At 43.8% G+C, this 72,089-nt stretch overlaps 2 protein-coding genes across 3 annotated transcripts; one reads left to right on the top strand and one right to left on the bottom strand.

Annotated features, from left to right (window-relative positions):
- The first annotated feature begins 51,395 nt into the window (after positions 1 to 51,395).
- Positions 51,396 to 66,878, top strand: NAGS (N-acetylglutamate synthase). Its single transcript, XM_072111280.1, has 7 exons — positions 51,396 to 51,828; positions 56,973 to 57,235; positions 58,634 to 58,847; positions 59,558 to 59,738; positions 60,041 to 60,212; positions 61,429 to 61,611; positions 65,207 to 66,878. The coding sequence occupies exons 1-7, from the start codon at positions 51,511 to 51,513 to the stop codon at positions 65,349 to 65,351; spliced, it is 1,476 nt and encodes a 491-aa protein (XP_071967381.1). The 5' UTR covers positions 51,396 to 51,510; the 3' UTR covers positions 65,352 to 66,878.
- Positions 65,803 to 71,466, bottom strand: TMEM101 (transmembrane protein 101). Of its 2 annotated transcripts, none has more exons than XM_072111282.1 (4): positions 71,336 to 71,466; positions 69,792 to 69,972; positions 69,050 to 69,196; positions 65,803 to 68,023 (listed from the first exon to the last, which is right to left on the bottom strand). In XM_072111282.1, exons 1-4 carry the CDS (start codon positions 71,350 to 71,352, stop codon positions 67,715 to 67,717), a joined length of 654 nt encoding a protein of 217 aa, XP_071967383.1. In that variant the 5' UTR covers positions 71,353 to 71,466; the 3' UTR covers positions 65,803 to 67,714. The 2 variants fall into 2 exon arrangements, with proteins under 2 accessions (XP_071967383.1, XP_071967382.1); XM_072111281.1 differs by lacking the exon at positions 71,336 to 71,466 and adding an exon at positions 71,135 to 71,329.
- Positions 71,467 to 72,089: the final 623 nt, after the last annotated feature.

Raw genomic sequence — 72,089 nt, 5'->3', positions numbered from 1 at the left:
GCATGTGCTGGGTCTATCTATATACTGAGTGGGCACATGCTGGGTCTATCTATATACTGAGTGGGCACATGCAGGGGCTATGTATATACTGAGTGGGCACATGCAGGGGCTATGTATATACTGAGTGGGCACATGCAGGGGCTATGTATATACTGAGTGGGCACATGCAGGGGCTATGTATACACTGAGTGGGCACATGCAGGGGCTATCTATATCCTGAGTGGGCACATGCAGGGGCTATCTATATCCTGAGTGGGCACATGCAGGGGCTATCTATATCCTGAGTGGGCACATGCAGGGGCTATCTATATACTGAGTGGGCACGTGCTGGGGCTATCCATATACTGAGCAGGCACATGCAGGGGCTATCTATACACAGAGTGGGCACATGCAGGGGCTATCTATATCCTGAGTGGGCACATGCAGGGGCTATCTATATACTGAGTTGGCACGTGCAGGGGCTATCTATATCTTGAGTGGGTACATGCAGGGGCTATCTATATACTGAGTGGGCACTTGCTGGGGCTATCTATATACTGAGTGGGCACGTGCAGGGGCTATCTATACATAGAGTGGGCATGTGTGCAGTAGAGTAGGGTCCTGTTAAAAGAGTGTAGTTTGTCATGTCTTAAAAATGTTTTTGTTAAAAGAAAAATTGTGAATACAATGCTATGTATCAATGTGGGAATGAACGCTGGTGAGTAAGGGGCCCACAAAAATCTTCCGGTCAGGGGCCCCGAAATTCCTAGTGGCGGCCCCGGTTACATTATGCTAGTAAACTATATATGTGTTAGGAGCTGACTAGAGAATGTCCATCCTCCTACGACCCCACTTACACCTCTGCCCTGAATGCTATTATTATTTCAATAGTACAAGGTTACAAGACCAGGAGATAGTAGCTAAACAAAGGGGGCACAGTTAGATAACAGGAAGTGTTGCATTAAAGGGGTTGTCCGAGTTTTAAAAAAAAATTATATGTGGCCAGGAGCGGGCTGACTAAAACAATAAAGCTGTACTTACCTCCCGGTGCCCTCCCGTATCCAGCGCTGCTTTCGCTCCGGTCCGGGCGCCATGTAAACAAACATGGCCGCCGGAGCAGCGCTGGACTCAGTTCCGGCCGGACCCGACAACCTTCCGGCCCCCATACACAATGCTGTGTATAGGGACGGATAGGCGTACCCGGCCACGGCCGGCCGGAAGCTGAGTCCAGCGCTGCTCCGGCGGCCATGTTTGTTTACATGGCGCCCGGACCGGAGCGACAGCAGTGCTGGATACCGGAGGGCACCGGAGGTAAGTACAGCTTTATTGTTTTAGTCACCCCCTTCCCGGCCACATATATATATATTTTTTTTTTTAAACTCGGACAACCCCTTTAAGACTATATATAGAGGAGGTGTAAGTAGTACAAGCGTGTATGAGGGGGTCACTAGGGGACACTTGTACCAGCTAAACTCCACATCTTGCTAAAATACAAAATGAATTCATGTGAAGTGCTATAACTAGAGATGAGCGAACACTAAAATGCTCGGGTACTCGTTATTCGAGACGAACTTTTCCCGATGCTCGAGTGCTCGTCTCGAATAACGAACCCCATTGAAGTCAATGGGAGACTCGAGCATTTTTCAAGGGGACCAAGGCTCTGCACAGGGAAGCTTGGCCAAACACCTGGGAACCTCAGAAAAGGATGGAAACACCACGGAAATGGACAGGAAACAGCAGGGGCAGCATGCATGGATGCCTCTGAGGCTGCATAATCGCACCATTATGCCAAAATTATGGGCAACAGCATGGCCATGACAGAGTGACAGAATGAAGCTAGATAGCATCTAAAACATCCAATAATTGACCCTGACACTATATGGGACGGCATGCAGAGGCAGCGGCAGCAGGCTAGAGAGTGTCATGGCGACATACCCTAAATGGACTCAGGCTTCAAACCAATGGGTGGCAGAGAGGAACCAAAGGAGGTGAGCAAGAAGCGCTCAAATAATATCGGTACATGATAAAAGTTTGCCAGTATATTTTGTGGATTACACAGCAGGGTGGCGACAAAGTTAACATGGAAGCCATGAAAACAACCCAAAATTCTGCCTGACACAGCTCGTTTGATAAGGGGACCATGTATGGAGGCAGTGAACTAGTAGTAGATTAAAGGTGCTGCAGTTAAAACTATGTTAGTTGGATCTTGGCATGGAGCTGGCGCTCCGCTGCCAGGCGAGCTTTCGCCAATCCAAGCCCCTGTCTATAGGCTACTCCCCAAACAGCACTTCTAAGAACCTTTTGTATAAGATCAAGTGTAGTAGCGTTCTTATAAGTTTAGGATATGGCGGGTGAGGGGAATGTAAACAGATGCGCAAGAAGCGCTGAAATAATATCCCTAAATGGTAAAAGTTTGCAAGTATATTTTGGGGATTACACAGCAGGGTGGCGACAAAGTTAACAACTTTGATGTGGAATGCCCTGTAATAGCTCTTGGGCGGTGTGCCTTTTATCGCCTAGGCTCAGCAGTTTCAGCACCGCCTGCTGTCGCTTAGCGACGGCACTGCTGCTGTGCCTAGAGCTACCGACTGATGGCGCCATGCCCACGGATGGTAATTCGGAGGAGGAGGAGGTGGAGGAGGGGTGGGAGGAGGTATAGTAGGCCTTTGAGACCTGGACCGAGGTAGGCCCCGCAATTCTCTGCGTCGGCAGTATATGACCAGCCCCAGGGTCAGACTCGGTCCCAGCCTGCACCAAGTTAAGTGTAGTAGCGTTCTTATAAGTTTGGGATATGGCGGGTGAGGGGAATGTAAACAGATGCGCAAGAAGCGCATGATGCGCATGGAGCTGGCGTTCCGCTGCCAGGCGAGCTTTCGCCAATCCAAGCCCCTGTCTCTAGGCTACTCCCCAAACAGCACTTCTAAGAACCTTTTGTATAAGATCAAGTGTAGTAGCGTTCTTATAAGTTTAGGATATGCCGGGTGAGGGGAATGTAAACAGATGCGCAAGAAGCGCTGAAATAATATCCCTAAATGGTAAAAGTTTGCCAGTATATTTTGTGGATAACACAGCAGGGTGGCGACAAAGTTAACAACTTTGATGTGGAATCCATGAAAACAACCCAAATTTCTGCCTGACACACCTCGTTTGATAAAGGGACGATGTATGGAGGCAGCTATATGGACGACTTTTGGAGGTAGCAATGGAGACAACGTGTGGAGGCTGCTATGGAGACAATTTAATTTGGATAGTGCCTGTATGTGGCAGTCCCAAACATTTTTCAAACCAGAGGAGCAGGTAGGTGGCCCGCCAGTAAAATGGGATAGATTGAGTGCCTGTATGTGGCAGTCCCAAAAATGTTTCAAACCAGAGGAGCAGGTAGGTGGCCCTCCAGTAAAATGGAATAGATTGAGTGCCTGTATGTGGCAGTCCCAAAAATTGTTCAAACCAGAGGAGCAGGTAGGTGGCCCTGCAGTAAAATGGAATAGATTGAGTGCCTGTATGTGGCAGTCCCAAAAATTGTTCAAACCAGAGGAGCAGGTAGGTGGCCCTGCAGTAAAATGGAATAGATTGAGTGCCTGTATGTGGCAGTCCCAAAAATGTTTCAAACCAGAGGAGCAGGTAGGTGGCCCTCCAGTAAAATGGAATAGATTGAGTGCCTGTATGTGGCAGTCCCAAAAATTGTTCAAACCAGAGGAGCAGGTAGGTGGCCCTGCAGTAAAATGGAATAGATTGAGTGCCTGTATGTGGCAGTCCCAAAAATTGTTCAAACCAGAGGAGCAGGTAGGTGGCCCTCCAGTAAAATGGAATAGATTGAGTGCCTGTATGTGGCAGTCCCAAAAATTTTTTAAAACAGAGGACCGGGTAGGTGGCCCTCCAGAAAAATGGAATAGATTGAGTGCCTGTATGTGGCACTCACAAAAATTGTTTCAAACAGAGGACCGGGTAGGTGGCCCTCCAGAAAAATTAAATGCATGAAGTACTATAGCAAGAGCCAGTGGGCCCTGTCAAAAAATAGCCATTTTCCTCTGCTTTACTGTACAAAGAGGAGGAGAAGGAGGAAAATGAGGAGGAGGAGGAGGAGTGGATCAATTATTCAGGTTGAGCTTCCTTCACCTGGTGGAGATTGGAAATTCTGAGAAATCCAGCCTTTATTCATTTTAATAAGCGTCAGCCTGTCAGCGCTGTCAGTCGACAGGGGTGTACGCTTATCGGTGATGATGCCACCAGCTGCACTGAAAACCCGCTCGGACAAGACGCTAGCGGCAGGGCAGGCAAGAACCTCCAAGGCGTACAGCGCCAGTTCGTGCCACATGTCCAGCTTTGAAACCCAGTAGTTGTAGGGAGCTGTGTGATCATTTAGGACGATGGTATGGTCAGCTACGTACTCCCTCACCATCTTTCTGTAAAGATCAGCCCTACTCTGCCGAGACTGGGGACAGGTGACAGTGTCTTGCTGGGGTGACATAAAGCTGGCAAAAGCCTTGTAAAGCGTACCCTTGCCAGTGCTGGACAAGCTGCCTGCTCGCCTACTCTCCCTCGCTACTTGTCCCGCAGAACTACGCACTCTGCCGCTAGTGCTGTCAGAAGGGAAATACTGTTTCAGCTTGTGCACCAGGGCCTGCTGGTATTCATGCATTCTCACACTCCTTTCCTCTCCAGGGATGAGAGTGGGAAGATTTTGCTTGTACCGTGGGTCCAGGAGAGTGAACACCCAGTAATCGGTGCTGGAATAAATTCTTTGAACGCGAGGGTCACGGGATAGGCAGCCTAGCATGAAATCTGCCATATGCGCCAGAGTACCAACGCGTAAGAATTCACTCCCCTCACTGGCCTGACTGTCCATTTCCTCCTCCTCCAACTCCTCCAACTCCTCTTCTTCTGCCCATACACGCTGAACAGTGAAGGACTCAACAATGGTCCCCTCTTGTGTCTCGCCAACATTCTCCTCCTCTTCCTCCTCATCCTCCTCCACCTCCACCTCCTCCGATATGCGCTGAGAAACAGACCTCAGGGTGCTTTGGCTATCAACAAGGGAATATTCTTCCCCCGTCTCTTGTGACGAGCGCAAAGCTTCCGACTTCATGCTGACCAGAGAGTTTTTCAACAGGCCAAGCAGCGGGATGGTGAGGCTGATGATGGCGGCATCGCCACTGACCATCTGTGTTGACTCCTCAAAGTTACTCAGCACCTGACAGATATCAGACATCCACGTCCACTCCTCATTGTAGACTTGAGGAAGCTGACTGACCTGACTACCAGTTCTGGTGGAAGTTGACATCTGGCAGTCTACAATCGCTCTGCGCTGCTGGTAAACTCTGGATAACATGGTCAGTGTTGAATTCCACCTCGTGGGCACGTCGCACAACAGTCGGTGAGCGGGCAGTTGGAGGCGGCGCTGCGCTGCCCTGAGAGTGGCAGCATCTGGGCTGGACTTCCTGAAATGCGCACAGATGCGGCGCACCTTCGTGAGCAAATCAGACAGATTGGGGTATGTCTTGAGGAAACGCTGCACTATCAGATTTAACACATGGGCCAGGCATGGCACATGTGTCAGTCTGCCGAGTTGCAGAGCCGCCACCAGGTTACGGCCGTTGTCACACACAACCATTCCCGGCTTGAGGTTCAGCGGTGCCAGCCACAGATCAGTCTGCGCCGTGATGCCCTGTAATAGCTCTTGGGCGGTGTGCCTTTTGTCGCCTAGGCTCAGCAGTTTGAGCACCGCCTGCTGTCGCTTAGCGACGGCACTGCTGCTGTGCCGAGAGCTACCGACTGATGGCGCCGTGCCCACGGATGGTAGTTCGGAGGAGGAGGTGGAGGAGGGGTGGGAGGAGGAGGAGGCATAGTAGGCCTGAAACACCTGGACCGAGGTAGGCCCCGCAATCCTCGGCGTCGGCAGTATATGAGCAGCCCCAGGGTCAGACTCGGTCCCAGCCTCCACCAAGTTAACCCAATGTGCCGTCAGCGATATATAGTGGCCCTGCCCGGCAGCACTCGTCCACGTGTCCGTGGTCAGGTGGACCTTGTCAGAAACGGCGTTGGTCAGGGCACGGATGATGTTGTCTGACACGTGCTGGTGCAGGGCTGGGACGGCACATCGGGAAAAGTAGTGGCGGCTGGGGACCGAATACCGAGGGGCGGCCGCCGCCATGAGGTTGCGAAAGGCCTCGGTCTCTACTAGCCTATAGGGCAGCATCTCCAGGCTAAGCAATCTGGAGATGTGCACATTAAGGGCTTGGGCGTGCGGGTGGGTTGCACTATATTTGCGTTTCCGCTCCAGCGTCTGGGGTATGGAGAGCTGAACGCTGGTGGATGCTGTGGAGGATCGTGGAGGCGACGATGGGGTTTTTGTGCCAGGGTCCTGGGCAGGGGGCTGACTAGCAGCTGACACAGGGGAAGGAGCAGTGGTGTGCACGGCCGGAGGTGAACGGGCTTGTTGCCACTGAGTGGGGTGCTTAGCATTCATATGCCTGCGCATACTGGTGGTAGTTAAGCTAGTAGTGGTGGAACCCCTGCTGAGCCTGGTTTGGCAAATGTTGCACACCACAGTCCGTCGGTCATCCGGTGTTTCCTTAAAGAACCTCCACACTTCTGAAGATCTAGCCCTCGCCGCAAGAGCCCTCACCATGGGAGCTTCACTAGTTGACAGTGGCGCTGATGCACCAGCTCTGGCCCTGCCTCTCCGTCTGGCCCCACCACTGCCTCTTCCAACCTGTTCAGGTCGAGGACTCTCCTCCGTCTCAGAAGCACTGTGTTCACCCGGCCTCTCAACCCAGCTTGGGTCTGTCACCTCATCATCCTCCGATCCCTCAGTCTGCTCCCCCCTCGGACTTCCTGCCCTGACAACAACTTCCCCACTGTCTGACAACCGTGTCTCCTCATCGTCGGACACCTCTTTACACACTTCCACTACGTCAAGAAGGTCATCATCACCCACAGACTGTGACTGGTGGAAAACCTGGGCATCGGAAAATTGCTCAGCAGCAACCGGACAAGTGGTTTGTGACTGTGGGAAGGGTCCAGAAAACAGTTCCTCAGAGTATGCCGGTTCAAATGCCAAATTTTCCTGGGAGGGGGCAGACTGGGGGGGAGGAGGCTGAGGTGCAGGAGCTGGAGGAGTGGGGATTTCGGTGACATGGGTGGACTGCGTGGAAGACTGACTGGTGGTGGACAAATTGCTCGAAGCATTGTCAGCAATCCACGACATCACCTGTTCGCACTGTTCTGGCCTCAACAGTGCTCTACCACGAGTCCCAGTAACTTCAGACATGAACCTAGGGAGTGTAGCTCTGCGGCGTTCCCCTGCTCCCTCATCAGCAGGTGGTGTCTCACCCCGCCCAGGACCACGGCCTCTGACCCCTGCAGTAGTTGGACGCCCACGTCCCCGCCCTCGTCCTCTACCCCTAGCCCTCGGGTTAAACATTTTTAAAATGAGAGTTATAACTTTTTTTTTTTTTTTACTTCTTTTTGTTTTTTTTGGTGTTTTTTTGTGTTTTTTTTTTTTTTTTTGTGTTTTTTGTTTTTTTTTGAGTTTTTAAAACCAAACAATCCTATCCTATTGCTATGGCTATTTTCTAGCCAAGTATCAAAGGAAGCACACTACTATGCCAGATGAGATGACACTGAGTTATTGCCTAATAGAAATCCAACCCCTACTGAATTTTGCCACTTCGGCCTTTGCTATGGATATGTGCGCCACTAAGCGCAGAACACAGCGGTCGCAAGTCTCACTACAAATTGCTCAGAATTGGCAAGTACATGCACTGCAGAAACTACAGCCACCAGCAGATCAACCAGAAATCAAATATATAGAACGCTACTGTAGGCTTCAAGAAGCTGTTTGTATTCTCCTATGGCTATTTTCTAGCCAAGTATCAAAGGAAGCACACTACTATGCCAGATGAGATGACACTGAGTTATTGCCTAATAGAAATCCAACCCCTACTGAATTTTGCCACTTCGGCCTTTGCTATGGATATGTGCGCCACTAAGCGCAGAACACAGCGGTCGCAAGTCTCACTACAAATTGCTCAGAATTGGCAAGTACATGCACTGCAGAAACTACAGCCACCAGCAGATCAACCAGAAATCAAATATATAGAACGCTACTGTAGGCTTCAAGAAGCTGTTTGTATTCTCCTATGGCTATTTTCTAGCCAAGTATCAAAGGAAGCACACTACTATGCCAGATGAGATGACACTGAGTTATTGCCTAATAGAAATCCAACCCCTACTGAATTTTCCCACTTCGGCCTTTGCTATGGATATGTGCGCCACTAAGCGCAGAACACAGCGGTCGCAAGTCTCACTACAAATTGCTCAGAATTGGCAAGTACATGCACTGCAGAAACTACAGCCACCAGCAGATCAACCAGAAATCAAATATATAGAACGCTACTGTAGGCTTCAAGAAGCTGTTTGTATTCTCCTATGGCTATTTTCTAGCCAAGTATCAAAGGAAGCACACTACTATGCCAGATGAGATGACACTGAGTTATTGCCTAATAGAAATCCAACCCCTACTGAATTTTCCCACTTCGGCCTTTGCTATGGATATGTGCGCCACTAAGCGCAGAACACAGCGGTCGCAAGTCTCACTACAAATTGCTCAGAATTGGCAAGTACATGCACTGCAGAAACTACAGCCACCAGCAGATCAACCAGAAATCAAATATATAGAACGCTACTGTAGGCTTCAAGAAGCTGTTTGTATTCTCCTATGGCTATTTTCTAGCCAAGTATCAAAGGAAGCACACTACTATGCCAGATGAGATGACACTGAGTTATTGCCTAATAGAAATCCAACCCCTACTGAATTTTGCCACTTCGGCCTTTGCTATGGATATGTGCGCCACTAAGCGCAGAACACAGCGGTCGCAAGTCTCACTACAAATTGCTCAGAATTGGCAAGTACATGCACTGCAGAAACTACAGCCACCAGCAGATCAACCAGAAATCAAATATATAGAACGCTACTGTAGGCTTCAAGAAGCTGTTTGTATTCTCCTATGGCTATTTTCTAGCCAAGTATCAAAGGAAGCACACTACTATGCCAGATGAGATGACACTGAGTTATTGCCTAATAGAAATCCAACCCCTACTGAATTTTGCCACTTCGGCCTTTGCTATGGATATGTGCGCCACTAAGCGCAGAACACAGCGGTCGCAAGTCTCACTACAAATTGCTCAGAATTGGCAAGTACATGCACTGCAGAAACTACAGCCACCAGCAGATCAACCAGAAATCAAATATATAGAACGCTACTGTAGGCTTCAAGAAGCTGTTTGTATTCTCCTATGGCTATTTTCTAGCCAAGTATCAAAGGAAGCACACTACTATGCCAGATGAGATGACACTGAGTTATTGCCTAATAGAAATCCAACCCCTACTGAATTTTCCCACTTCGGCCTTTGCTATGGATATGTGCGCCACTAAGCGCAGAACACAGCGGTCGCAAGTCTCACTACAAATTGCTCAGAATTGGCAAGTACATGCACTGCAGAAACTACAGCCACCAGCAGATCAACCAGAAATCAAATATATAGAACGCTACTGTAGGCTTCAAGAAGCTGTTTGTATTCTCCTATGGCTATTTTCTAGCCAAGTATCAAAGGAAGCACACTACTATGCCAGATGAGATGACACTGAGTTATTGCCTAATAGAAATCCAACCCCTACTGAATTTTCCCACTTCGGCCTTTGCTATGGATATGTGCGCCACTAAGCGCAGAACACAGCGGTCGCAAGTCTCACTACAAATTGCTCAGAATTGGCAAGTACATGCACTGCAGAAACTACAGCCACCAGCAGATCAACCAGAAATCAAATATATAGAACGCTACTGTAGGCTTCAAGAAGCTGTTTGTATTCTCCTATGGCTATTTTCTAGCCAAGTATCAAAGGAAGCACACTACTATGCCAGATGAGATGACACTGAGTTATTGCCTAATAGAAATCCAACCCCTACTGAATTTTCCCACTTCGGTCTTTGCTATGGATATGTGTGCCACTAAGAGCTAAACACAACGGTAGCAAGTCCCCCTGCTAATTCCTCACAAAATGGTAAAAGATGCAAATTAAAATAAAAAAAGTAGAACGTTATTGTAGCCCTAAGAAGGGCTGTTGGGTTCTTTGAGAATCACTCCTGCCTAACAGTAAGCTAATAGAACACCCTAACGCTTTCCCTGACCAGCAGCAGCTCTCTCCCTAGCGGCATCCAGAGACAGAATGATCCGAGCAGCGCGGCCAGCGGCTAGTCTATCCCAGGGTCACCTGATCTGGCCAGCCAACCACTGCTATCGACGTGTAAGGGTACCACGTCATGCTGGGTGGAGTGCAGAGTCTCCTGGCTTGTGATTGGCTCTGTTTCTGGCCGCCAAAAAGCAAAACGGCGGGAGCTGCCATTTTCTCGAGCGGGCGAAGTATTCGTCCGAGTAACGAGCAGTTTCGAGTACCCTAATGCTCGACCGAGCATCAAGCTCGGACGAGCATGTTCGCTCATCTCTAGCTATAACTTCTCTAGGAGATGGATCACATATATCCCCACGGTGACCACAAAAGTAATACCCATCTATTGACTGCATACACTACATATGTCCTTGTGTATAAGAATTGACAAGTAAACTGTATTTAGCTTCTCTTAACACCAATTATTACCCAGCCCGTTAGCTGTTGTCCCTGAGTCTAAGCAACAAGAGTTGTCAATTTTACATTTCAACAAAGGTTAATTAACTGTGTCCAGAACAGAATCGAATTGATCTGAGAAAAGAACAAAATGGCTTGTTAGCTTTTATCAATAAGTAATTAACATAGACTTCGTTAGTAAGTGTTGATTAGAGACGGGGTCCCCATTGGTCACTTGTCTCACCCAGTATCCACAGCTAATTGATAATATTTCTTTTAACTCTATAGTAATAATTGGCTGATGACTACAATGAAAGGGGCATGTCTAGAAAGTTATGCATTCTTTTTGGGCCTTTAGGTTCTCAATGACCTGTTGAGGTATTCATGTCTACATCCATCTTATTACCCCACCATATACTTAAAGCTAAGGAATATTACTATTAACAGTGGGCCAGACACTTCATCCTAATCGCTTTGCCATCTTTAGAGGATGCTGGCCGTCAAAAACCACTTCCAGATCTAAGTCAAGAATGCATGACTCAGATGCCCATCATTCGGCTCACACGTCGATGAAAAACATAGTTAGATACGAGAATTATCTTGACCTCCAAACTATATGACCTCACTCCATAAAATGGACCACCATTTAACCACCAGGAACCATGTTAAAAGAACAATGCAGGTAGTGAACTACAGACAGACAGAGAATACGGTACCATTTACCGCAAGGCCCACATTGGCCCACATTGACTAAGAACAGTGCAAACTGCACAATATGCAGTTTGCCTATGTAGCGAGAAGAGGGCGCAAGATTCTGCATTTCTGGTGCCCATTTTTCATGAATCTGGCACCCTCTTCATGTCTCCGACACACTTTTTTTGGTGCACCTTTAACATGGGGCTTGCAACACAATTCTGTCGGACCTTGCATGTTAAATCTGGCGCACAGTCCGACTGAGCACCGTAACACCCCCTTCACCCATATACTTTATTATTATAACCCCAGTCAAATATTTTTGGCCTCTGTGACAATTGGATTTTTAAAATGTTGGGTTTTCATAAGAACCAGGATTATCAATAAATCTTAATTACCGTATATACTCGTGTATAAGCCGAGTTTTTCAGCACAAAAAATGTGCTGAAAAACTTCCCCTCGGCTTATACACGAGTCAATACTGTAAAAAAAATAATTAAAAATGGCCAAAAAAAAAAACCGTATTTACTCACCCTCCGGTGGTCCCGATGCGCAGCGCTGCTCCCCCAATGTCATTGCGGCTCCTCTTCTGGCTTCCCGGCTCCTCTTCTGGCTTCTGCGCCGTCTTCTGTCTTCTTTAACATTGCGTTGGGCGCCGCCATTGTTCTTCTCCCGTGCTGCGCCTAGTATGACGTCAGCAGCGGCGCGTCATATTAGGCGCCGCACAGGAGAGAACAGTTGCTGACTGTATACTACTAGGGGCAGTGCTGTATACTACTAGGGGCAGTGCTGTATACTACTGGGGGCAGTGCTGTATACTACTGGGGGCACGCTGTATACTACTGGGGGCACGCTGTATACTACTGGGGGGCAGGCTGGGGTGGCTGTATACTACTGGGGGCAGGCTGGGGTGGCTGTATACTACTGGGGGCATGCTGGGGCGGCTGTATACTATTGGGGGAAGGCTGGGTTGGCTGTATACTACTGGGGGCAGGCTGGGGTGGCTGTATACTACTGGGGGCAGGCTAGGGTGGCTGTATACTACTGGGGGCAGGCTAGGGTGGCTGTATACTACTGGGGGCAGGCTGGGGTGGCTGTATACTACTGGGGGCAGGCTGGGGTGGCTGTATACTACTGGGGGCAGGCTGTATACTACTGGGGGCAAGCTGTATATTATAGGGGGCTGGCTGGCTATGTATTTGGCTGGGTCTGTGACCAATGCATTTCCCACCCTCGGCTTATACTTGAGTCAATAGGTTTTCCCAGTTTTTGGTGGTAAAATTAGGGGTCTCGGCTTATACTCGGGTCGGCTTATACTCGAGTATATACGGTACAGATACCTTTAATAACTGTTATATCTGTTTATTGTAGCCTAGGGCTAAAGTACCAAAAATTACCAAAATCCAGAGGTCCATTTGTAACTAGGGTGCGTCTGTAAGTCGGGTGTCCTTAAGTAGGGGACCGCCTGTATGTAGAAGAATGACTGCCATGTTGGACAACCACATAACTGCCCTGCCACCAGCATGAAAGCATGAGTGCCTATGGGGTAAGACCCTAGGCCCTAGTGGTTATGCATCTTCCTCGTTGCCTAAGGTTGGAAAAAGTTAAGCGGGCCGCTAAAACATACAAGAACATATTGGTTCTTTTTACACATAATTAATGTGAATGTGTATTTTATACTACGGTTATTAATAAGCGAGGGGATTTTTGATGCAACGATCATCTATACAGTATCTCTACCATGACAATATGATATAACAGATGCCACGTATTACATCCTCTAGCCTTGCCTCTTGACATCGGATCATGTAAGGCTCGGACCCTTCACCAGGTGTGTCACCTGCCCCAAACAGAATTGTGCAAATAGATAATAGTCTCGTGTTTATTGCCTGTCTCTTACATTAAAAGGTTTCTGTCCCTGAGTGTAATTGCTGCTATCAGCTCGTTCACAGATAAAGGGCCTCATCTGCCCACTGACTGTAATCCCTCTCTGTGCCTGATGGGAGAAGTCAACTTGAAAGCCGCTGTCTGCATTTCCTTCCGGAGATTGCCCGGATCCACAAGAACATATGTATCTAAGCTACAAGCATGTCTCAGGCATTGATATCTAACTTTACTATGAACACAATACACTCCTATAGATTTTACTCCAAATACTCCAAATAATATGTCTTCTCATATTCACGTGATTGTATGATGTACCAGTTTAGAAAGGTAGGCACGTACCTACTGCATGTTAATACAATATCCTGTACAGGCAGCAAGGAAATGATGAGGAGCACATTTTAAAAATTGAAGTTATTTTTACTCGTTGAGTTTGAGTATAATTGGCTTCAGGGCCGATTCTAGCATATTTGCTGCCTGAGGCGAATATTAAAATGCTGCCCCCCCCCCCGGTCCCTGTTAAGTAAATGATGAAAACTTTACTAACAATTAACAACCCTACAGACAGCTCCCTGACACTGTGTGACTGACTACAGGATCTGAGAGACATTAGTGGCATCTACTACCTTATAGATGACAATCTCTTCCATCAGGAGGACTTTATTCTGGGTTCTCCAATCCATGACGTATCGCGGCTGAGTTCACGGCCAGATATCTTCAGCTCCGTGCAGCATCTCCACCCGGCGTCCCTAAAAATACCACAGTCACTTACAGTATAAAGTCTCCTGGATAACAACACTGCGCTCCTAAATAATATATACCCCTCACAACACAACTGACCGCACTCTCCCCACATACAAAACATCCCTTCATTATATATATATATTAGTCTACTGGAATTATAGCATGCTAAGCACCAATCAATATACAACACCCCCAATTTATTAATACAGACCCCCCCCCCAACATTTGGTTTACATGATGCAAAGTAATCTGTATCCTATAACTAATAAATATATAGCACCCCTAATGAATATATATATATAATAAATTTATTTTTATATATCCCTGCTCTCATATATTTAAAGGCCTCATTATTCACCCCCAATATACAGATCCCCTACAGCTTAAATAAAATCTTGCCCCACATATACAGTCCGCTTCCAGCTTAGTAATATACTGTATCCCATATACAGCCCCTGCAGCTTAGTAATATACTGTACCCGATATACAGCCCCCCCAGCTTAGTAATATACTGTATCCCATATACATCCCCCCAGCTTAGTAATATACTGTATCCCATATACATCCCCCCAGCTTAGTAATATACTGTACCCCATATACATCCCCCCAGCTTAGTAATATACTGTATCCCATATACAGCCTCCCAGCTTAGTAATATACTGTATCCCATATACAGCCTCCCAGCTTAGTAATATACTGTATCCCATATACAGCCCCCCCAGCTTAATAATATACTGTATCCCATATACAGCCCCCCCAGCTTAGTAATATACTGTATCCCATATACAGCCCCCCCAGCTTAGTAATATACTGTACCCCATATACAGCCCCCCAGCTTAGTAATATACTGTATCCCATATACAGCCCCCAGCTTAGTAATATACTGTATCCCATATACATCCCCCCAGCTTAGTAATATACTGTACCCCATATACATCCCCCCAGCTTAGTAATATACTGTATCCCATATACAGCCTCCCAGCTTAGTAATATACTGTATCCCATATACAGCCTTCCAGCTTAGTAATATACTGTATCCCATATACAGCCCCCCCAGCTTAGTAATATACTGTATCCCATATACAGCCCCCCCAGCTTAGTAATATACTGTATCCCATATACAGCCCCCCCAGCTTAGTAATATACTGTACCCCATATACATCCCCCCAGCTTAGTAATATACTGTATCCCATATACAGCCTCCCAGCTTAGTAATATACTGTATCCCATATACAGCCTCCCAGCTTAGTAATATACTGTATCCCATATACAGCCCCCCCAGCTTAGTAATATACTGTATCCCATATACAGCCCCCCCAGCTTAGTAATATACTGTATCCCATATACAGCCCCCCCAGCTTAGTAATATACTGTACCCCATATACAGCCCCCCAGCTTAGTAATATACTGTATCCCATATACAGCCCCCCCCAGCTTAGTAATATACTGTATCCCATATACAGCCCCCAGCTTAGTAATATACTGTATCCCATATACAGCCCCCCAGCTTAGTAATATACTGTATCCCATATACAGCCCCCCAGCTTAGTAATATACTGTATCCCATATACATCCCCCCAGCTTAGTAATATACTGTATCCCATATACATCCCCCAGCTTAGTAATATACTGTACCCCATATACAGCCCCCCAGCTTAGTAATATACTGTATCCCATATAGCATCCCCCCAGTATAAAATAATTATGGCCCCATATAATATATACTGAATCCTTCCCCAGTATAAAATAATAATGGCCCCAAATCCCCAAATAAAATATACAGAACCCCCCCCTAGTATAAAATAATTATGGCCCCATATAATATATACAGCACCCCCCCTTGTATAAAATAATTATAGCCCCAAATAATATCTATAGCATCCCCCCCCAGTATTAAAACAATCATAGCCCCAAATAATATATATATAGCATTCCCCCCAGTATAAAATAATTACATTATAGCCCCAAATAATATATATATATAGCATCCCCCCAGTATAAAATAATTATAGCCCCAAATAATATATATAGTATCCCCCCCAGTATAAAATAATTATAGCCCCAAATAAAATATATATATATAGCATCCCCCCCAGTATAAAATAATTATAGCCCCAAATAAAATACATAGCATTCCATCACCCCCCCCCCCAAGTATAAAATAATTATGGCCCCATATGATATATATAGCACCCCCCCCCAGTATAAAATAATTATGGCCTCATATGATATATATAGCATCCCCCCCCAGTATAAAATAATTATGGCCCCATATGATATATATAGCATCCCCCCACAGTATAAAATAATTATGGCCTCATATGATATATATAGCATCCCCCCCCCCCAGTATAAAATAATTATGGCCCCATATGATATATATATATATATATAGCTTTCCCCCCCCCAGTATAAAATAATTATGGCCCCAAATAATATATATAGCACCCCCCCCCTAGTATAAAATAATTATAGCCCCATATGATATCTACAGCGTCCCCCCCCCAGTATTAAACGTTTTCTAGCCCCATATAGTACCCCCCCCCCAGTATAATATAAAACCTCCCCACATTTAATCAAGTTCATTAAAAATAATAAAATACATACTCACGTTCAGGCAGCTGCTCCCTCGGCGCGGCTCCGGTCTTCACGCAGCTCTCCTGTGAGCCGCGGCTCCGCACAGTGACACAGGTGCCATGACGTCATGACGCCTGTGTCACTGCTTAGAACGGAGCGACGCAGCTGCCGGAAAGGCGCTGCGTCGCTCCACATATAAATCGCGCCTGTGTCTTAAAGAGACAAGCGCGATTTATTTAGCTGGTGGGCGATTCGGGCGTTAATGGACGCCCGAATCGCCCACTTTAGAGCGGCAAATTTCGCCGCCCTTTACAGGGACCCGCATTCTGCCGCCTGAAGCAAGATTTTCATCTCGCCTCATGGCAGATGCGGCCCTGATTGGCTTATTTGTTTGTCACACACAACTGTGATTTTATCATTGGGCATCCAAGGCTCAACATCTAACCAAACTAACATCTATTTCATGAGAATGTAAGAGGATGAGTATGGTTTGGGCTACTTGGCTTGGTACGGATTATGGAGGGACGCTAACCTATTCTCGACTATACCATTTTCTGTTTCTGTCTTCTTGTTTTTTATTCTCCCCCTCACAAAACCTTTTTTTTTTTAAATAAATTTTTAATTGTTTTGTAATATTTGCTCATGTAACATTGAACAAGCAAATGAATTCAATGCATTTCAGTAATAAAACAAAATTACAAAGGCGAGTAAGACAGCAATTTAAGAACTGGATCTACGCAGATGCCTCACAAAACCTTTTTGAGGGCTTGTTTTCTGCTGTATAAGTTGCCTTTTCAATGGGCACAATTAAGAATTCCAAGCAATATACTGGAAAGCTGGAAAAAAAATTCCAAATGGGGTGGAACTGACAAAAAGTACAGTGCCATTTCTTACAGGCTTTGTTTCTACAAATTTTACCCTGCAGTCAAAATGACACTTTGGGGCTTAATTATCAGGGCTTCTGCTACATAACACAGGAAGAGAAGCCCTAAAATTCTAAATAAAAGCCATATATTAAAACGGTTCAGTACAAAAAATAGCACAGAGAAGAAGCATCATTGAGATTTTTTTTTTATGTATTACGCACTTGATAAAGTCTCCTAAGATTAAGACAGTGCCTAAATATTATACAAAAAAAAATATTTCTCAATGCATTCCACAAGCATAAGTCAACATCATCATGTCTATGTATTGTTCTAGACAGTGCGTCTTCTAACTTTAACCCTAGAATATACAAGTCTTAGTCACAATGGATAAAACTATCTGTGTAAGAAGTTCCACCTCAGTTACATCCAGACATATTGGACCTTTTCAGTATGGGCACATGATTCCCTATCTGGAGAACTTCCTGTGACTTACAGGTTTAATTAACATCTATTTACTCCTATTTTGTATTGCATCCCCATTAAACTCTGCCTTATCTAAAGAACCGATGCAGCTGCCCACTACTCCCCTGGCACCTGCTTATAAGCTCTGACAGGGAGAGACCTAACAGCAGGAGGCAGGAAAGCCAGGAGTAGGAAGTGAGTGTGGATATAGCAGGATCATCGATCTAATACTTCTTGCCCTTAGATACACTGCCACCTCTATCTTTGGCAAGCATGATGCCTTGAATGGTGGTAAGCCAAAAAAAGTGTATGTTCCCTGCTCTGGCTCCTGGATAGCATCTCTCATTTATATGTATCCTGGCACTGCTTGGGCTGGATGCCTCAGGTATCATTGGCCCCAGTGGGTCCTGGTGATGTAGAACAAGTGACGTCATCAGTTGGGAGTGTCAGGAAACAAATAACCGTCTCAGCACAGCAATTGGGAGCCAATACATAGTAAATTTTTATTGCTTTTTATGCTTACCTCTGCCTCCCCCCAATGAACTGTTCCAAGATTTCTCATGAAGGACTTTATTACTTTATTAAATGGAACCTGCCATTCAAATGAACCCACCTAAAGTAAAACTTAATTGAAAACTATTATTAAAAACATTGTCCTTATCCCTAAATTATTGTTTTCCATGGCTTGTAAACTTATATGCAATTTACCTGATGTGAATCTAACCAGAATACAGTCATGACCATAAGTTTTGAGAGTGACACAAATATTATATTTTCCCATGATCTGTTGCCCTCTGGTTTGTCAGATGTTTTTTATCACATACAGAAATACAAGTGCAATCATATTATGAGTAATAAAAGCTTTTAATGACAGTTAAAATGAGTTACTGCAGCAAGTCAATGTTTGTAGTGTTGACCCTTCTTCTTCAGGACCTCTGCAATTCTCCCTGGCAGCTCTCAATCACCTTCTGGAGCAAATCCTGACTGATAGCAGTCCATTCCTGCACAATCAATGCTTGCATTCTGTCACAATTTGTTGGTTTTTGTTTGTCCACCCGTCTCTTGATGATTGACCACAAGTTCTCAATGGGATTAAGATCTGGGGAGTTTCCAGGCCATGGACCCAAAATCTCTATGTTTTGTTCCCTGAGCCATTTAGTTATCACCTTTGCTTTATGGCAAGGTGCTCCATCCTGCTGGAAAAGGCATTGTTCATCACCAAACTGCTCTTGGACGGTTAGGAGAAGTTGCTTTTGGAGGACATTCTGGGACCATTCCTTTATTCATGGATGTGTTTTTAGGCAAGACTGTGAGATAGACGATTCCTTTGGCTGAGAAGCCACCCCACACATGGATGGTTGCAGGATGCTTTACAGTTGGCATGAGACAAGACTGGTGGTATCGCTCACCTGTGTTATAGCAGAACTGAGAATATTATGTGTAAAACGCATGTCTTGGATCTCATTATCTCTCATCTCTGATCTGTCTCATCTCTCTTTCTATGTGTCAAATACTAGTAAATGTTCAGAAGCTAAAGGACAGTGTATACAAACTTGCACCTTGATAATCTAACCACATTAGCATTCAGCATCTCACAGCACTAGAGGGATCATAAAGTGTGTGCTTAGATAGGCCCAGCCCACATTTTGGAATCTTACACTGACAATCACTGAGTTATATGAGTTAAAACAACAATAGAACCAAGGAAAATTATGTAAGGGGTTAAAATGTGTATTGCGTAAACATCACTAGGGGATTGAAATTTGACAATTTTCCTTCATGGGAAAACGCCTCTAAGACATAACTAAACTATATAAAATTTGTTATTGCGGCGATCATACTGATCCGAAGAATAAAAGGAGAGGTGTCATCTCGACTGTACATTGTAAGCCATCAAAATATGGCACAGCTGTGTCTTTTGCCAATTATACCACAATTTTTTCCAGCTTCCCTGCATATGGCACAGAATATTAAATGGTGGCACTAGAAAATAAAATGTATCTCTTATAGAGGCGGTCCTACTTAAGGACACCCGACTTACAGAAGACTGCCTAGTTAAAGACGGACCCATCTGCCCACTGTGACTTCTGGCAAAGCTCTCTAGATGCTTTACTTTAGTCACCAGCTGTAGAGTGTCTGTAATTGAGCTTTATTGATAATCCTTGATCCCATTGCAGCTAAAAAGCCAATTGACACTGGGGCAAAAAAAAAATGTTGTCTGGAGCTATAATTATAAAATATACAGTTCTGACTTACATACAAATACACAACGATCGAACCTATCTTGCATGTAACCGCCTGCACAATACACAACAAATATAAATAAGCATATAAATGTTCACAAGAGACTCTACAATATTCTTTAATACTAGCCCCTGCTGCACTTTACATTAAAATTTGATTTTTAGGACTGGGCCCTCTCTCTTCTGTGTATACTATAGTAAGGTGCATTTCATTCAGGGCATGAGTACGGTGTATAATGGTTGCCCCTACATGAGCAGTAGATGAATGCAAACACAAAATGCAGACCTGGTTAACTAAAGGACACATACAACGTAGTGGTTGACCACAGCTATGCAGCCTTCCAGACAATATACAGCTCTACTTCTTTCATGTTACAGTCGGAAACAAGAGTGAAAAGTGTATAAAGTCACAGGAGGTGGAGGACACAGCCATGGAGGGAAGAGCGGGAAGACATCACTTCTTAAGATGAGCCTTCATAAAAGAATGTCAGAAGAGGTGAGTGTTGGCAGCATCCAGGAGAAGAAAGCAATGGCTCCCTGGTCGTGCAGAGTTCAGAATGTTGAGTGGCTTTTCAAATATAAAACTCCGCTATTCAAGAGCAAGCGAATACACGGCCAGCAGACAGACCAACTGGAAGCCCATCTGCGTCCTAGTTGTTGAGAAATAGCCAAGAGGAAGAAGGGAGGGCAATATTCATCATACACAACTAATCTAATTCTAAGCGTTTTTCAAAGAAATATCATCAAAGGTAAAACTCCCCCCCCCCCGCCCCCACAGTAATATTCATTGGTGTCAGTGAGAGACGGGAGTTGATACATTACAAGCTAAAGCTATAGGACTAAGCAGGAGTCATCTTGTGGTCAGAATAGTTTACATAAAGTTACTACTTTCCCAGGTCAACTCATTTTTTACCCCCAAAATAAAGAATTTGCCCATATTGTCTACTCCTTACCACTGTTTTTGTTAATTACATATAGGCACAGTGGCGTAACTAGGAGAGGCAGGGGCCCCATAGCAGACTTCTGAAGGGACCCCCCTTCCGGCTTAAAAATATACATATTACATTCCAATATACATAAACATACAGTTCATCACTCATACACACACATTTATACACTGTTACTCACCTATAGAGCATATACACTTCACATATACACACATACAGTGCCATATACAGACATAACGCTTACATACACACATAATGTACTGTATAAATACACACCATACACCATATACACATACAGCATATACACATCACAGATACACACATATGAAGCATACATACACCACAATGTGCAGCATAATATGTATATAATGGTGCATATCCTCCATTCTTTAGTGTCAGGTCGGATGACGGGCCCCCTGTCACTGTGGGCCCCATAGCGGCTGCTATGGCTGCTACCGCTGTAGTTACGCCCCTGTATAGGCAGTCCCCCGGTTACGTACAAGATAGGTTATGTAGGTTATTGGAGACAAACTTTTCTAGATGCTCGAGTGCTCGTATCAAATAACGAACCCCATTGAAGTCAATGGGAGACTCGAGCATTTTTTACTGAAAGAACACATTGAAAGAACATTAAGAAGAACACATTGCAGATGTTTGCAGATTTTTTCACTGAAAGAACACATTGAAAGAACACAGTGAAGAACACATTGCAGATGTTCCGAACATCTGCAATGCGTTCTTCACACATAATGTTCTTCATATACTATTGTGAAGAACACCGTTCGGCGCGCACGTCTTCTGATAAGTTAGCAGATGTTCAGAACATCTGCAATGTGTTCTTCACTGTGTTCTTTCTGTGCTGTTGGTCCTGCTCAAGCCCGCTCTACTCCAGCCTCCACTTCAGCCCCCGCTCCAATCCTCCATGCCTGCTCCAGCCCCGCACCGCTCCAAGATGCCCGCTCCGTGATGCCCGCTCCGATCCTCCATGCCTGCTCCAGCCCTGCTCCACTCCTCCATGCTTGCTCCAGCCCCCGCTCCGTGATGCTCGCTCCGTGATGCCTGCTCCGATCCTCCATGCCCGCTCTAGTCCCGCTCCGCTCATCCATGCCCGCTCCAGCCCCCGCTCCGTGATGCCCGCTCCTCCATGCCCGCTCCAGCCCCCGCTCCACTCCTCCATGCCCGCTCCGCTCCTCCATGCCCGCTCCAGCCCCGCTCCGCTCCCCTTCAGCCTCCCTCATGCATGATCCAGCGTTGGCGCTCGTGTCTTCGGCTAAGTGAGCAGATGTTCGGAACATCTGCAATCTGTTCTTCACTGTGTTCTTTACTGTGTTCTTCACTTAAATGATCCTGTATTCACTGTGTTCACTGTTATAATTGTATTCTTCACTGTTCTTTTCTTAATTAAATGCTCGATCTCGAGCAGGGGAAATACTTCTCCGAGCAACGAGCCATTCCAAGTACTCTAATACTCGAACGAGCATCAAGCTCGGACGAGTATACTCGCTCATCTCTAGTCATAGTACATCCTGGCTTCACTGTTCAACCGCCGTAGGTACAGGTCATGTGCAATGAAGCCAGGGCAGTATGCCAGCTTCACTTGCTGCATCGCGATAGGAGATGCCAGTGCAGGATCTTCCGAGTATGATATGCCTCATTGGACTCACAACAAGGCAAGTATAAAACTTTATTAATTTAATTTTTCTGCACTAAAAGACTTAGGCAAGGTTGATTTGGGACCCTAAACCACAGGCCTAACAGGTCTTCTTTAAGGTAGATCAGACACTGTGCGTCTTCTGGGTCCCACAGAAATGACATCCCTGCATTTTCAGCACTAGAATAGGTCCAGGGGCACCATATCATTGAAGAATTTCAACAACACAAAGTATGTGCTTACTGTAGTATAGCACATACATAGATCACTGAATTCAGATCTCAAATTATCTTTCTCTTTCCAGATGAACTAGGTGTTGTTGTTTTGAACATAAGTGACACTGTCATTGGGAAAATGTTTTATTTTTCAGGCTGCAGGATTATTGGATATTGACAAGGTAGGCTTCTGGACCTTTACTCTATGATCAGGACCTGCTGCTGCCCTCCCACCCCATCCTTTTACTGTATGTAATTCCTGCCATGGCCACTTTGCTAAAAGGGGTTTGTCAATTGCATATGCAAGTTGAAGATCTAACTAATTTTAAAAGGTGGATAGTTCAGGCAAACGGCTGAACTGTATTATTGTTCTGGTGAGATTTGGTTGATGATATTGAAAGCTAAGGTTATTTTCTATGGATGTACAATCAATATATTAATCATTAACTGATTGTGAAGCCCCCACTATATAGTTACAGTAGGCAGTCCTGGACCCTAAAGCATGTGCCATAGCATATTTAGGGTGTAGTCTTATGAAAGGTAACCCGTGCAATCGGCTGCTGAATGTCGGCTTCCCCCTTATCTACCACTTCTGGGCAGCCTTCTTTATTTCTAGTAGAGCAATCCATCAAGCAATATGCACAGAAAAGATGTAGCAGCTAGTCCCCCGCTTCTATGCATCCCGGTTGCCCCCAGGATACAAGTGCTAAGAGCCTGTTGTGGTTCTGTCTAGACGCAGCACAGCCCTAATAGTGACATAAATAAAGTTCTAAAAGGTCATCCTATATGACACATAGTTACCCTAAGTAAAAGTTTATTACAGATGAAAAATTATAACATGTAAAATACATATATTTTTTACCATTATATTAGTTCTTTAGCCTATAATCTTGTTAAATATTATTTATTAAGACCAAAAGGATAATATAATAATCCTGTATTTCCCCCCAACGAATGTCTCTTCATGCAAGAAACTTTTCTTTCACCCCAGTGAGAGTAGTCTGTTAGGTACCCCATCTACTCCTAGACAATGGGGGATATGTATCTTTATTTTGACTTGTTTTTTCTTTTCTTTTTGCACATTTTTAAATTTTTTTGTGCCTTTTTGGGAATATTTTCGCCTTTTTTTGCGCAGGGTATTAAGCAGTTCACCAGACAGATGTTTTCTTTGATTTGAAACTTTTCAACCCCTAGATTTTAGGGGGTAAATTTAGGTGTAAATGAAAGTTCAACTGACCAATCTTATTTCCATACATGCACCTAAAAGTCGCAAATAATCCTAAAAATGAGCATTCAAACAGCCAAATAAATAGGACGTTTTTATGTATCTCAGACTCAGAAAAGAGGCGGCAGAAATACAATGATACATGTGCCCCACACATAATACATGTGTACCAAGATTTCCTAGATAGGTAAAAGCGGTCATGGAGCAGTGTGACTGAGCTGACCAGACTGTTTCTCTTTTCTTTTGTCAATGTCTTTTACAAACTATAACTTTTTTCTTTTATAACTCTTTTCTTTTGTCAATGTCTGAAGTTGTATGAAAATGCGACCCTCAGATCGATGAAGGTTGTGCAAGCCTGATCCACTCCATCTGCAGCTAAGCAAAGCGTATCTGCCCTGGGTCCCCACATGTGAAATGTTTGCAGTTTTCCAGCTAAAAAAAGTAGCTATACAAGGCTGTACCTATCGCCAAGCAAGGTATACATCCTATTACCTCTGTAATACCTCATACTGCTATCGCATGTGGACTTGTTAGCTCATATCTCAACTGATATATTCAACATAAGAATCTGGTTGCTAAAACATCATGTGAACTGTGCCATAATACTGCTTACAGAATGAAGAATTTTTTGATAATGTATTTTTTACTGAAAAAACTAAAAGGAATTACATCAATAAATAATACATGTGTGGTCAATTTATTTATACCGGAAGAGCCCATATATACTACACACATGAAAAGTTGCCAATGAGAAATTTTCCTTCACTAGAACCATTCCTGTTTAAACACTTTGGAGAAAGCTTTTGTCTGTTTCTTCATTGTCGGACTCTTCTTCATTGCATAAAACATAATCCACATGCAGTGGCGTAACTATTAGAAGCCTTCCCGCTTAAAAATATACATATTTGTATGCTCACACATGCAAGTTACAACCAAACATTTTTACACTCATGTGGACATATATAGAGCATATACAGTATACACATATACAGTGCCATATACAAACATACAGCATATATACATACATACAGTATACACAGACATCATATACACATCACAGATAGAGCATATACACACCACATATATGTTATATACATATTATGCAGTGCAATATGCAGCATAGTGGGGCAGATTTACTTACCCGGCCCATTCGCGATCCAGCGGCGCGTTCTCTTCGCTGGATTCGGGTCCTGCCGGGATTTATGATGGTAGTTCCTCCGCCGTCCACCAGGTGGCGCTGCGCTGAAGTCCGCTGGAATGCCTCAAAATACACCGGCCTATCCTGGATGAAGGTGAGTGAAATTTTCGCAACACAATTTTTTTTAAAAATGCGTCGGTTTTTCCGAATCCGTCGGATTTTCGCTCGGCCACACCCCCCGATTTCCGTCGCGCGCATGCCGGCGCCGATGCGCCACAATCCGATCGCGTGCGCCAAAATCCCGGGGCAATTCAGGTACAATCGGCGCAATATTCGGGTAACATGTCAGGAAAATGCGAATCGGGCCCTTAGTAAATGACCCCCAGTATGTATATAATGGTGCACATCCTCCACTCCCTGACACTGCAGGCCCCATAGCAGCTACTATGGCTGCGGCCACTGTAGTTACACCCCTGTCCACATGGTTGGAAGAGCTTGGTGTGTATGAACTTGACTAAATTACTGGCCCACACACAGCCCTGCACACTAAAAAAGGGATAGAGAGGGTCACTTCCTGCAAAGAAAAATGTGGCTTGTAATAACAATTTACTAATAAAAACAGCTAGAAGGCGGATGTGGATGAAATAGAAAAAATACTGCGATTCTAAATGTAAAAATGTTTTTTTTTCTTCAGATAAAATAAATGTATGACTGCCATCGTATGGAAATACAAACAAAAAACCATGCAATAACGCACAAGAACTGAAGTACAAAGCTGTTGCAATTGAAGTGATTTTCAACTAAAAGTCCCTTTGGACTGACTCACACTTGTGTCTTTTGTGTCTCCTTTATTTGGAACATAAGATAGGTAAAAGTAGATTAGATTTCAGGACCATTACCTCCAAAACATGAGAGGAATAAAGTTATCAGAGCTTCGCTAATGCAAACTGTAATCAGCGATCGCCATTAAAGGTTGTAAACCTCTACTGACATCTAGTGGAAGGATGGGGAATTTACCTAGTAAAGCAGCCAGAGGCAGGTTAGATTTTGTTTTACTATATGAACTAGGAAAGGTAAGTGTTAATAATAATAATACTTAATAATAATAATTATTATTATTATTATTCTACATCCCCTAAATCCCTTCCTGATGCAATCCTTTCCTTGGTTGAACTTGATGGACAAGTGTCTTTTTTCAACCGTATAAACTATGATACTATGAAAATGGAATGGAGAACACAATGGGTAAAGGATTTTACAATTTTTTCTGGCCAGAATGAGGCCACCTCTTCCTGCCACTGCCTAAATAACCTCTAACTCCTCCCCCCTATTTTAAATCCCCCTATCCCTATCACTGTTATTCTCCTCCCCCAATAGAATTCCACCCATGTATTATATGTCCCTCCCTGCCAAGCCTGTCATGCCCACTCTACGCCCAGCTGCGCAGGCTCCGCTCTCCCAATACATGGGCAGGCTGGTAGTGGCTAAGAACGCCCTCTCTAGGTCAGGAGCTGTTAGGGGGAGTCGCAAACCCTCTATGAAGGTTCTGAAACCTGGTCATTATGTAATAGCAGCTGTAGATTCTGCCTGAACAGTTAAATGGGTAAGTTGACCAATAAGTTGGCTGTATTGTAAACTGGAGTGTGATTGGAGAGGTGCTACCACCTGACCAGGAGAATAAAACCCCTGGGCAGGGAGGAGCACATGGTCTTGGTCTGATTCCAGTCCTAGCTGGTCTTAGCACATGGACTAAGTGAAGAGAGAGATAGGGGCAGATTTACTTACCCGGTCCGTTTGCGATCCAGCGGCGCGTTCTCTGCACTGGATTCGGGTCCGGCCGGGATTCATCAAAGCAGTTCCTCCGACGTCCACCAGGTGGCGCTGCTGCGCTGAAGTCCGCTGGACTTTTTTTTCGTTCGGCCACGCCCCCGCCGATGCGCCAAATTCCGATCGCGTGTGCCAAAAACCCGGGGCAATTCAGGTACAATCGGCGCAAATCGGAAATATTCGGGTAACACGTCGGGAAAACGCGAATTGGGCCCTTAGTAAATGACCCCCATAGTGTTCAGTACACCTTCAGTACTGACACTTAAAGGGGTATTCCCATCTGGGCATTTACATTTAATTAAATTCATTTGCCTTATATAAACATTTCTTCAATTGGATGTTTATTAAAAAAATGTTCCTGTGTGAAGATAATTTCTCATAAATGTAGTCATGTTGTCCCTTAGAAACGAGATGGTTTCCTCGGATACGACCACGTCACACTCTGGCAACGGTGGCCAGACTTGTGCTATAGAGTCCTGCCGGACCACCAGGATTCAGCGATCATTACCACAGGGTGGCTATGCAACATGTAGTGACTCCCGGACATTTTATATACAATAACCTTTTGTTTCTTTGTGCAATCACTCCAGCAGAGGTGGTCATATCCAAGGAGTCAGTCTTGTTTCTAATGGACCATATGACTACATTTATGAGAAATTATCTTCACACAGGAACATTTTTTTTAATAACATGTAATTGAAGAAATGTTTACAAATGGCAGATTAATGAAACTGAATGTGAGTGCCCAGACGAGAATACCCCTTTAACCTAATCCCAGGACCAGAGTCAGGAGACTCAAATCCAGAGCTGCAGCTTCCACAACTTGGACACAGCTCCATTCCAGCCGGCATCCATTACCAGGCTGGTGCAGTATTCCTGAGGACCCCTCTCCACGACCACTCCAGTACCAGAATCTGCTGTTAACCGTTTGGGCCCGTTGCCTGTTACCTGTTCAATAAAGAACAGGGGTTGCCCCAGGAAGAATCAGTATATCAGCTTCTCCCTCCATTTTTCTTGCACACACCGCCTGCTGGAGACCTGCACGGCTCTAGTACAGCCCTCTGGTCCCCATACCAAGCACCGTGACATCAGTGCGCCCTAGGCCGCAACCGCCAGCCACTCCGGTATTCTGGGCTCCTGGTTGTCTCCAAGCCCCCCTGGTGGGGGATGTTGCACATTGCTTCATAAAATGGCAACAGAAAAGGAGGCATAGTGGGGGCCTTAAATACAGCATGGGTAACACAAAGCGGTGCTGTATACAATGGAAGGGGGTAGAATAAGTAGGTATTATATTACGTGAGGAGGGACAAAGAAAATAAGGGTTATGGGAGAAATAAGGGATATGGGAGGCATCATACAGTGGGTGAGGGCAAGGGGGACAACATACACAGGGTGCACAGGAGGGGGCATTATTCAGTGGTAAGACGTCATAGGGGCATTATAATTTGTGGCAGTCTGTTACATGTTTTGTCCGGTTCTGTAAAAACTATGTACTTTTTATTAATTGATTTGCAATGCAATACCGACAAAATGTTCATACATAAGGAAGTAAGAGGACATCAAGCTGCCCGCACCCAAACCTCCCCTGCCATCCAAAAAGAGAAAAAAGTATTTTGAGCGCATTACATTTTTTGAGTGCAGGAGAGGGACACGGAACTAGAGAGGAGACTCCATAACATAAAGCATTTAAAGGAAATCTACCATCAAAATCCATCATGATAAAACAGGAAAACTTACACATAAATCCAGGGATGGTGACTGTTGTAATCTTCATATATTTGTTATCCATGGCCTCCTTCCTTCTAAAATCAAATTATGGTAATTAGGGCTCCGTGGGAGCATTAGCAGAGGCCCTCCATGGTCTGTCTTCACAGGCTGTGACGCTGTCTCCCCCTCTGCTCCCTCAGCAGCTCCTTCTTCCTCTGCCTGATGAAATCTCTCTGCAGCAGAGGAAGTTTCACAGGGGGAAGTGTTCCTTACTTACTGTAACAGCCTGTGAAGATACAGCACAGAGGGGCTCTGGAAACAACCCTTTAGACTCATAAGCATTAGTTTAAAAGTTGGTGTTAGAAGGAAGAAATATGGATAAGAAATATAAGATGATTACTACAGTCACAGTGTCTGGATCTATGAGTGTTCCTGGCTCATCATGCATGTTTTTGATGGTAGATTTCCTTTAAATCACTGATCCCACAAATCTAAATAGGGAACTGCAAAATAATTTGGCACCCCCTTCATAACTGCCCAAACATTTTGGGAGCAGCTCCATAACTGGTAAGTGACCGTATTGACCCTCATAGAAGGCACATTTCAGAGAACATCCTGTGGGAGTATTGCATGAATAAAGGTCAGCAGGGCAAAGAGAAGCTTTAGAGGCAGAGGGATCAATGTGAAAGAAAGTAGGGACCCGAAGGATCACAGGGCACAGGGCCAATTAAAGTATTGGATTAAGAGGGCACAAATGAAGGTGAAAAGGTGAGGAAGCCGCAAAAAAAAGTGACTTGGGACTGTGAAGTGTTCTGTGCCCCATTAGATGATAAATTGTATGTATATGGGCAGCACAGTGGCTAAGTGGGTAGCACTTCTGCCTTGCAGTGCTGGGGTCCTGGGTTCAATTCCGACCCAGGTCAACATCTGCAAAGAGTTTGTATGTTCTCTCCGTGTTTGTGTGGGTTTCCTCCAGGTCCTCTGGTTTCCTACCTTACTCCAAAACACACTGGTAGGATGTCTAGATTGTGAGCAACATTGGGGACAGGGACCAATTTGGCAAGCTCTGTGTAGCGCTGCGTAATCTGTAGGCGCTATATAAATAAAGAATTATAATTATTAATTATTATGTAGTGTTCAGTAAACCCTAACCCCCAAATTCAGTTCCGTACTGAACATGGTGGACTTAGCACCTACGACTTCAAAGCCAAATTACAGCCCCCCCCCCCCCCGTATAAGAGCCATGGCCTCATGTCCCAGCACCAGGACAGAGAGGAGACTTTGCTAGGGAGAGGTTGCTGATTGAGATAAGGCCACACCAGCAGGGACTTAGTAAAAACAAACATTTGCTCTTTTCAGGGCGGTTAGGTGGGTAGAGGAGACTGCTGTGGATATCTGAGAGACAGGTGGATAGCTGAAATAATTGCCCTTTATAGAGCACACTGAGTAACTGCATGTTGCTACTCCAAGGCTGGTATACTGCAGGGCCAGGCGTAGTACTATTTTCATTTACAGCATCAGCCTCCTTCCTTCTAAAATGAACTTTATAATTATGCTAATAAGCATGAAAGGCTACTAGGGGTGTTAAAAAAGCCCCTCCATACTGAAGATTCACAGGCTGTTACAGTGTGCAAGGAGCACTTCACCCCTCCCCTTTGCTGAAACTTCCTGTTCTGCATTGAGATTACACCAGGCAGAGGGAAGGGGGAGTGCCAAGCAGGAGCAGACGGGTAGGGTGAGACAGTATACAGCCCATGAAGCTGCACCATTTAAAGGCTGTGGTCATTTTAGAAGGAAGGAGGCCATGGATATCAAATATAAGAGGTTTGCCACAGTCAAGGTGCTTAGATCTATGAATAAGTGCCCATTGTTTATCTGTACTTGATTTTTATGGTACATTTCATTTAAAGTACGATGTAGCAATTTCTGTATGTATTTACAGCATCATACAGCAATATCTTTAAGGACCAGCACCAGATGCAATTACAGCATCATACAGTATTCCGTTACACTACCAGTCTTAAGTATATACTCACCTCTGACGCTCCTCCTCCCCCCACGGCTACCGGCCAGAGGAACTTCTATGTGCATTGCTTGTGCACACACACTATGATGTAATCGTCCGCGTCATAGTGTGTGTGCACAGGCAGCGCACATAGAAGTGCCTCTGGCCGTCTGGCGGGTAGCTGCAGGAAGAAGAAAAACATGGAGCCACGGGGGGCAGAGGAACGTCAGAGGTAAGTATATACTTTTTCAATTTTTAGAGGGCAGGGAATATTTGTATTGGGAGCTGGCCAGGGGACATTACTTTTGGGGGCTGGGCAGGGGACATTACTATTGGGGGCTGGGCAGGGGACATTACTATTGGGGGCTGGGCAGGGGACATTACTATTTAGGGCTGGACAGGGGACATTACAATTGGCGGTGGGCTGGGCACAGGGCATTACGGTGGGGGCTGGGCAGGGGACACTACTATTGGGAGCTGTGATGGGCAATTACTATGGGGGCTGTGCAGGGGGCATTACTATGGGGGATGTGCAGGGGACATTGCTTTGCGGGTAGGGCAGGGGACGTTGCTATAGGGGCTGTGCAGGGGACATTACTATGGGGGCTGGGCAGGGGATATTACTATGGGGGCTGGGCAGGGGATATTACTATGGGGGCTTGGCAGGGGGCAATACTATGGGGGCTGGGCAGGCGACATTAATATGGGGGCTGGGCAAGAGATATTACTGTGGGGGCTGGGCATGGGACATTACTGTGGGGGCTGGATAGGGGACATTACTATTGGATTTTGGGGGCTGGGCAGGGGACAGTACTATAGGAGCTGTGCAGGGGACATTACTGTAGGGGCTGAGCAGGAGACATTACCATTGGGGGCTGTGCATGGGAAATTACTATTGGGGGCTGTACGATTTTGAGGGGCCCTGCTGGACATTTTGTTAATGAGTAGCAGCTACATTTGCCACACTAGCCTTGTACTCAAGTCAATAAGTTTCCCAGTTTATTTTGTGATAAAATTAGGTGCCTCGGCTTATATTTATGTTAAATTATACTTGAGTATATGTGGTATAAAAAGGGGGCTACAGAAAAAGGAGCACTATCAGGAGGGGGCTACATAAAAGGGGGAACTATATAATACAGAAAAGGCAGGGGGGCTTAAATAAAAGGGGCACTATAAAGGGGGCTTCAGTAACGGGAGAGGGTTACATAAAAGGGGGGAATACAGAAAAGGAAGGTGGCACTATAAAGGGGGTACAGAAAAGTGGCTGTAGGAAATGACACATTATATAGGTTGGGGTTATATACGGAGTATTTGCTGAGTACACATTTTATTTTCCAGGGACCATGGTTCTAGTCCATGAAAATAAATTTTGGGTGCAGCCAGTCCCTGAATACAAAAAGGTTGGAGCCAGACATAGTACTATTTGCATTTATAGCATCATGTAGACCATAAATGGAGTAAAGGACCGGCAGGATGTGAACGCTGCTGATCCAAAGCCTTTTGCTTCTCCTCTCTACACACACTTACGGTTCCTTTTGGATACCGGTCATTGGAGCAAGTGGGAGCTGCTGGAGTAACTAACATAGGAGATCCGCACAAAGGGTGGATATCATCCCCTATTTGATCTTATTACTTATTACAGGTGAGCACCTATCAATACTTACCTGACGAAAAAACTACCCTGATGTTATCACGCGAGGCGCCGTCCTCTTCTGTTGTCCTTTTGTTCTCCACTTTCATTACATCAGGTGTGCGCTGCCATTGGTCCCAAGGTGCAACTCACAACTTGTACGTGGACGAGTAAGCATGGGCAGGGATGTTACCTGCCCACTAGGTTAATTTAGTAGCTGCTGGGCCTGAGGTAGTAGGTGTTTTGGCTCACATTCTGCAACAACACAAACTTAAATGTTCAAATCACCCCCCACCCCTTAAAGGAAACCTACCACTTGTAGTGGCAGGTTTCTGATGGAAATACCGGGCACCAGCTCAGGGTGAGCTGGTGCCGGAGCTTATTTTCGTTAGTGTTTTAAACCACGGTATCGCGGTTTAAAACACTTTTTAAACTTTATAGCCGGCGCAGGCAGGTACGCGCTTGGCGATTACCATGCGCGCGGCTCTCATTCACTTCCTATGTAGCCGCGCGCACGGTAAGCGCCGAGCGCGTACCTCCCTGCGCCGGCTATAAAGTTTAAAAAGTGTTTTAAACCGCGATACCGCGGTTTAAAACACTAACGAAAATAAGCTCTGGCACCAGCTCACCCTGAGCTGGTGCCCGGTATTTCCATCAGAAACCTGCCACTACAAGTGGTAGGTTTCCTTTAACTTAGAATTGGTATAAAAAGAAGGTTTTAATTAAAAAAAAAAAATGTATTAAAACACAACAAAACCTGTATACATTTGGTATCCTCAGGATCATACCGACCGAAAGAATAAAGGAGATGCGCACAGTGGAAGCCGTAAAAACCGGGCCCACAAGAAAATGGTGCAAATGTATTTCTTCACCAATTTCACAGCATTTTCCCGCTTCCCAGCACACAGCATGGAATAATAAATACTATAACTACAAAGTTCAATTTGTTATGCAGAAAACAAGCTCTTACACCGCTCTGTTCACAGAAAAATAAAAAGCTTATAGATTTTTGAAGGTGGGGAGTAAAAAAATCGAAATACAAAACCAAAAAAAGCCTATTTATTGCCATTTAAGTAACTAGACCCCATCAAAAATAGAAGTAAAAAGATAGCCCAAAAATATTAAATAAACACTGTTTAATGTTTTCTTTCTCCTTTTCTGGTGAAGTTACTGGCAAATCTACAAACAAACATGCGACAGATGAAAGAGAAATCAATGTTTTCATTAACTGAAGACCTTGAATAAGAACACAAGGCAATAAATACAGATTAAAATGAACAAATGCTTCACGATCTCTCTATATAACATGCTCTATATCCCTCTCAGCTATACATCGCCTAAATTCGCCATCCCTTTTCATCTCCATATTACAGCAGTTTACCAGCTCCCCATCTATCAATTCAATACAGGGCCGGGATGAGGCATTTTGGTGCCCTAGGCAGACAAGCAAAATTGCGCGCCCCTCCCCACGCAGTTGAATTTTCCAAACAGGAAAAATTAAATGCCCCCCCATTAAAAATAATAAAGAAATCTTAGTGGCCAAATGCTATAGAAGCATCTACAATAAGGCCTCCTAGACGTAAATATGCTTAAAATTGAAAAATATGTCTGTCCGGTGAAAATACCATATTCCAGCAATGAATATACCAAATGCATAGATAGCAATGACTGTGCTGCAGATAGTTATTTATACATTTATTTATATAATTATAAATATTTACCAGAATTGAATAAACAGCACATAATAATATCCTGCATATATACCAAAACTTTATTTACTACATACATCAATATATACCAATAAATAAATGTACTGCACATCTGGGCTGCACTCGGGCACAGGCATCACTTGTTAGGCTGTTGCTGTCTCCTTCTGTGTCAGTGTTGGTCAGGTCCATCCCGCTCCTCTTCCTGTAGTCTGCCCATAGTTGCCAATGCTTCGCCATCACTTATCTCCGCAGAATTTGCCAGCCGGGTGACTGTGGCCTCTGGAGAACATTTCCACACTTTGTCCCTAAAAAAATCTGTCAATTTAATGTCCACTGGATAACAGCTAAGTGCCCCCTGCATACACAGATAATACACTGCGACCTATCAATATACTATAATATACACTAACATATAATTTCCCCCTCATTAATCCGGTAGCCACAGCACACTTCCCCAGTATGTAGGTAACCCATGCCCAGGGGTGCACCTAGCCTTTCTGCTGCCTGAGGCGAACTATAGAAAAACGCCCCCCCCCCCCTCTATACATGTAAAATATCAAGGAGTGTCAGGACCAGACCCAATAATTTAGGTTAAATGTGAAAATAAAGCACCCCAAAATACATAGAGCGTGCCCCCATATACCATATAATACATACAGCGAGCCGCCATATACCATATAATACATACAGCATGCCCCCATATACCATATAATACATACAGCATGCCGCCATATACCATATAATACACACAGCGTGCCACCATATACCATATAATACATACAGCGTGCCACCATATACCATATAATACATACAGCGTGCCGCCATATACCATATAATACATACAGCGTGCCGCCATATACCATATAATACATACAGCGTGCTGCCATATACCATATAATACATACAGCGTGCCCCCATATACCATATAATACATACAGCGTGCCCCCATATACCATATAATACATACAGCGTGCCGCCATATACCATATAATGCATACAGCGTGCCCCCATATACCATATAATACATACAGTGTGCCCCCATATACCATATAATACATACAGTGTGCCCCCATATACCATATAATACATACAGTGTGCCCCCATATACCATATAATACATACAGCGTGCCCCCATATACCATATAATACATACAGTGTGCAGCCATATACCATATAATACATACAGTGTGCCTCCATATACCATATAATACATACAGCGTGCCTCCATATACCATATAATACATACAGCGTGCCCCCATATACCATATAATACATACAGTGTGCCCCCATATACCATATAATACATACACTGTGCCTCCATATACCATATAATACATACAGCGTGCCTCCATATACCATATAATACATACAGCGAGCCGCCATATACCATATAATACATACAGCGAGCCGCCATATACCATATAATACATAGTGTGCCGCCACATACCATATAATATATACAGCGTGCCGCCACATACCATATATTACATACAGTGTGCCGCCATATACCATATAATACATACAGCGTGCCCCCATATACCATATAATACATACAGTGTGCCACCATATACCATATAATACATACAGCGTGCCGCCATATACCATATAATACATACAGCGTGCCGCCATATACCATATAATACATACAGCGTGCCCCCATATACCATATAATACATACAGCGTGCCCCCATATACCATATAATACATACAGCGTGCCCCCATATACCATATAATACATACAGCGTGCCCCCATATACCATATAATACATACAGCGTGCCCCCATATACCATATAATACATACAGCGTGCCGCCATATACCATATAATACATACAGCGTGCCCCCATATACCATATAATACATACAGTGTGCCCCCATATACCATATAATACATACAGCGTGCCCCCATATACCATATAATACATACAGCGTGCCCCCATATACCATGTAATACATACAGCGTGCCCCCATGTACCATATAATACATACAGCGTGCCCCCATATACCATATAATACATACAGCGTGCCCCCATATACCATATAATACATACAGCGTGCCCCCATATACCATATAATACATACAGCGTGCCCCCATATACCATATAATACATACAGCGTACCGCCATATACCATATAATACATACAGTGTGCCCCCATATACCATATAATACATACAGCGTGCCCCCATATACCATATAATACATACAGCGTGCCACCATATACCATATAATACATACAGTGTGCCCCCATATACCATATAATACATACAGCATGCCCCCATATACCATATAATACATACAGCGTGCCTCCATATACCATATAATACATACAGCGTGCCCCCATATACCATATAATACATACAGTGTGCCACCATATACCATATAATACATACAGCGTGCCCCCATATACCATATAATACATACAGCGTACCGCCATATACCATATAATACATACAGTGTGCCACCATATACCATATAATACATACAGCGTGCCACCATATACCATATAATACATACAGCATTCCCCCATATACCATATAATACATATAGTGTACCGCCATATAGTATATTTTACATGTTGGCACGCTGAATGTACACACACACATACAGATTATATATATATATAAACAGTATATACAGCAAATATACAGACATACATATATACATATATACGCATACAAATACACACAGACACATTTATACATACACACACATATACATACATACATACATAGAAGTTACCTTCACTCTTTTCTTCTTTTCTCTTGTCCATTGTCCTCTGGTGGGGGGGGGGTTGTTGCCGGGGATGTCGGAGCGGGGAGGGAGGGGGGGGCTTTGAGGCAGTGACGGACCGAGGGGGGTGCGAAAACGGAGCATGAGGGCGGAATCGGAGCGGGGGGGACCAGCGCGGACATTGGGCTGGGGCGGGGAGTGGTAGCCTTGCCGGGCCGGTGGATGAGATAGGCGGGCTGCGGGGGGTAGAGCGGCGCGCAGGGGGAAGTGTAGAGCGGCGCGCAGGGGGAAGTGTAGAGCGGCGCGCAGGGGGAAGTGTAGAGCGGCGCGCAGGGGGAAGTTTCTGTGGGCGCGCAGGTACATGTGCCGGCCGCGCGCGTTGTTGAATGGATGGGCGGGCTGTGGGGGGAAGTGTCGGCCCGCGCGCAGGTACAGGTGCCGGCCGCGGGCGGGCGGGTGGATGTGATGGGCGGTGGAATGTGGGTGGGTCGGAGAGATGTACCGGCCGGAACACATGCCGGCGTGCGGGAGCCCAACGCCGCCCCCTAGTGTAGCAGGGAGCGCGCCGCCTGAGGCGAGAATCTCAACTCGCCTCATGGCAGGTGCGCCCCTGCCCATGCCCTCAGTATATAGCCAGCCAATATATATCCAGTCAGCCCCATAGTATATAGTCAGCCAGTCCCTTCCCCCCAGTATATAGCCTGCCAGCTCCCCAGTAGTATATAGCCAACCACCCCCCCCCTCTTGTAGCCAGCAAGCCCCATAGTATATAGCCAGCCTGCCCTCCCCTGTACTATATATAACAAGCCTGTCTCTTCCCTGTAGTATATAGCCAGCCTGCCCCATAGTATATAGCCAGCCTGTCCCCCCTGGAGTATATCCAAAAAATGCAACAGCAAGGACGGCACTCTGTGTCAGTGCGGTGCACGTGGAGAGACGAATGAACGGCAATTACCAATGTTGAAGAGAATATCCCAGCACTCAATTTCTTCTGCTCAATTAGATACTTTATTATTGGTACATATTATATACAGACAGAACGTGTTTCAGCTTATCCAAGCCTTTATCAACTGCTAGCGCACTATCGGCATGATAAAAAGAAAGTATATCCAAAATACTTCTCTGCGTAATAAAAGATGTTTTAATTTACCACCTCGTCTGGGTTGTTCAACTTTTTCAATAACCATGAATTTCAATTGTGCAATGGTATGGCCACACTTATCAAAGTGGTACGGAATCGATTGAAATTTATCATGACATCTTATTGTAGATTTATGTTTCCCAATTCTTTCTGAAACTCGTTGAATGGTTTCACCAATATAGAGATAACCGCACGGACATCTTATTAGGTATACCACATTTGTGGAATCGCATGTAAAAAAAACTTTCACTTTAAAGGGTTTACCAGAACGGGGATGATAAAAAGTATCAACCCGAATGATGTTGGAGCATTGGGCACAATTTAAACAGAGATAGGTACCAATCTTACAGCTAGATAAAAAAGTCTGGCGTGGAATTCTAACAGCACTCCCTAGATCCACCGTGACTAACTTGTCCCGCAAATTGGGGGCTTTTTTATTGCAAATTAGTGGCGGATTCCTAAATTCCTCCACTGTAGAAAAAGAGATTTCTAAAAGACTTTAACAATTTTCTAACAATTTTATCAACTTTTTGAGAGAGGATGAAATTGATGTGAAAATACCACTCTTTTCCCAACGTTGGTTCAAGTTATGTTCTGTGATCCGATGTTGGCCTGTGCTTGCTTGAGGATCCCCTGGGGGTATCCCCGTTGTCTAAATCTTTGCTCCATTTCACTAAGTCTGGTATCTTTTGTCACTGGATCTGATACAATACGGTGTACCCTTTGGTGAACTGTAATTCTTTCCTAACAGAATCGAGAAAGATTATGAATTCATCAAGGTCTCATAAGTCCACGCCCATATGCAAACGATATCGTTGATAAAACGACGCCATAATTTTGCACGTCTTTGATATAGGTAATGTGCATAGACATAGTCTTCCTCGAACATCGCCATATAACAGTTTGCATTGGGCGGAGCCACAATCGACCCCATCGCAGTGCCACGTTTCTGCAGAAAGAAGGTGTCTTGGAATAAGAAATAGTTGTCTCTTAGTACTACTTCAAGTATCTCTCCTAGAAACTCTTTTTGTGTCAGTAGTAAATTAGTATCTCTAGACAACAACCTTTCAGTGGCTTCTATTCCCTTTGACTGTTCAATAGAAGTGTATAAACTGACCACCAGGGCCGGCTCCAGGTTTTAGTGGGCCCCTCCGTGGGCCGCCCTCCAGTGGCCACACTGCCCCCCCTCCCACTGCGGATACACTGACTACCCCCTTCCACCAGCGGTCACACTGACTACCCCCCTTCCACCTGCGGACACACTGACTACCCCCCTTCCACCTGCGGACACACTGACTACCCCCCTTCCACCTGCGGACACACTGACTACCCCCCTTCCACCTGCGGACACACTGACCACCCCCCCTTCACCTCCGGGCACACTGACCCCCACCAACCTCCCCCTGCGGACACACTGACCCCCTCCCCCTGCAGACACACTGACCCCCTCTCCCCCTGCGGACACACTGATCCCCCCCTCCGGGAAAGAAAAAAGAATTCACCTTTCCTGGTTCCCCCGGAGCAGCGCCTGTAGCTGTCTTCTGTCTTCGGCCTGGGCCACCCGTAAGCGCCGGCTCTGCAGCCAGCACACGTGATCCGATGACGTCATCATGTGCGCCGGCTTCAGAGCCGTCGCATACCCTGCGGAGCGCCGCATCATGGGAACCGGGACAGGTGAGTTTTAGATTCTGCCTCTATGCTGCGCTCCTGACCAGCGCAGCATAGAGGCAGAAAAGTGATCGATCCGGATGGTGATCAATTGAACCAGTGTCTTATAGCGACACTGGTACAATTGATCCGGGTGCCCGAGTGGGCCCCTCCAGTACCCCGGGGCCCCGGCACTTGCCCGGGTTGGCCGGGTGCTGGCGCCGGGCCTGCTGACCACATCGATAGTAACTAAAATATCGTTGACTCCTACTTGCTTAATTTCATCAATCAATGTTAAGAAAGCTGCAGTGTCAAGCAAAAAGGCTGGTGTTTCCATAACCAATGGTGTTAATATCTTCTCAAGAACCTTAGCAAGGGGAGTAAAGATAGAGTTTGTGGAAACCACAATTGGTCTCCCCGGGGGATCTATTAAGGTCTTATGTCCTTTTGGCAGAATGTACAAAATTGTTGTTATGGGATCATGATTAATCAGATATCTAGCCAACATCTCATCAATAATGCCACACTGTTTGTATTTATCCACAATAGCAACAACTTGATCCGGTACAGAGGATTATTAGGTAAATGTACCTAAGTTTCAGTATCTGACAATTGACGATGATCCTCTTTGACATAGGCGGGTCGATCCATAACAACAATTGACCCACCCTTGTCAGCCGGTTTAATAACTATATCCTTATCGGACATTAACATTATCAGGGCAGATAATTCCTCACCATTTAGATTAGAGTTAGTAACAAAATCACCCATCCTAATGCGATTAAACAAAACATCCACATCTCTTTTCACTAAATCAATGTAAGTTTCAGTATGATGCGATTTTTTTAGGAGAGAGCAAACCCAAATTATTGAGTTTAAGAGTATTGCCATCGTCCAAGGTGGCTTGCAATTTAGGTATTATTTGGGTTTCACTGAAGAAAGTTCTCAGTCTCACGTCCATCTGTGCAGGTTGAGATGAGATGTTTATCACTAAGGATTGTTCTCTACCTGTGCTCTCGTTTGTATCAGATCCGGAGCGGCGTCGGTGGTGGTGGCCTCCTTGCCTCGTTTTTTCTGGTGGTTCCTTGTCCTGATCTTTTTGGAAAAAAGGAGGACGCTGTGTGCGTCTTCTGCCCCCCTGGAGTATTTAGCCAGCCTGCCCCCCCTGGAGTATATAGCCAGCTCCCTCCCCCTGTAGTATATAGCCAGTCCCCCTGTGGTATATAGCCAGCCTGCCCTCCATACAGTATATAGACAGCCTGCCCCCCTAGACTATATAGTCAGCCTGCCCCCCCCCCCTGTAGTATATAGTCAGCCTGCCCCCAGTGTAGTTTATAGCCAGCCAGGGCCCCCCCTGTAGTATATAGTCAGCTCCCCCCCCCCCGAGTATATAGTCAGTCTGCCACCTTATAGTATATAGACAGCCTGCTCCCCCTGTAGTATATTGCCAGCCTGCCCACCCCCATAGTATATTGTCAACCTGCTTCCCCAAGTATATAGTCAGCCTGCCCCCCCTGGAGTATATAGCCAACTTTCCCCCTTGTAGTATATAGCCAGCCCCCATGTGGTATATAGCCAGTCTGCCCCCCTAGAATATATAGTCAGCCTGCCCAACCTGGAGTATATAGTCAGCCTTACCCCCATGTAGTATATAGCCAGCCTGGAACCCCCCTGTAGAATATAGTCAGCCCCCCCCGAGTATATAGTCAGCCTGCTCCCCCTGTACTATATAGCCAGCCTGCCCACCCCCATAGTATATAGTCAGCCTACCCCCCCCAGTAATATATAGCCAGCCTGCCCCCTGGAGTATATAGTCCACCTGCCCCCCCTGAAGTATATAGTCAGCCTGCACCCTGCTGGAGTATATAAACAGCCTGCCCCCCATGAAGTATAGAGACCAGTGATGGCGAACCTATGACACGCGTGTCACCACTGACACGCATAGCCATTTTTGGTGACACGCGGCCGCCCAGCGCCCGCGGTCCGCCCCCCCCCTCCCTGTATAATGTGCTGTCCCTGTGTAAATGTCCCACCCCCGTCCCTGTGTTTCTGCCCCCTGCTTACCTGTCCGGCGCCGCGTTGGTCCGCCCACCGTCTGCAACTCCTCCGGCTCCTCCAGGCTGCAATGCGCGCTGCTCGGCACGTGACTGAGGCGACCTGATGTCAGGTCACTTCAGTCACGTGACCTGAGGCGCGCGGTGCAACCTGGAGGTGCCGAGCCGCCTGCAGTAAAGCTACAGGGAAGAAGACATCACTGGGTGGGTATATAAGTTTATTATTATATTATATTTAAGTTCCACCAGATCTCCAGCGGCCCCCCTGTAGTATATAGTCAGCCCAATTCCCCCCCCCCCCCCCCCCCGAGTACATAGTCAGCCTGCCCCCTTATAGTATATAAACAGCCTGCTCCCCCTGTACTATATAACCAGCCTACCCACCCCCATAGTATATAGTCAACCTGCCCCCACTGGAGTCTATCTGTAAGTTAGGTGTCAGATTTCCTGTATTTCCCCCACTAATAATGCCTTACCTTTTGGTACCCCACTCCTCTCCATACATTGCGGCCCCTATTTTCAGGATTTTGTTTCTAGGTCTGACAGAACCAGAAAAATACAGTCTAAAATCATATTTTTTACTTCAGCTTTAACAGTGGATATATCCAGGTCTGTGACACCAAGAAACACAATCCCAATACAATATTAACCCTTTCCCACCGATGCCTTTTTCCGCTTTTTCATTTTTTATTTTTTGCTCCCCTTCATTAAAAAAATTAAAAACTTCCTAATGGATGTATTCAATTTCCCATGTTGTGTACTGCGAAGTGAAAAAAAATGCAAATGCAGTGAAATTGACAAAAAAAAACCACATATGCTGCAATTTCTTGTTGACTTTATTCTTTTTACCCCTTACCGACATTTGACATAATAGCACTGCATGGCGGGAGGCGCGTTCCCTCATTTTGCTGTACTTTTATGTCACCCTTATGGCGCCAGCTCCTGAACGGCGCTAGAATGCTCAGTGTGCTACATTACACAGTGAAATACATCTGTATTACTGCATATACTCGAGTATAAGCCGAGTTTTCAGCACAAAAAATGTGCTAAAAACCCCACCTCGGCTTATACACGAGTCAAGTAAAAAATAAAAAAACTTAATACTCACCCTCCGGTGTCAGGATCGTTGGCGCGGGTCCCGATCTTCAGCGCGAGGGTCCCGATCTCCGCCGCGGGTCCCGGCGGCTCCTCTTCTCTCTTCTTTCGCCGGCAGAGTTCAAAACTTTCTGATTTCGTTTTAGCCCCTGTAAAACAATCAACAATTAACTTCATAAAAGTTGTTATATATATGTTGAGGGGTGTAGCTTCTATAATGGGGTATTTTATATGGTTTTACTTTTATTTAGGCCTCTCAAAGTGACTTGAAACCCGAGCAGGTCCCTCAATAGCAGGATTTTGCGTTTTTTATGAAAATGTGAAAAATCGCACCGAACATTCAAAGCCCCATAACATCCTACAAAAATAAGAGTATGCATAAAACACCATGGAGACATAAAGAAGACATTCTGTGAATGTTAGTTATTAAGTTTTTTTGCGGTTATGACTATGTGTGTAAAAAGTAGAACATTCTGAAGCTTGAAAATCGTGAATTTTTCCAAATTTTCACCAAATATCTGATTTTCTCATAAATAAATGCAAAACATACCACCAAAATTTTACAATTAACATGAAGTACAAAGTGTCACGAGAAAACAATTTCAAAATCACTTGGATATGTTAAGGCTGTCCAAAGTTCTAATAACCATTTATAGTGACACAGGGCGGATTTGAAACAATGGGCCGTGTCAGGAAGGTGAAAAGTGGCTTCAGTGTTAAGGGGTTAAACCCTTTTTACAAAAAAAAAATAGTTTTCATACTTTTTCATACTTTGCTGTATGGATCTGTAAAAGGTCTCATTTTTTTGCAGTATGTGATTCATGTTTTCATACATTTTTCGGATTTTACAAACATTTTGGTCACTTTATTTTTAATATTTATGGGTTAAAAAATTGCAAAATAAAAGGGTCCATTTGGATATTTGGATGCTATTTTTCATTATGGGGTTAACCGTTGGAAATAATTTTATATTTTAATAAATTGGGACTTTTGGCAGGCGCGACAATACCTAAAATGTTTATTTTTATTTAGTTCTAGGGAAATGCTGATAATTTAAACTTTTAGGTTTTCTCTTTATTGATTTCTTATTGTTATTTTCTTTTACTGTATTTATATATTCCCTAGGGTACCTTAACCATAGGGGGGTCTGATAGTTCCTACCATATATTACAATACAGTTCTATTGCAGTATATGGCAATGCTGATGATCTGTTACAGTGAGCCACCGAAGCACTGTAACAGACCTGCAGCAATGACATGTCCTCGAGTGTTACATAGGGGGATATTTATCAGGACCTCTGCGCACCGCCAGTGGCGCAGAGGCCCTGAAATAATCGCAAATGCTAGCTTATTGCTAGCTTTTGCGATTATTTTTCTCAATCCGCCACCTTCACGCCAGTGGGGCGTGAAGGGGCATGAAGGGGGGGGGGCGCGGCCGGCCGAGCGGGGGGCGTGGCCAGACTGGAGTGGGCCGGCGCGGGGCGTTACTGTCCCCGCGCCTGCGCACTCGGTGCTGCCGGCGACTTTTCAAACGCCAGGGCCTGGCGTAGGAAAAACGCTGCGCAACTGGCAGCCCGATACATCAAGAGGCAGAAGCTTCTTCATGTATCGGGCTGCGAATTTGCAGCGGCAGGGCTATCATACGCTGGCGCACGATATCCCCCATAGACTCCATTCTGTGGATAGGTGGAGGTTTGACCATTAAGAATAGTAAATGAAAGTCTTTATGGGAATTTTGGGGGTCCCTATTCTGTATGCAGCAGATCAGGGGATAAATGCATTTCATTAGAAACTTTTTAATTCTTTAAATTTGGATGTTTTCTGTACCAGTCAAGCAGAGGCCTTGATTCAGGACTGAGAGATAAGAACCAAACACAAAACACAGACTTCTCATTCTTCTGAGGCTGAATGTCTTTTTACAAATTAAATGTAGTGCAAATTCTCAGGTTTTTACAAAAATTGTGAGAAATAATTATATGATTATTAGAAGTTTAACACCTTAAGGGCCAAGATCATTTTCACACTTAGGACACAGCCTAATTTTTAAAAATCTACCGGTGTCACGATATGCAGTTATAACTTTGAAACTCTTTAACTTACCGAGTTTGTTTTAAGATTGTTTTTTCATGACATGTTGCACTTCATATTAATGCTATATTTTAGTTGAAATATATTGCACTTATTTGTAAAAAGAAAAAAATGGAAATTTGTTAAAAAAAGTTGAAAAAATGTCCTATTTTTCTGATTTCTAAATGTTATACTCATCACACAGTAAGTCTTACCGCCAGCATTGGTTGCTAACTAACATTAACCATATGTCTGCTTTATGCATAGCTAACATGCTATTTATGTTCTATGGGTCAGTATGGTTATGGTGATATCTCATTTTTTTGGCTTTTTTATATTTGACTTGTTCTACAAAATAAAACCTCATTTGGAGTTCGAAAATCCCCTGATTTTGCATTGCTGTCAACTAAGTGGCGTAATATTTTTATTATTTTGTTGATTGAGCTGATTTAGGGCTTATTTTTTGTGGTACTAATTGTACTTTTTATTTGTACCATGCAGGGGTAAATGTGACCTTTTGATCACTTTTTAAGGTGTTTTTTTGTTTGGTTGGATGCACAAAAATCATAATTTTTGCAGTGTTTTTTATTTATTTTTTTAAGGCGTTCACCATTTGTGTTTAGTAATGATTTTGTGAAAAAGGAGCAAAAAACACACACAAGGTGTCGATTCAGCTCACCCCTTCCTGTTGCTCGGTCTCTGATACTGTGCAGGTGCTCGTGGATCAGTGTGAAGGCTGGAACACGAAGACGTAGTGGAAAGATTATCCCGGCACTGCTCCACAGACTTGCAAGACCTTCGTAGTAAAGATTTTCTTTTATTGAATACACAAAATAAATCTGAGAACACGTATCCAAAGAGTCCAATACACAGACCTACGCGTTCCGGCGGTCACGCCTTATTCATGGTCTACTACTCAGTGGTAAATACATGCTATTTAAAATAAACCATTATGTCATGTGACACTAGGTAACTCCCCTTCCCAGATCACGTGATTAGCCAGTAACGCCCACTAATCACATGATCTAGGAGGACACTGAAACAATACCTCCGGATGATCATAAGTATACAAATGATAAAATGGGTTTAAAACACATTCAAAACCTTATATAGAGAATGGTACGTCACGGATATTACAATCTTGCATGTAGATCCTACATCTGAAATAAATCTTAAATAGTTAGATACGTGCAGATATATGTTGTAAACAAAATGTTAACATTAACATTTATGTTAACACCCTTATGTTAACACCGTCGCTTCACTGAGTCAGATATATCAAAAGATCAAAAACAAGCATAAACGTACAATTATTGGGACATAGTAGCTACATATATTATTTCTCGCTGAGTCAAGATGCAGATAGATAAACCAGTAGATACCATAAGGCCTCTGAAATACATCTGAAATCAATCTGAATTATACAGATAAATGTTGTAAACACAATGTTAACATTAACATTGATGTTAACACCCTTATGTTAACACAGTCACTTCACTGGGTCAGATATATAAAAAAATCTAGAAACAAGCATAAATGTCGCCGAAACACGTAGGTCTGTGTATTGGACTCTTTGGATACGTGTTCTCAATTTTATTTCGTGTATTCAATAAAAGAGAATCTTTACTACGAATGTCTTGCAAGTCTGTGGAGCAAGTGCCAGGATAATCTTTCCACTAGTAATGAGGTTGTTAAGGACAGGGCTGTCAGGATTCGAGATCAGTGGATCCTCTGGACCACCGCGGGAGGTGGTACTAGCCGACACCTGGGACCGGAATCTAAGTGGCACCTGGTCTTCACCAAAGCCCGCTGCAAAGCGGGATGGTCTTGCTGCAGTGGGGTGCCACCAGGTCATTCCACAGACACGACTAGCCCGCGGTGGCAGCCAAGGTAGAGGTACCTTTGCAGGAGACAGTCTTGTGATCAGGTTCAGGCACAGGGTCAGGGCAGGCGGCAGAGATGAAAGGTCAAGTCCAATCCGGGGTCAGCAATGGGAGATCCAGGCAGAAGGGAAACAGGAACACAGGAATGGACTGGAACACACACTAGCATGGGAACCATGGGAACTCAGGAACAGGGACACACAGGAACAAAGGAACAGGAACAACCAGGAATGCAGGAATGCTCAGGGATAACACAAGGGAGCTTTCTCTATGGCAGTGGTGGCGAACCTATGGCACGGGTGCCAGAGACGGCACTCAGACCCCTTTATGTGGGCCATCCCCCCCAATTTCACCAAACAGGACCAAATCCACCAAATCTTTTCTACAGTCCCAAGCAACTTAAGAGATTCTGCTCTCGGCGTAATTTAAAAGCGTCAATTCATTGGCTGTTTGAAACTGCGGGGTGTTGAAAGAATTGCATTGTCTTTGGAAGTCATCCTGCTGACCCACCATTCCTCCTGGAGAAAAGCTACAATGATGGTCTGAACTTATTTGCCCACCTTCTTTCAACTGTATTGGTGGCCTTAGGAGAGCCAAAACACTTGAAGGATGTTCAGAAGTTACTGCTTGAAATGCCATGTTGGCACTTCATGGTAAATAAATGGATTTTGGTTGTAGTTTGGGCACTCAGTATCTAAAAGGTTTGCCATCACTGCTCTATGGCATAGGCACAAAGATCCGGCAGGGTGTACAGGAAGAGGCAGGCTTATATGTGTTTTCCAAAAATGGCCAGCGCCAATTAACGACATGCTGGCCCTTTAAATCTAGAGAAGCTGGTGCACATGATGTTGCCTCCATTATGTCACTGTTGGGATTATATTTGGCAGGTTATAAGCAGAATTAACACAAAAAGGTCAACCTTCGTCTCATCAGACCAGAGAATCTTATTTCTCATAGTCTAGGAGTCCTTCATCTGTTTTTTTTTTTGCAACCTATATGTGGCTTTCATATGTCTTGCAGTGAGGAGAGGTTTCCGTCAACATGCCCTGCCATAAAGACCAGACTGGTGGAGGGCTGCTTAATAGTTGACTTTGTAGAAGTTTCTCCCATCTCCCTAATGCATCTCTGGAGCTCAGCCACAGTGTTCTTGGGGTTCTTCTTTACCTCTCTTGCCAAGGCTCTTCTCCCACGATTGTTTAGTTTGGTTGGACGGCCAGGTCAAGGAAGAGTAGTCCCAAATCCCAAATTTCTTCCATTTAAAGATTATGGAGGCCACTGTGCTCTTAGGAACCTTGAGTGCAGCAGAAATTCTTTTGTAACCTTTGCCAGATATGTGCCCTGCCACAATTCTGTCTCTGAGCTCTGTGGGCAGTCCCTTAGACCTCATAATTCCCATGTGCTCTGACATGCACTGTGAACTGTGAGGTCTTATATAGACAGGTCTGTGCTCTCCCTAATCAAGTCAGATCAGTTTTATTAAACACAGCAGGACTTCAATGAAGGAGCAGAACCATCTCAAGGAGGATCAGAAGGATGAGTGCCATAGCAAAGGGTCTGAATACCATATATACTCAAGTATAAGCCAAGTTTTTCAGCACAAAATTTGTGATAAAAAACCCTAACTCGGCTTATACTCAAGTCTATAAAAGAATTAACACTGTACTTAACTTTACGACATTCGCCAAAGGTCCTCTTCTGCTTCCAATGCTCTGATGCCTCCTCGGGTGCTTCTGATCCAATTTGGGTTCTTCCTCTCCTCTTCAGCTCCTCTTGGGGTCCCCTCGCGATGCAAACAATGACCCCGGCAAGCGGCTGATGTCATTCTGTGTTGCGGCCGAGCGTGAAGACCTGAAGAGGAGCAGAACGTCTTTTTTTTTTACTACAGGGGGGGCAGGCTGGCTATATACTATAGTGATGGCAGTCTATATACTACAGGGGGTAAGCTGGCTATATACTAGGGGGCTTGCAGACTATAAACTACAGGGGGCTGGCAGGCTATATACTACTGGGGGCTGGTTGGGTATATACTACTGGGGCTGGCTATATACTACTGGGGGCTGACTGGCTATATACTACGTGGGGGGCTGGCTATATATTACAGGGGGCTGGCTAGCTATATACTGGGAGGCTGTGACCAATTCATTTCCCACCCTCAGCTTATACTTGAGTCAATAGGTTTTCCTAATTCTTAATTTTCCCTGTAACAAAAAAGGATAATATATAATCATGTTATAGATTAAAGAGCTTTAAGTTCTCATTGTAAGATTTATTAATGATTGTGACACAGGAATGTATAGATGGGGCAGGAATATAACGTTCTGTCTTGCTGACTATCCCTCCAAATGTCCTATTACGTTCTCTACTTCCCAGATGACCTGATTTCCATCCAAAATATATTTGTTTATACGCAACTTTGATAGTATATCCGTGTGACAGGACCGCGTGACTGTGTAATCATATGGTGTTTTCTCAGCAAATACAAAGGGGGGCAAGAACAAGGAAGGGCCATAGGCTAGGACAAATGTGTTATGCCAGAAGTACAAATATAGAACTTATCGACAGGCACAAGCTTACAGCTGCTGTGAGGATCCACCTTGAATCTACTGTACTGCCTCTATCTCTTTAGTGAAGGTGCTTTTGGTTTTGATGTCTAGCATAAAATTGAAATGTTGCATCCTAAGAGAAAATTTTATCAGTTTTTTTATTCTTAGTTTACATTCATAGAACTTTCTTATTCATTAAAATCTCCAGAACCCTTTGAGGCTGGCAGGGTTGTAAAAAAAAGCACACATATCCTACTCCGATTCCTGGTTCTTGTGCTGCTCCTGCCTTTGATGTCTTCACCCGTCCGTAAAATCACTTCCTCTCCTGTATGTCACAAGTCACATCCTGCTGTCCAAGCAGAGCACTCATTGGCTGAAGACGGCCCAGGACCCGCAAGCACTATAGTGATGTGGGGTCCAAATCAAAAATTCCCCTCCTGCACCCTGGAATCCCTGGAAAACCCCTTGGAGCTTATTTAATTTATTTACTTAGGTCTAACATGTCCTACATCATTTTCTCTTATGTCGATGCACCAAAGGCATGGTCATGAGGGCCACTCCACCATCCAGCAGTGTTGCCTACCTGAGCAAAAAATGGGAATATCTATGATGCACCAAAATGCTAAGGTGGACCTATTTGACCCTAAAGCAGTCTGCAAGATCACAAATGACCCCACAAGCAATAACTGATATACAGTGATCTGTTTTAGAGAAAATTTTAACCATTTTAATTTTACTCATAACAGGTATTCATTGATTCAAAATGGCTGAAATTTTACATATAAAATACAAAAATATAAATATAATAATATTTATCAGGTATATACTCTGTACAAAAAAAAGCTATGCTATGTAGCTAGGAGCAGATGGCTCCAATCAAGGGATAGTAATGGAGCTACACTGCAGTTTGCCGCCACAGTTGCTACACAGTAGATGGAGTCTTCTTCTTCAAACCCTGTCCACTGTATAGGAAAAGATGACAGGTAGAGAGTTTGGACCCCCCCCCCCTCATTATTGTGGACATTTCAATAATGGGGATTTCTGCTGTGGACATTTCAATAATGGGGATTTCTGGTGTGGACATTTCATAAATGGAAGGGCTCTGCTCAACATTTCATTAATGAGAATGAGGTATATGGCACATTATATGGGTTGGGGTTAGATGTGGAGTATTTACGGTGCAACAATTTTTTTCCCAGGGACCGTGGTAAGGGAGTTACCCAACCCGATCCCTATAAAAAAAAAAAATTTGACGCAGCCGGTCCCTGCATACAAAAAGGTTACTCTCCTATTACTGCTACTAAACCCAATTCAACAGAGTAAGTTGTGCATGTTATGTAAAGGTTGGGAGTGACATTTTATCCACAGATATAAATATATATATATATATATATATATATATATATATATATATATATATATATATATATATATATATATTTAACTTGTCCAAATTTTTTATTCTGAGGCAGCAGGCTTCAAATTCAAGGTTCAATTCCAGAAGCTGCCAATATCAGACTGCCCTTTACCCTCCCCCATCTGAAGCCATGCAACTTTTTATCTCTGTTGACAGTAAATCATTATCAGTTTTATACTGATAAGAAAAAAAGGTTATTTTCATATGAAGCTCGAACAGATGCTTGTTTTAGGGCTTTCAATCTGTGATTTTCCGTTACAAGGTAAATATATGCATTTAACATTTGTACATAGGGTCTATAGACCAAGCAGACACATAATTGACATTACTTGGAAAGAAACTGAAAAAAAATTCCAATTCATAGCATTTCACTTGAACCTCAGGTGCTCCAACATCTTAGCTATAATTCACCTTCCTCAGTGATGATGACTTCTATCTTTTATCCCAAGACTAACAAGACTTCTTCACCCCAGTCAAAATTATAGGATTTGTGGAAAATGTAGAAGACGCCTAGATTGACTGCAAACTAAAGTAAAGTACTACTCCCTTACTACCACCCAATCACTGACAATTACTGCTCTCTAGAGGGACCTACTCTGTGCCCACAGCTTTTAGTCATCCATCAAGCCAAAGCCAAGCCCCACCTCATACTGATGTCACACAGCCTTGACCATATAAGCTGAGCATCGATCGTCAGGCAGTCTGGGAATAAATAAGTTTGTCGAAGAAGATTAAACTGGGGCTGAATAGGATAAGGATCAAGCAAAAGTGAAAAGATTAAAAGTGTGTCACAGACCTAAATCTTCATGACAGCTGTACAGGGAATTTCAATGCTGTCCCTTCGCCATTCTCGCTTCTTAAGTGGTGGAAGAGGCTCTGTGCTCAACCAACGTGTTAGAACTAGAGATGATCCCAACCATGAAGAACTCAAGACACCAACTAAGCAAAAGGAGGTTTCTAAGGAGTCAGGTGGCATCTCCTCAAATGTTGACCGTTCCCTGGTGCGGAGGGATATAAGAGCTTTTTTAAGAGATTGTGGTGGGACACCTAGTGAGGCACGTCATTGGCTTGCACAGTTCCAGGAGATGCATTCCACTTATCAAAAAGCCTTTGCAGTTGTTGAGGTAAGTCTTAAGAAGCGCACTTATAGTTGCCATGAATTTGTGTTATCCATGAAACATCAATACCGTAAAACATCACTACACCTGTCCACTGGACATATGTGATATTGAAGTTCAGCTTCAAGTATTGACTCAACTGGATACCAGATTTCACCCAAAAACAGATGTGGACCTGTTAGACTAAAGCCCTGTTTTTCTTATTCTGGGAAAGACTTTGAAAATATCCTACAAGTTCTAGAATTACTCCTCTATACATCTAAGTGAGCCAAGAGATGCCTCATTATTTGGTACAACAGATTTATTTTGTCCATCATGACTTTTGTAATAATGAAGGTACTTCTTAGTATATCATAACTTTTTTATTCATGGCTATGTTCCTGGGTGGTAATATTCTGTTTCTAGTACTAGATGTTAGAGCTGTTACTTACCAGTCGCAGGTGCACCAGAGATGATCTCTGACTCCCAGCTGAACAACATTGGGGGAAAAAAATAGATAATTTGAATAAATATAATAATACAGAAATCCAATGTAATGAAGAAGTTATGAAGACTCTGGACTTTATCATTATCACGTGTTTTACTCCAAAAAGTTCTCTCTGGTCTTCCAGGTCCCAGGATTGCACTGACTCTATAGCCTTGTCCTTTGATTCTTTAACCTCTCCCACACTGGAATACACTTTGCAGCTACATTTAGGAATTCTAAATGAACTTTTCTTTTACCCTTTGACCATTTGCTTTGTGTAGTCCTATGTAGAAGAATGTACAGACATATCCTATAACCGGGATTGCAGGTTAATAGTCTTGTGTTATCTAAATTTAATATGATCAATATAATTCTTATTATCAATATAACATATTATCAATACCATTAATACAGCATTAGGAGTGTAATATGAAAAAAAAAAGAATTATGCAGTCAAGACTGTAATAAGAAGGTGAATGAGACTGTACCACAATTTGTTCCTAGCAACAACAACGATAAGGAACTATGTCACAGAAGAAAAAAGGCAAATTAAAGGGAAAGCTAATACCAGTTTTGGGCCCTTAACCAGCATGTCCTTAAATCTAATGCTGGTCTAATCTGTCCCTTTGAGGAGTTTGATCACTTCTAGTATGCCTGAGATGAGTTCAGACATCTCTCCAGTGTCTTCTGATATATTTGTGTTGTGCCAGTAAAACTGCACAGAGTATAACTTGCTTTACTGGGGCTGAGACTTCCTGTACACACCAGGTCTGTAAATCACACTCAGGGGTATTCGCGATCCAGCGGCGCGTTCTCTGTGGAGGATTCGGATCTTCCGGCGATTCACTAAGGTAGTGCGCCCGATGTCCACTAGGTGTCGTTGCTGTGCTGAAGTCCATCGGAGTTCACTGGAGTTCACCAAGCTATCGTGGGTGCAGGTAAGTGCGTGTCAAGCGACCCTTTTTTTAAAAAAATACGGCGGTTTTTACGAATCCATCAAGTTTTCTTGCGGCCACGCCCCATTTCCGTCATGTGCATGCCGGTGCGCCACAAACCGAACACATGCGCCAAAAACCTGGGTCAATTGAGGGAAAATCGGCGAAAAACAGTAATATTCGGGTAAACCGACGGAAAAACCCGATTCGGGCCCTTTGTAAATGACCCCCTAAGGGTTTAGGAGCCTCAAACTTTGTAAAATCATCTCTTTAAAGTGCCCTATTATTTTTTTTTTTTGGGATAATCTTTATTAAGTTTTTGACAGTAAAAACATTTATACCAGGACACAGACCAATTTCCAAGTACAATAGATGAAATGTAATTTCAAAATATCACCAATGCGGCAGCATATAGTTTTTCCTCATTAAACTATTTTGAACTTTTATCATCTTGGTCCAGTGAAAGATATACCTTAAGCCAAGACTCCCTCCCTCGCCCACCCCCTGAGAATCCGCTGGGTACCCGAACAAACACAAAAAGAAAAGAAGAAAAAATAGAAAAAGTAAGATAAAAAAAAAAAAAAAGAGGAGACTCCATCCCTCCCCTCTTCCCCCACCCCTACTACCCAAGGATTAGTTTCTCAGCACCAATTATCCCAGTACTTATTTCTCCTGGGCTCTCGTGACATGTTCTTAACACGGATGTCTTCATATTTTTTAATTTGGCAAGAGAGATGGTACCAACTTTCCAATTTTGGGTATTCATTGGAGCCCATTTCCGGGCTATGCAGATTAGTGCAATATTCATTAGTTTAATAATTAAATTTCCATATTGTCTCTTTACTGGACCCTGGTCCAAGAGACCAAAAATAGCATTAGTAAGAGTTCCAGGGACATCTTAAGGGTTGTCAAGATCTTCTTAAAGATCTCTTCCCAGTAAGTTCTAATACCTGGACATAACCAGGCCAAATGAATAAAGTCTGCCTCTGCGGCTTGACATTTCCAACAGTTCAAGTTCTCCCTAATCCTCATTCTGTGTAAGTCCAGTGGTGTGTAATATAGTTGGTGCAAAAAGAAAAATTGTATAAGCTTATGGTTTCAATTACTTGAGCCTTTCTTAGTGTTCCTGTGTATTTCGCTCCATTCATTTTCGTTCATCTTCCCTATTACTTTTTCCCATTTATTACGTTAGTTGTATTTCATATTTGTTGAATAATCGTTTCTTAGGTGTTTATATATTTTAGAAATAATTTTATTACAATTGTTTGTGTTACGAATAAGCTCAAGACATTTATGTGTTACTAAAGAGAGTTTGCTATGTTGTGATTTACTTTTTATTACATGTGATAGTTTGTTGTAACGCAACCAGTCCCATAATTTGAGAGAGGTATCTAATCCCTGATCTCCACCAAAAGATTTTATCTGGGAGTATCATTGGGTCTCTAAAAAACAAGTAAAACCACAATGGAGTTTCTTGTATATATCCTTGAAGACCGAGTGTTTCCTTGAAGCCCTTCCAAGCCTTCACCAGTGTCTTCGCTACTATCCAGTTATTGTAGGGTTCTTCTTTTAAAAGAAAGCTTTCTAGTAGTTCTAGGATGTTTTCCACCTTCCCATCTGCTAGTTTTTTATGAGTAAGGGGTTCTCTTTCCATCCCACTAATCTGCCCATCTTCGCCGCTAGATAGTACCCATAGAAGAAAGGTAGTCCTAATCCCCCTTCTCCGATTGGTCTGTATAAGTATCCCATCTTCAGTCTAACTCTTTTCCTCCCCCAGATTAATTTGTTCAATATTGACTCTAACATTTTAAAAAAGGAGACGTCAAACCAGATAGATGCAGATGCAGAGAGAACATACAAGATCTGGGGGAGCAAAATCATTTTGAGTAGCCCAATTTTGTCCGCTTTAGACATGACCAATCCGCTCCACCCGTGTATTCTCTTCCTCAAGTTTTTTATTAAGGGGACTACATTAAGTTGGTAGAATTCTCCTGTATTATGGGATATCTCAATGCCTAAATATCCCCGGTTATCGACACATGAGAAGCGTCCTTCCCTTCTAACCCATTCTTTTACTTCATTGTCAAGGAGGGTTTATGTTTAAAGTGCCCTATTAGGCATAAGATTGTGACATCTATGGTCAGCTTTATATATAGAGATAACTACAAAATCTGAGATTTCATAAACACTTAGCTATATAAATATAAAGATTTTTTCTTCAAAAGAGCAAATATAAAATGACCAAGGATTTTTATGTCAAATCAATCATAGACATTGGGGTGAATGGGGTGAATTGGGGCGGGATTTAATCATATTCTGATATGATTAAATCCCGCCCCTCCTACTGCGCTGGATATATCAGAAGGCTTTGGCCTCCCAATATATATCCAGCAGCTGGCTGTGCTGTCATACAATGCTACACCAAGCCCTCCAGCTGAACACCTAGTGCCCACTCTGATGCCCGAAACGACCTCATTCAAGCCCATTTGGCAATGAGGACAATAATTAAAATTCCTAGCAGCTTGCAAGGAATTGCAATTATATAAGGGTATGTAAGCCAAGCCCCGATAAATTTCCCCCATTGAGTTTTATGAAATAAACCTGCCTGTCAACAGCTACCACTAGAGGGGGTTGTTTAGAAGCTCATATACTGGTCAAAGTATTATAGAGTACACAAAGGGAACCCGTCATAAGGAAAGTAATTTTTACATGATGACAGGTTCCAAAAGCCTTTGGCATGTTGATTTCAAAAATGCTTTTTATATGAATAATTCCACTGTTTTTCAATAGTTTCTTTAACATTACCTGGCTGTCTGCCAGGAGTGTTTGGTGAGTCCCGGGGCGATGAGTAAGGAGAAAGGGTGGAGGCCTTGAGGACATTTGTTGACCTAGCCTTAAAGGTTGACTCGCCTCCTCAGCCATTATGTCAGTATTATTGGCTTAGACTAAGTTTGGTGTAAGTACAAAAAAATCTGAACAGATGAGCAGAAATACCATATATTCTCGTGTATAAGCCAAGTTTTTCAGCATAAAAAATGTGCAGAAAAACCTCACCTCGGCTTATACACGAGTCAACAAAAAAATAAACTTACATACTCGCCCTCCGGCGTCCCCAATGCTCGGCACGGCTCCTCTTCTTTCTTCTCCTTGCTGTATTAGCCGGCAGAGACACGTCCACGCGTTCTGCCGGCCAGTGCACACTATGATGCGGTGTCGCCACTGATGACGTCATAGTGTGCACCGGCCGGCAGATCACATGGAGAAAAAAAGAAGAGGAGCAGTGGGGACCGGAACATATGGGAACTTCGTCGAGCATCGGGACCACCCGAAGCTGAGTATGTAAGTTTTTTCTTTTTTTTTTATGTGCTTGCTTTATGTGCGGGCTGGCTAGATGTATATTACATGGGGCTGGCTGTATACTACTGGGGGCTGGCTATATACAACTGTGAGCGGCCTGGCTATATACTGGGAGACTGTGACCAATGCATTTCCCACCCTTAGCTTATACTCCAGTCTATAGGTTTTCACAGTTTTTGTGGTAAAATTAGGGGTCTCAGCTTATACTCGGGCCGGCTTATGCTTGAGTATATAGGGTAATACTTATCCTTCAAATATAAAGTTTCATGCAACCCAGCTTTAATGGATAGCCTTAGTTAAAAGGTTATAAACAGCTACACTCTCATCCCTAGTCTGGTTTTGTAATTGTACCTCAGCACCAAGAACTTATAGTATATGATTTTTTTTCTTAGGTGGATGAAAATGTGTTCAGCTGCAAGAGGTCCCTGACCAGCGTGGCATTTGCCCTCTCTTTTCTCCAGAGGATGGATATGAAGCCACTGGTGGTGATGGGTCTGCCCAGCACATACAGCGCCCGTCCTTCTGTTCCAGATGCCAAGTCTTTGCTTGTCCACAATTGCCAAACTTTGGTGGATGCCATCCATACCAACTCTGGCACTGCTTTGCCCTTTTTCAATGGAGGATCTGTGCTGACCGCTCGGGAGCAAGATGGCTGGTACAGTTTACATTTTATTATCATGGCCTATACCCCAGTAAGTAAAAAGTCTGGGACCACTGAAATACTGGTCAACATATTCTCCAAAATACATCGCCAGGCATCACCTCGTAGAAGGCTTAAAGGGAACCTGTCAGCAGAAATTGACTTAATAAACCACTACCAGTATGTCTTCAAGCAGCTTACAACCATGTAATTAGGTTTTATAAAGTGGAGCTGGACAGTTAAACAATGAAGTCAAGCTTCCCTCACTTCAGAATGTCCCCTTTACTGTAATTCATGGTCCTACATCCAGGCGCCTCACTAACCAGAAACACAGTTGTTCATGGTGCATAGTTTGCCCCTTAAGGAGCTACTCACGGTATAAGACCAATCCACACAGTCTTTGAAAAAGTCCACAGAAATAGAGAAAATAATTTCACTATGACCGGAACTCCAAATATTCTTCTTCTCCCTCATTATTCTATCTTAAAACATCGATGAACAGCACCAATCTTCAGTTTCTCCTTCTGAAAGTATGTCACCATTAAGACTAGCACCATCGCACTCTCATGATCCTCCTTTAATTATATTTGTAGCTGGAAGAAAATATGCAGGCAGATGGTGTGGTACGTTCCAATAAAGTTAAAATTTATTTCAGTTCATCATACTCACAAGAGTCCATTAAAAATGCGCATATCACAAATTCACGCCAGCTTTCAATCCGCCCGACCCACGGTTTTGCCGGCAAGGCTTCTTCCCGGGCGTTGCTAGTGTCTCAAACACCCGTCCCTTCTTTTATACATATTCCTAATCTACTACACATAAAACTTTATTTTCAACTAACATTATTTTATATATATTCAAAACTCCCATAAAATCAGTTTACACATAAGACTAATAATATATAGTGATTAATATTCCATTAGGTTTCTCATCAGCAATGTTTTCACATTTCCCATATAATTCCATATTAGATATTAGTTACAATGGTAATACAATCATTACATTCCTCTGAAAAAATGTTACAATGTTGCGATCGTATAAATTACACATACAGTTTACAAGTAGGGACATGGTAACAGTCACTAACCAGATCTCCTTCATTCTGAGCTTGACTTTAATGCTGAGCTCTGCGCCTCCATGACTTTATACAACCAATCTTCATCTCACTTCATAGTTCATTTTCTGGATGATGCCACCACACTGTAAGATGAAAGAAACATGATCTGAAAGGTGTTAATCTGCTTCACAACACACCATATAATGGTTAATTAGTTCAATTTAAGATGACAGGTTCCCTTTAAGCGATTCCCAACAGTTTCTTTGGACGGTAGGAGAGGGGCTTGGCATATCCTCATCTACTTCCCAAAGTCATTTTCACAAAAAGAATAACTAAGGCGTTGTCTTCTCTTCTAGCTATGGTACAGTTTCAGCAGTGGACATTGAATTGCTCACCTGGTGCCTCAACTCTGGTAACATTCCCATCATCTGTCCGGTTGGAGAGACAGCTTCTGGTCGTTCTGTTCTACTAGACTCCTTGGAAGTCACTACAAGTATTTCACGGGTCCTGAATCCTCTTAAAATAATCTTCCTCAATACAGCTGGTGGTCTGAAGGACCTGAGTGAGAATGTAAGGCATATTTAAATCTTAGAAAGAGTTCAATCATTTAGTGTATACATTTTCCAAAAGAATATAAATGAATGGACTAAAACCTAAAAAGTCAGTTGCTCCACTGAGACAAATAAAATATAAAATACCTCCTATGGACAGCCTCTACATTATCTAGAAGTATGCCCTTTATTTTTCGGATTAATACTGTCATGGATATACCAGATTATACAGGGTTTTTTTTTATTAATGTCCGAAATATAGACAACATAAAACAAAATTCTGCCATATTCAAATTATTTGTTACTTTTTATGCTTCATTTTATGAAAATGGGAAAGTGGTATACCATAGGGAAAATTAATTAAAAGTCCATAAAATGATGTGGGGATACAATAAACAGGGTGAAGGCTAGCATTGCATTTAGGAAGAGGAAATGCGACCTAGCGACGCATTTCAAGCTAAAAATAAGTTCTTTGTTAAACAAATGGTCAGTATTTGTGAGCCAAAAACTGAAGTGGGTCAAAAACATGGAAGATATACAGATCTTTCCATTATACCCGATCTCTGAGTAGATTCCGCTGACATCATCACTTACACAAAAGAAATAATGTCAGGTGTCTCACAGAAGTTTTTAAATGTAGTCCTATAGAAAAGATGACTTTTTTATCTGTATATAACCTAATAGAGAACACCATAAATTATTTCTACTAATCCGCACTATAACCCACAGGTAGTAACCCACGTGAATCTACCAGCAGACTTGGAACTTATGAGGAACGCTGTATGGATGAGTGAAAGGCAACGTCAACAAGTGACAGTCATTGTGGATCTTCTAAACCGCCTGCCTCATTCTTCTTCTGCTGTCATTACATCAGCCCGAACTTTGCTCAGCGAGCTTTTCAGCAACAAAGGTATGAAGGTGAATGATCGGTCATCATAGGTTGAAGCAACCCATGAGTGTGCATACAATGGAAGCTATAGTGCAGAGCAAATCCATATACCGTATATATATACTACAGAAGCTATAGTGCAGAACTAATCCATACATTATATATTTACATACATATACATACCAGGGAAGCTATAGGACCAATGGTGAAAGCTTAGAGTATGCACAGAGCAGAGAATTTGGTCTCAGTAGCTTCAATATTTCAATATTTTGAGATCGCACCTAAGTACATGACTTGACTTCTAACCCTTGTGTCCTTCATAGGTTCTGGGACCCTTTTTAAGAATGCAGAGCGAATGTTAAGGTTTGAATCCCTCCAAGACATAGACACTGATCGTCTTATATCCCTAGTAAACAGATCCTTCCAGAAAAAGTTAAAGGAGAATTACATCAGCAACGTGGCAAAGCGTCTGCATTCTGTTTACCTATCTGAAGGGTAGGAAATCATCCTGCAGTAGGGATATCTAAGATTACAATGGGAGCAGTTGGTAAAATAATGTGATGAAATAGATAACTTTTCTTCCAGAGCAGTGTCCTACCTGCCCATGGTTGTGTGTGGAATTGCAAAAGACAAACTCTTAGCTAGAATCAGGGCCGGATCATAGGGGTTTGCACTAAGGGTGCATGCCCCAAGGCCCCCACCATCAAAGTTCTGACTAGGAATAGAAGTCAGTAGTACTGCCACTGCACCATCTAGGACAGCAGCTAGTCTAACAAGAAGGAGAAAGTTTAGAATAGTAATGATAATTTAGACTAATAATGTGTCCCATGGTCTAAGGTACATTCAAGGAGGCCTCCACCAGATTTTCCACCCAGGGGCCTCCAGATACCTTGATCCGACTCTGACTAAATATGAAGTTGCAATTCTTGAGAGAGCAATAGACAAACGCGAGGTGTGAGGAAAATGATTAAAGGGAACCTACCACCACGATTCTACCTATAAAGGTAGATCGGGTGGTAGGTGGATGTAAGGGACGTGAGGATAGCTCTTTTTAGAGCTAATCCTCACATCCCTGCTAACTTTTAATACACTTTATTCCCCTAATATGTAAATTTACTTATGCAGCTACTGGGGCGTAGAGTAGCCGGGCACGAGGCTACACAGCGCGGCTACTCCACGCCCCAGTAGCCACGTTACTCCTTCAACCCTGTGTGTGGGGCGCACAGCATCCGACAAGCCGGAGTTCTGCGCATGCGCAGTAGCTCCGGCCTCGGAGCTGTGGCTGCTCAGCCGCGGACCTGCGTTCTGCACATGCGCAGAACGCCAGCATGTCGGGCGAGGGCGCGCAGCTACGAGGAGCTGTGCGCCAAACACACAGGGTAGGAGGAGTAACGTGGCTACTGGGGCGTGGAGTAGCCGCGCTGTGTAGCCTCGTGCCCGGCTACTCCACGCCCCAGTAGCCGCATAAGTAAATTTACATATTAGGGGAATAAAGTTGATTAAAAGTTAGCGGGGACGTGAGGATTAGCTCTAAAAATAGCTCTCCTCACGTCCCTTACATCCACCTACCACCCGATCTACCTTTAAAGGTAGAATCATGGTGGTAGGTGCCCTTTAAATGAAAAAGCAGATTATTTGTTCTGAAGCTAAATATGTAAATTTTAGACTGGATGTTGTGGCCACAATGAATAAACCAGTAAATCACCCGCAGGTATAACGCAGCTGCCATCATAACCACAGAGCCGGTGCTGGGAGGAACCCCCTACCTGGACAAGTTTGTGGTCAGTTCTGGAAAGCAAGGGCAAGGGTCAGGCCAGATGCTGTGGGAATGTGTGCGACAAGACCTGCAGACTCTGTTCTGGAGATCACGTGCCACTAATCCGATTAACTCTTGGTAAGTTGAGACCAAGGAGAAAAAAAATAAGTATTATTAATACTGTACATGGTAACAGTCATGTATCTGCACTTTAAATAGGATATACAGAGAAAAAAAAAATATATATATATATATGTATATACACACACACACACATATATATATATATATAGTTCTTGTCCATGGGTTGTGTGTGTATTATGCTTCACTACAATGATAGAGTTGATCTGTAATACAAGATAATACCAATGGACACGTGTGGCGCTGGTTCAGAATCTACCGATCAATACTCAGTGCTTTGGTATGACAATCAGAGCTTACAGTCCTGTGTAGACAATCACCATTATGTAGATGAATGCCTGCAAACCTCAGAATCTCATTATTTAACATGTAAGTCACACCAATGTGGCTGAATATTAAATTTTTAGAAAAAATCCTAGGAGAGTATTATTTATGTATAGAACACCATTATTTCCATGGTGCTGTACAATCAACAAGGGATTCACATATATTACATAAAGACGAGACCTAAGGCAATACAAATACAGTACTACAGAGAGGAGGAGACAAGTGGAAGGAGGACCCTGCCCGTGGGGGTTCACAATCTATATGGGAGGGAAGATGGAGACATGAGGTGAGAGCGCAGAGCAGTGTAGTTTTTGTGTATTATAGGCAATCAATGAGTTTTCAGGCTACATGGGAAAGTGGGGGACAGTCTAACACGTTTTGGTTGAGAGTTCCAAAGTATGGGAGATGCACGGGAGAAGTCCCGGATACAGCTTGAAGGTTTTGTGAGGAACGGAGATTACGCATGCTTGACTGATTAGCTCAAAGATATATGGAGGGGACAGGTTGTGGATGGCTTTGTATGTCACAGTTAGGAAAAATTCTGCATAAAGACACAAGATTAAGAGAAATATTTCCAGTCCCTCCTCTCCTGTCCTTCCGGCAACCACCAAACCTGAAACAACTGGTTGTCCAGAGTGCCCTGAGACCCCCATCAGAAAATAGTACCTCACCTGCCTGCAAAGCAGGTGTAAAACATTCCAGCACATCCGCACAGGTGACCAGGTACCTGTACCCCAATCACAGCAGGTACATCAGATCAAGGGGACTTTTTCCTGCAGGTCCTCTAATGTGGTCTACCTTATTATGTGTCAGCAGTGTCCAACCACAGGCCTTTATGTTGGAGAAACAGGTCAGAGACTCCATCAACGTATGAACTCACACAGAGCTGATATTAAAAATGAAAGGAAAGATCTCCCAGTGGCTGCACATTTCTCCAGAGAGGACCACACTATGGAGGATTTGCAGATTACTGTTTTAATGGGACATTTTAAGACACAGAGGGAAAGGAAAGAATGGGAGTATAAATTAATGAGGAGATTCAACACCTTGCAAAGTGGTCTTAACATTCATGCCAGCTTCATGACCTCCTACCTCTGACCTGGAGGCCACAAGCAGATAAGAGCCAGGGCTCATGTGTCTCGCCTCATAGGTTTTTAATGTTTTTATTGCCATCCTGTTGTAAATAAGATGTCCCTGTTTTTATCAATCTGTTGTTTTAGAGGTTTTTTTAATATCCTTTGATGATCACTGTTTAGTGTGTATAAAATGCTGTGAATTTTCTGTTTCATGTATAACATCATGTCTGACAATGAGAACTAGTATTCTCGAAAGCTCACCATCAAATATACTCAGTTAGCCTCAAAAAGGTATCGCCTGATTTCTTCACTCTTCTTATGTCACAGTTAGTATTTTAAATTGAATTCTCTGCGCAATGGGTAGTGTAGAGACAGAGGCAGAGAGGAGAGGCAGTGGACAAGTGAGACAGATGGATTAGCTGGGCAGCGCAATTAAGGATACATAGGAGGGGCGTTAGAGAGTTATCTTGGAGACCATAGAGAGGAATGTTGCGGTAGTGTGGAGCCATGAATTGTGACGGTTAGGTCTGGTGGGAGGGACGTGTTAGGTAGGGGAAAGATTACAAGTTCCACTTTGTTAAGTTTGAGTAAATGGGAAGAAAAAAAGGAGAATATGGCTTATAGACACTCTGGAATTCTAGCTAGAAGAAATGAGATATCTCGACCATACATAGAGCTCTGTTTGTCATCTGCATAAGAATGGCATTGAAATCCATGGGACTTAATCAGATGTCTTAGGCCAGAGGTGTAGATAGAAAAGAGTAGGGGTCGCAGGACAGAACCTTGAGGGACGCCAACAGAGAGGGGGGCGAGGTGAAGAGGTATAAGAGTAATAGATACTGAAAGTCCGATCGGAGAGGTATGAGGAGATCCAGGAGAGGGCACGGTCAGTGATGCCAAGAGAACATAGTGCCTGCAGCAGGAGAAAATGGTCTAAAGTGTCAAAGGCAGATCAAGAAGGAGGAGGACAGAGTAGTGGTGTTTTGCCTTGGCAGACGGTAGGCCATTAGAGACTTTGGTCAGGGAAGTCACAAAGTGAGAGCGAAAGGGAGGAAGATAGTTCTAGATGGCTCTCACGGGGACCAATCGCCGCTCCCCAATGATGTCACGGGGAGTGACGATTGTCACCAAGCGCATGGGCACCGCCATCTTTTTGAAGCCGCCGGCAGCTTTGCTAGCACTGATCGCTGGTGTTACCGGTAAGTCTTTGGTGCATTGTGCAGCAAAGACTTACCGGCTATGGAGAGGGCTCAGCCCGTGAGCCCTCTCCATTTACCCGCACTTGACGCGCGTACTATCACGGCATCCTTCCTAAGGGGTTAAAGGATATCAACCATAAAAATCGAGCATGATAAAACTTATTCATAGATCTTTGTTATCCATGGCTGCCTATCTTGTAAAATCAACTTTTAAAATGTTCTAATGAACCAGGGCTCCTAGGGGTGTTACCAGATTTCCTGCGCTGAAGATTCACAGGCTGTTACACGGTCACACCCTGCTCCCTCAGCACTTTCCCCTCCCTATGTATGGTGTAATCTCACTGCAGCAGATGAGGTGTCTGCACACACTGGTTGAGGAAAGTGCAAACTATAACAGCCTGTTAAGCTACAGCAAGGTGGGGCTCTAGTAAAATGCCCAGGAGCCCTTCTGGTACATTAGCATAATTTTAAAAGAAAAAGAAGCCATGGATAACAAAAATAAAAAGATTACCAGTCACAGAGCGTGGGTCTATGAGTCAATGTCCCTGAATTAACATCCTTGATTTTAATGATGGAACGACCAATCTCCAGCATGGCAGGTTTTATTGAGAACCACTTTGTGGTTAGTACCTACCTGACGTGGAAGGACAACTGGTAAACTGACAACAAGATGATAGGAGCTCGAGGTTTATTAATGCCCTTGGGTACTCAAGAGTTAACCAATCTAGTCCAATTCTACTAAATAGCAACTACTAAACTTATACTGATCCGCAGTTTGTTATACTCCAGAGCTGAAACCTCCTAACAGTCCTTGCTGGCTTACTATCTACATACAGCTTGTTATTTACCTTCCAGGAAAGGTCACCTTTACACCATGATCTAGTCTATATAGATAACCAGATTTACAGGAATGTAAAGGCCATAATTTAGTATTTGCCCATAAGTCCATATCCCTCCTATTACTTAGACATATCTTTATGTCATTAACAGGTATTTTAAGAACAGTGACGGCAGCTTCTCAAACAAGCAATGGATATTTTTCTGGTTGGGTCTCACAGATATCAGGGATTCATATGAACTGGTGAACCATGCAAAGAGCCTGCCCGATTCATTCTGCAAGCCCCCGAGCTCATGACAGAGATGCCACCTGCTGGACACTCAACAGTACTACAATACATACAAAGGTGTTCTTCCTAAGGCTACATTCACACCGCACTGCTCACCCCCGCCCCTCTCCATAGAGGAACATGGTGCACGGCGTCTTATGCCGAGAAAAGATAGGACAAGTCCTATCTTTTCACGGGGTACAGAGCACTCGTGCTGCACCGTGCGCACATTGCCATCTACGGGGGACATTTATAGGCCGTATATACGTCCCCCATACGGCAGTGTGAATGCAGCCTAAGTCACTGCACTATAATCACTTAATAATAATAATAGATCTTTATTTATACAGCACCATCATATTCCATACATATAAGATAACTGGGGAGTGGTCAGGTGGGTGGGTAACAGATTCATGATATTACAATCCTATGTATTTAACATGTGACTTTAAATGTTATAAATGGCTCAGACCACGATAATTTACACATGATAATTTATTCCTTTTCTTATGGAATACAAGAACAAGCTTGAGTGTTCCTCCAAAGTAAATTGGTTGATAGTAGATTCCCTTTTAAGTGTAAATAAGCCTTTGAAGAATCATTTTTATTTAAGAAACAAATAGATAATAGTAAACTTTGTAATATATTGTGGTCTTCTTTCTCCTGCAGTGAGCAGTGTATCTGACAGCATTGAGGGCTCAGTCCACCTCAAGCAGATAAGAAAACTAATGATTAACTCTTTCCATACCTAGAGCACTTTGATGATTCAGCTCTCTGAGCAGATAACTCTTTACAGACACTCCCAGGATAGTCTTATGTCAAGAGACACTTTATCAGGTACAGGCAGTTGGTTACATACAAGATAGGGTCTGTAGGTTTGTTCTTAAGTTGAATTTGTATGTAAGTCGGAACTGTATATTTTATCATTGTAATCCCAGCCAGAACTTTTTTGGTCTCTGTTACAATTGGATTTTAAAAATGTTGGGTTGTCATAAGAATCAGGATTAACACTAAAGATTCATTACAGACTCCTGTGATAACTGTTACAGCTGATCATTGTAGCCTGGGGCTAAAGTACAATAAATTACCAATATCCAGAAGTCCGTTTGTAACTAGGGGTCGTATGTAAGTCGAGTAGGGGACCGCCTGTACCTTTATCTCAGTTGACAGTAGATACAGGACAGAAAGCACATTAATACAACCTGCTTCAAAAGGCAGGGGAAAGGAGGACACAGGAGCATACATTATGTTTAAAGTATGTTACAAAGTTTCCTATTATGATCTGCACTATTAATTTACAACATTTATTTACACTTTAAGAACAAATATGAATATACATACATACACAGTGTCTTAAAATACACACCGTTTCAGGCATATAAATAAAAGACATGCTAAAAGTTCATGACAAACACCATGCTGCTGTGGCCCAATGCCTTATATCCTTGGATGTCTATCTGGTGATTTAGATCATAGGAAGCAATCCTATAAGAGCTGGCAAAATGGAGAATAGATGTTACTCCAGATCAATTAAATAATTTACTACATGTATAAAATATAGGTTCCTTTTATTTTATATGTTCATGGTGCCTAGAAATTGCTAAGACTTCAGATTATTTTCTCCCCACCACTGAGCATGAAAGTAGGAGAATCTAATAGTTCCCCCAGTGATGTGAAAGCTTTACCCAACAGCAGAATGTCATTCTGAGATCAACACTTCACAAAATGAGGCAATGACTGAAATCGGGTTGTGAGCTCCCACTGCCTCTCATGATATCACACCATGAGGCGTATAAATTCTGCCCCTGTACTCATCATAGACTTTGGAGCAAAAGAGTGTAAACCTGCTGTACAATTGCTGTGTTTAGGGAGAAGAATACTGTGAGATATTGAAACAGTCAACCTACTACAATCAGGAGTCCAGGCATCACACATTTCCTTTACGTAGCTTTTGGTAATGGTGTTGTTGCCTTTACAATGTGTGTCCGTGTTTTACTGAGATATATAGAGATATATTTATTAATATTAAATTCATGGGCACCATTTGTCACTCAAGTTTTCACAGCACAAAACCAGCTGCTGCTGCATAGAATTGTCCCTTAGGATTCAAAGGATGCAGTGAAAGATAAGTCTCTAAAGTCTCTATTAGGGGATAAACAGATAATACAACCGCAAGTAGTCTTGTGATAGTTCCTCTTATATACACGTGTCCACCGCCCCATTCTGCAGGGAATGTAGTTCACAGGTTTTACATGGTGGCCATGAAGCCACGATGGCCACGGGTAGGTGGTGGTTGTAAACTATACCAATCAAGAGAGTAAACCTATAGGTCGGAGAATGGTTATCCAGAGTTCTGCTGGATGACAGTCTTATGAGCGTAGTGCGGTCCTGACTATCCATCAGTAGCTAGTATCACTGCTGCCCCAAATATGCCAACATTTTGACCGATCATTCGCATCTGATTCCAAAACTCCACTCGCCGGCTTTTGTGCCAGTAGCCCAGGTTTCCATCTACAAGTAGTAGAGAAAAGGGGAGGAGGACAGCAAGAACTTGGGCTGAAAATCGAACATAGTAGCCAGATAAGAAGGATAATGCCAGCACCCCATAAAGGACAAACAGGATCTGCAAGATGGGTTCTCCTCCTGGAAGGAAATCCAAGTGTGACTGGCGGTCCTCCTTACTGTGCTGTAATGTGTATGCCTGGGGAAGAGAGAGACAGGTTATAACATACGTTTAACCTCTCAATATTCATACGACATACATAGAATACAAGTCCTTCATACCCCCTAGCGGCCCCAATAAGGGCTAGAGGAGTCGAATCTCTAACTGTAGATTAAATTATGATCAAGGCATGCAGATCTCAAACACCATAAAAAAAATGAAAATGTTTTATACAAAAATACAAGGAGTAAAGCAGTCGCCCCAGAAAAAAAAAATCTGTAAAAACTGCGGTTATAATGAAGCAAAAGGTGTCTGCAAAAACTCAGATCCTTCATAAAGCTTCTGACATGGCACAGATTTTGAACAGTGGTAGTCCATATACAGATAATAGAGGTGGTATTAAAGGGGTTGACCACTCAGCAAATAATTGATACGGTTTGTGTAAGGAAAAGTTATACTATACAATATACTTTTTGTATCAGGTCCTCACCGTTTTCTAGATCTCCTGCTATAAAAAATATTCTATGTTTACTTCAGCTGACAGAAGCCTGCCACTGGTCAGGTCATGCAGGTGCACGTGCCATTAGTATCCCATGGTAATACCCTCTGTGATATAACGGCTCCTGTACCTGCATGTCCATCACATCACCACGGACAGATTTCTATCCGGTGGAAGTAAACATAGAGACCAAAATTTACTAAAGCCCCTGCGCCAGTTTACTGTGGGACTTTGCACATTCTTTTATATGCAAACTGCTTGCACACGTATTTAATGTATCTGGGCCAGAAGCTTTCTATAGAAGAACAACATGCAGAAATCTAGAAAACTGTGAGGAATTGATAACGAAAGTATATTGGAAAATTGTATAACTTTTACATTACACAAACAATATCAATTATTTGCTGAAAGTAGACATGTTCTCGTGAAGGCGGATTGTTCTGCTATGGTATTAACAGTATATAAGAATAATACAGTTTGTTCAAAACTTGCTCAGTAAATCTGTCTGTCACCCCATGAAAATGTCAGTGACCAGTGATGTCCAGGATAACGTAGACTGCCCTTACCAGACAGATGAGGTAGATGCCCAGGAAGACCTGACCGGTGGACTGCAAGGAGCGGCTGCGAGGTTTCTGCCTGTAAATCTCCCCAGCACCACTGGCCACAATAAGAAACCCTCCAATAACAGCGATTGTACGAGAGTACATGCGGACCTGAAACAGAAGACAAATACATTTAATTACATATATTGCTTTTATTTATATCATTGGAGAAATACTATATATGTATTTCTATATACTAGATGTATTTTCTTGTACTCCTGAGTCATAGATGCCTCTGATAATTTGCCCACTAAGCACCACCATTCTCAAGCACACAGTACAGTTATACAGCATTACACATGGATTTGCAGGGTGACATCTGAGTGTTATGGTATTAATGACGGCACCTTAAACACAACGCAAAAAAAAAACCTGCAGATCATGATGGTTCCCTGTTGCATCAGAATCACATCATAATACACATTCAGCTGGTTTCTGGTGTGGGCATAATGGCTGTGGACTTACCGCTGGGGTAATTCTCGCTGGCATTTTCAACGTGAGAAGGAACCCTTTGTTTTTGCACATAATATGCCAACTAGACTCATATTAGCCTGGCATCACCCATCTAACTAGAATACTGGGTGCTTAAAATAACAGCACTGATTGTTCTGGGACGTTAGGGACTACTGACTCGGTGCAGTGATACCTACTGAAAGACACAAGTGCTGGTGGAGAAAGGTCCTTGTTAAGCAGAGAAAAATCTCACCTTCAACCAGTCGCCATAATGGACGTGCCCCCCGATATGTGCTGCATAGGTGCTGAGGGCCAGCTGCAGAGCAGAACCAAGGGCAAACCAACGGCGCTTTACGCCAAAAGACATAAAACTGGCACAAAGCACTGCAACACCCAGGTCAAAGTACAGAAACGGCACAGGGATGTCCGGTTTCCTAAAGAAAGTATAAAAAGGGTTAATAGAGTGTAAGCTCTTGTGAGCAGGGACTGCATTCTTATTGTTACGTTATCACTCTGTAATGTCTTATTCAGTTAGGACACGTGATCTGTACAGAGCTGCAGAATATGATGGCGCTATACAAACATTCTATAATCCTGGGTGATCATTGGGGCAAGTATGTGGGCAAGCAGTACACAGGCGGGACCACCAGGGATATTACTAGAGGGGGGAATGAGAGTGGGAAGCCGTCACCACCATATTTATAGCAGGCAGACAGGACCACCAGGGACGTTACTGGAGAGGGGAATGAGCTTGGGAAGCCATCATCTCAATATATTCAGCGGGCAGGGGGGACCACCAGGGACGTTACTAGAGGGAGGAATGAGATGGGGAAGCTATCACCTCAATATATTCAGCAGGCAGGTGGGGCCACCAGAGACATTACTAGAGGGGGAATGAACTGAGTAAGCCATCACCTCCATATATTCAGCAGATGGGTGGGACCACCAGGGACATTACCAGAGGGGGTAATAAGCTGGGGAGCCATCACCTCCATATATATATAGCAGACGGGACCACCTGGGACGTTACTAAAGGGGGGAATGAGCTGGGGAGCCAACACCTCCATATATATATAGCAGGCGGGACCACCTGGGACGTTACTAAAGGGGGGAATGAGCTGGGGAGCCAACACCTCCATATATTCAGCAGGCGGGTGGGACCGCCAGGGACATTACCAGAGGGGGGAATGAGCTGGGGAAGCCATCACCTCCATATATATATAGCAGGCGGGTGGGACAACCAGTGACATTACTAGTGGGGGAACGAGCTGAAGAAGCCATCACCTCCATATATTCAGCAGGCGGGTGGGGCCACCAGGGACATTACAAGTGGGGGGAATGAGCTGGGGAAGCCATCACCTCCAAATATATAGCAGGAGGGTGGGACCACCAGGGACATTACCATAGGGGGTAATAAGCTGGGGAAGCCATCACCTCCATATATTCAGCAAGCGGGTGGGACCACCAGGGACATTACTTGAATGGGGAATGAGCTGGGGAGCCATCACCTCCATATATTTAGTAGGGACTCAATGCCCATGACATCCTCGCTAGGTATTAGATGCTACTATCCACCTCTTACAATGGACACTGTACCTCTTGGCTTCTGCTCGCTCTGCATACAACATAAGCTGACTGAAGCAAAACCAAAATGGGCACCGGGTGAGAAGCAGCACCCCAAATCGGGTCACCAGCTGCAGAAGCTTCTTCCGACCACTCAAAGCCATTCTCCCTTCCTACCCAGCTCCAGAAAAGTAGCGCTGCACCTCACTTCCGCCCAACCACTGCACAACTCACTTCTGCCAACCAAGCATTCATTTTCCTGCCAACCAAGCACAGTTGTGACGTCATATCCGCCCTCCACACAACACCTCCGGGTTAGCCAACTAGCGCTGTTTCTGACAGTTGCCAGCCACTGAAAATGCGCTTATGCCAACCAGCGGGAAAGTGACATTCCGATAACTGCAAAACCAAGCAAGGGGGAACCAACAAGTCCTCCATCCTACCCATAATAAAGACCCAAAACTCCCCCATAATGCTCAGGGGTGTATTATAGAGCCATACTGTACACATAATAATGTACCTGTGCATTACTCTTCTTAGTGCCATACTGCTTGATGGAGGTGTTTACTTCTGGAAACAGTAGAGCAGTGATGGCTAACCTATGGTGCCAGAGGTGGCACTCAGAGCCCTTTCTGTGGGCACTCAGGCCATCACCAGAGATGACTCCAGGTATCTTCCTGCAGTCCCAGACAGCCCAGGACTTGCTGTGCACAGAGCTATTTTAAAGTGACAGCTCTACCTGGGACTATTTTCTGCTTTATTTGTGTCCTCAGGGTGCTAGTATCAATGAAAACTGTGACAGAAGGGAGTATAAATCATAAATTAAATTTCTGTGTTGGCACTTTGCGATAAATAAGTGGTTCTTGGTTGTAGTTTGGCCACTCGGTCTCTAAAAGGTTCGCCATCACTGCACTAGAGTATCATACTATACAGGGTCACCATATGGCAGGATACACAATACTTACCTTTACTAGATCCAACATTGCGT

The sequence above is a fragment of the Engystomops pustulosus genome, chromosome 6 (genome assembly GCF_040894005.1).
Source record: "Engystomops pustulosus chromosome 6, aEngPut4.maternal, whole genome shotgun sequence".
Taxonomy (NCBI): domain Eukaryota; kingdom Metazoa; phylum Chordata; class Amphibia; order Anura; family Leptodactylidae; genus Engystomops; species Engystomops pustulosus.
Note: the sequence above shows the minus strand (reverse complement) of the source record. Positions and strands in the feature narration are given on the sequence as shown.

Excerpts from the sequence above, each read along its gene's own strand:
- NAGS (XM_072111280.1), top strand. The coding sequence starts at position 51,511 with ATGACAGCTGTACAGGGAATTTCAATGCTGTCCCTTCGCCATTCTCGC. Across the intron at positions 57,236-58,633 it reads GCTCGGGAGCAAGATGGCTG|CTATGGTACAGTTTCAGCAG; the intron begins GTACAGTTTACA and ends CTTCTCTTCTAG. Across the intron at positions 58,848-59,557 it reads TGAAGGACCTGAGTGAGAAT|GTAGTAACCCACGTGAATCT; the intron begins GTAAGGCATATT and ends TATAACCCACAG.
- TMEM101 (XM_072111281.1), bottom strand. The coding sequence starts at position 71,265 with ATGGCTTTGAGTGGTCGGAAGAAGCTTCTGCAGCTGGTGACCCGATTT. Across the intron at positions 69,197-69,791 it reads ATTATGGCGACTGGTTGAAG|GTCCGCATGTACTCTCGTAC; the intron begins GTGAGATTTTTC and ends CTTCTGTTTCAG. Across the intron at positions 68,024-69,049 it reads GCATCTACCTCATCTGTCTG|GCATACACATTACAGCACAG; the intron begins GTAAGGGCAGTC and ends TCTCTTCCCCAG.